This window comes from Antedon mediterranea, chromosome 5 (genome assembly GCF_964355755.1).
Source record: "Antedon mediterranea chromosome 5, ecAntMedi1.1, whole genome shotgun sequence".
NCBI classification, from domain to species: Eukaryota; Metazoa; Echinodermata; class Crinoidea; order Comatulida; family Antedonidae; genus Antedon; species Antedon mediterranea.
In genome coordinates, this window is record NC_092674.1 from 1,630,037 (window position 1) to 1,689,407 (window position 59,371).

A 59,371-nucleotide genomic window follows, 5' to 3' on the forward strand; every position below is an offset into this window, starting at 1 on the left:
TATTTAATAAATGTTTATATATTTTTCTTTTTTATTTTAACCTTGATTTTAATTTGTATTACAATACTTGTCTAGTCTAGTGGTGAATTGGGCATTACACCAGAAGGCTAGCTATACTCTTTCTTTCAAATTGATTTTTTAATGAAACAAGTACTTTGAACAAATTCATGCGTGAGCACATAGGCATCATTTTCTCTCTATTTGCATTCAAATAAATTACAGTTATTCGTTTAGTGAACAAATAAATTCAAGAATCAACATTAAAATAACGTCAAATGATATGAGTTATGAGGTTCCATTTTTCATGAATTTTACGCGCGAGAGTACCCATTTCCGGCCATCTAGCTAGGGGTGTCATGGGAGTAAATTAGCTTCGTCACAGGCCCCACCATGGTTCCAATACTTCTTATCATTTTATCAGAACTAAACTTACCCACCCACCCACAATGATCATCTCAGGCATTACAAATTTCTTAGTAGGCCTTCTAGCTGTTATATGGCCACCGAATAACAAAGTTTAATAAATAATAGACTATTTAATTAATTTTCAGTGGATTATTTGTTGGGTACTTGGGGGTATAGGCCTACTATAAAACAAAAAAACACCTCTGACGTATTTAGCTTTGCTTTTTGCTTCTCAGTTTGAAATGAACATGTCATAGGGGAAAACTTTACCTTTGCTCCCCCCCCCCCACATCTCCCTATTTCAAAATCCTGGATCCGCCCCTGATTTTGGTGCCGAATACTCGTCAGATCCTGACAACCAAACCAAGGCTCACGTGTAATAACGCAGTGCTATCTACTTCAATATATCATTAATATAGAGGGCGACATAACAAAAAATTTGTTTTCGGTAATTAGATTTGTTTTAGTTTGTTTTCGGTTTGTTTTCGGTTGTTTAGGGTTGTTTCCGGTTGTTTTCGGTTATTTTCGGTTGTTTTCGGTTGTTTTCGGTTGTTTTCGGTAATTAGACTGACCCGCTGGCACTATTTAACTTACCGCATACCGGTGGACAAATTTTAATGTGTTAATTTTTTTAAACTAGTCTTTTATACATGTCTTTTTTTTTATCAAATTTTGTAAAATACTACTTTTCAGCCTTTTGGCTGCCGTTGTATTTTTTATGTCTTTTTATGAATAAATATACCTGAATAATATTTACTACTGTACTACCCGCAACCTGCAGCATGTGAGTAGCAAACCAGGCTAGAGGAGGCCTGGTGGTAGGTAGTTTTGCTAGCCTACTAGGCCTACTTACGCGGTCTTAATAATAAGTCTATACTAATTAAATTAATAAAAATATATATTATAATATAATATATTGATTGAAGACTACAAGAAAAAAAAGAGATGTAATTCATGAATACTTTACTCCTATCCCTAAAAAAGAGCCGACCGAGTTAGAGACTAAGCTCAGTTAGTAAATACAAAATTCACCAACCTATCGTGCAAAACGTGTGGACGCATGGATCTCAGCTCAGGCTCAGCTGTCAATGCGCCTGGCTGTACACTTTTCAACAATGTGGTACACTCTCTCTGACGTCAGATGTACTACTGTCAATCATTACGTCATCGCCATCAGACGCATGTAATCGCCGTGTGCACGCGCGCACGGAAAAGGCTCACATTCGCGGCCGCTTTTGGGCTCTCGATCTGTCTCTTTGTACGCGCCTATGCTGACACTTTCATTAGACGTTTATATAATATATATAATACATACGGATAGTGTATTTAATCAATTGGAATTAAAAGTATAAGTCGGGGCTCACTCACTCTAGTATAGGCCAACACAGTAAGCGGCAGTTTGGTCATGCCTCCTCCTATCAAGAAAAGTACATATATATAGAGGGCGCTAAGTGAATTTACAGCATTGAGCGTTTTTTCAACTGAGTAAAAAAAACAGTGCATTTTATGGATAATTTCTTTGCTCCTGAATGTCATTCAGGCAACATTCATGTTACGTGTCGTGAAATACTGTAGATGCATTGATACAACCGACAGACGTACGTGTTTTAGTTTGTATTATGAAATTATTGCTACAAAATTCTCAATATCCTAAGTTCGTGACTTGCCGACTTCCTATATCGTGCGCGTAATTTAATAATCGAAATCAATGAAGCGTGACTTAAGCATGAGAGGTAATGAAGAGACTAAGTTCACCTTGACCGTTCTGTGTCAGTCAACCTTCAGTCGCACGTGACAACACGCACGGGGTAAGTATACTATACAATATGTCAATATCATCGGTTATTTCAAATGAAATTATTTAGCTTGGCAGTGTCTGAAATATTGAAATGATTGGATATATTATAACATTCATTCAGTCCACGTAATAATTTGATTACTGTATGCAGCGGATATTGTCTGCCTTGTCACCTCTGGCTACATCGCGTGTATGTATATGGATCGTTGCTTAGGAATATGCTTGAAAAAAATGGAACGGGACGGATTATTGTTTGATGTGTATTATAGAATACTTAGGCCTCTATGATCGATCCGGCATCTATAATAGAAATGATACTATTTTTGCGATATATGTTCGGGTGTACTAGAGAGTATAATACAGTTTTTAATAAGTTTTAGCACCCATGGACGGGCCCGGACCAATATTAACAAAGACATCCACATTACACTTCCTCTCTCTTATAGGCCCAAGTGTTCCCATATGTTACAACTAGTAATTTATGTACAACACCTACAGTTCTTCCAAATTATGTGTATTCGCATAGGCCTCCGGATTGTACTAGACTAGTTTTATTGTTAGAATATTAATACCAAGGTTCAGAGGGGATAAACAAAAAAACACGACTCTTGGATCATGGTAAATATATTCAAGACTGAGTGAGACATATGATAGGCCTCCACAGCGAGTCATCTTCATATTTTTAATTGACGCGCGCCGGCGCATTGAATTCATTTGTGCACCTCCCAGGGCGGAGAGAAGAGGACGACGTCATTTCAACCTGAAATTAGACAATTACTGTAATTGATTCATAGTGGTAGGGCGTGGGCGAATTGATTGAATATAGGCCTATTCAATCATTAAGAAAATGTGTTTAACAATTACCATATTGTTTTTCTAGAGCACGAGTGTCATATGATTGTCCCTTAAAAGTTAAACGCACTATAAAACTTAATACTTTTTGGCGCTAACATTTTGTAATCCGGCGTCACGCTTCGTGAGTGATTTAAATATTTTCATCTATAAAAAATAATAATAAAAGGGTTGACCAAAAATTAAAGCAAACACATCCTACTAAGTTTGTGTAAAAAAGTATTTAAAATTAGGACTGTAAATATGCTATGCATTTCACCATATCTGTTTCCTTCCTTATTGTTAGGGCTGGCATATTGTATACAGTTAAGTAATTTATGTAAAGACATTCCGTACAACAAGAGCGACAAACAATTACGTTTCTTGTGGGTTAGCCACCCACTAGAAAGAAGCTGTTACAAAAATGTAATTGTGCATTTGAATAATGTTATCAGTACAGTAATACAAATTGTTCTATTCTTCCAGATTGCCTACCCGTATATTTATTGAGGAGCAACGGGTACCTGCTTAAGTATTAACTTGAGTTACCAGCTAAGTGTCAAAGACCTTTATTTGGTATACGGTGTCAGAGTTCGATGGCATCCGGCGACCATCATCAAACTGCGAATTACATTACACTAGGGTTGCTTTTAGATACGCTGGCACTAACATGGATTATCGGCTACACTAATCATAAATTTGAGAATATTGTTGCCAGTTTGAAAAGGCAACAAGCACACTTGACTATCATCCATGCGCCTAGTCATCAGACATCGATATGGCCGCGGGTGGAAGGAATATTCTGCCTCGCTGCTTTAATATGCCTATCTATCAAAGAATTCTCGTTCCCATCGTATAAAATAGAAATAACCGCGCACAAAACGTCAAAAGACGCTTCACCAATCAATAACGGCGTAGATGATGACGAAGATTGGTGTACGCGCGGATTATTCATGACGTCATTTTTATACGGACTTGCGAGATTGTACCAGGGAAGTGCCGCCAATTCTGGCGTAGTGATGTCTTGGTTTGTGCGATCATGTCTGCTCGCAACGTTTCTAAATGAACTGTACCTGTTCAGAAAGTTTTTATTTTATACAAACGACAGGATAGAAGTACGAATGCATAATGTTTTAGTGATAATTATCGTACTTAGTGCCGCAGCTATACTAATGGACATGTTAAAAGATATCTCAGTTACATTTGCTACATTCAGGATTGTAGGAAAACTACCATGGCTAAGATGTATTTTACTGCTATTACAAGGTAATTGGATGGTACAAATTGGATGTACGTTTTACGTTGACATTCTAAACAACGGGTCGTTGTTTGACCTTATTTTCTCTCTCATTTGTCAGACGAGTTTTGCGGCCTTTTTGATATGTCTTATGTATTTTACCGGTAAAGCATTAGTCTTTGATTCCCCAAATACGAAAGATATACAAAAAGATTTACCAAGTGATGAATGTACTGAAGCATGTATTGATTGTTTGACTGCTGTGTTTTCAAATGCTGGACCGTATTCGTATCACTATTGACCGCACTGTGTCACGTGTTGCTGCAGTACATAACATTCTGCTGCAGTACAGATCAGCCACAGTTGCTTATTATTATATACAATCAATTTCAACCTTTTAAAACAAATATTTACGTACGTGTGCTAAGAATATACCATCTACGGACGGTACAGTGCTACACAATGCGTCACTGCTTATAGCAGACTCACGAAGAGAAGTTGCGTTACCCGCGCGTGCACGCACCATCTTACGTCACCATAATAGGCATACGCGACGTATTAGTGGCCACAGAGAGCTTCCTCAATGTTTATGATTATTTATTCTGCTATGTGATGGCTAAAATCGTTAAATTTTTCTTTTCGTCACAAATATAATATTTTAATAACTTATGTGCTGCAATATTTAAAGATGTATTTTCCCTTTGACTATATTACAAAAAAATAAAAAATAACACATTTCGAAAAAAAGTGGGTCATTTTGATCTATCATAATAGTTATTAACTATTACCAAAAATTATTTGAAAAAAAAAAACATTTAACTGAAATACAGACGTTTTTTGTTAAAAAAATAACTTTGTCTTCCAGTCAAAGTTTTCGATCAAAACATATCCCATAATGAAACGCGCTTGTTTGGCTACTCTGTATATGCATCATAAAACTTCCTCACGATCTGTGTGAAAATACCTTCTCAACAGTGACGAGTTGTAAACAATCCTAAATGCGTACTCGTGGATTGACATCTTTGTTTACTTTCGCTCGCGACGATTTTCCAGACGAAATGTAATCAAACTAATTTACCTGTTAATTATGTAAAATTGTTGCTTTTGGCTCGAATTTTCGACTTAAAGTGAATAACTTTAATATTATTTTGATATGGCCAATTTATATTTAGAATATTTTGACCTTCATTTTTTGTGTTTCAAGGGACAATACATCTTTAAAAATAATTTTCTCAACATAGCATTACTATGTATTTAAGATTAGGTCAAAGTGAATCACTGCTGGAAGGAACAAACCGAATTAACCTCATCAATGAAACAAAATACACTTTCTAATATTTTTTTCTCAAAACATGAAGTCGTTATGATACGAAAATTCTCATTATGGTAATTTGTGACGTTATACACGTGGTAATTTAAGCGAAATTATCGTTTGCAAAACGTCGTTTGTGAAGAGCACATCTCCAATTAATTTCAACTTTTATTATCGTTTTGTGGTCGTTTAAAGTTAGCTAGCTCACTCTAATTATAATCGATCGCTTAAAATATGTTGTTGAATTCATAAATGATTCTAAAGCTCTCTGCCTACACTATCAAACTAGTTTGACAAAAAAAGTGTGATGTGTCCAAGTTAGTGATATGCTTAAATATGGCAGTGATGTGATGTGACATCACCATGTCCATATGGGCACATCATATTCTTTTGTCACATAAAGTTTGATAGTGTTGTAGAAAGAGCTTTAACAAAATGTTCTCAATAGACGTGTTGGTAAAATATAGAACATCCCTACATTGTTATAAAGAATATTCATATTAAGGGTTTAAATTATAAATAATAAATGCATTGCTTGGGCTACCTTATTTTGGGAGTTGGACAGTATTTTAATTTCAATTGTATTTTTCATTGTAATATAACGAACAAACATAATACAATCATTGCAACACGAAAGCGTTGGGATATTGCGTGGTGTACCATTGTCAATTTAATGTATTCAAGATCCAATCAATAACACATTAATATCATGAGTTTCTTGAGTATTGGCAGCAGACGAGTTATGTTACGAATTATTCACCTGTGTGTGGGGAAAGGGGTGGAAAATATCAGGGGCCAAAACGGAGGATGAACCTAGTTGAAGACGAAGCGCTGAGTCTGATAGGGGAAAGGGAAGATGTCAGGTGCAAAAAAGGAGGTAATGATGCACCTGGTTGAAGACGAAGAGCTGAGTCTGATAGGGGAAAAGGGGAGGAAGATGGCAGGTGCCAAAAAGGAGGTAATGCACCTGATTGAAGACGAAGAGCTGAGTCGCCGCGCGCGTGTTTGAATCTTTGAAGATGTTATCCCGATAGATTTTCGATTCGGTCCACTACTACAGCACCAATTTAGCACTAATAAAACAAGATCCGTAAGTAATTATCATAATGGAAAACGGCAACGTTAGCATTTCCACTAAATACTGTAGATTAGTGCTGAGAAGAACAAAAACAATGACGCCGCAAGCAAAAGCCATAAAAACACCGTTGAGATTCCATAAAATGTAACTCAGTTCATCAACCTTGCGAGTATTTGGCTCGATCGTCATTTTTACTTTTACCCGAGCGAATTATACGTATAGGTCGGTATACGTTCTTTATTTGAGCCCGTTGCGGTAAGGAGAAACACTCGTGAAACTGTATTATTGGTGTTTAATGTAGTTAATAGAAATAACGTATAACCCGTAGTTTTCTCTAGCCATCGGACCGAATCCGAGCTCTGAAATTAACGCACGTTCAGTTTCCCGAAATTGTATCAAGCCATCGGATCGATCCCAGTGTGAACGTAACGTATCCCAGATTTAGCCAAGAGCGATGCATTGGTGATTTTCAACGCATTTGGACTGGTATTAGTGTGATGTAGACCAACAATATAAAACGTTCTCGGTACATAAAAACAAGGAATTTCTATAACTTAAATTCACAGCATTTTTTATTTTAAGCGGTTATAATGTCAATCAATATTTCAATTTAATAATACAGTATTTTCATTAGCCTTCCAAGTTCCAGTCACGCCTTAGTGTTTATCCAGTTAGGCCGGCCACACACAAAATGGATGTGTACCACATGACGTTAAGATTTCCCCTCCCACCCATAAACCAAATACCGATCTTAATTTTAAAGTATTACTTAAACTTATACTTAAAATTATATTAGGTCATATTTTGCAGCACCACCAATTATTTGTACAAGTCACATTACAATTAATATTTGTATATTGATACATAGTTAGGCATACATCATAAATATTCATAAATACTCATGAATATTATATTTATCACAACTGGGGGATATGCACGTAGGCCTACTCATCTATATCATTAGGCTACTAACCATTAACCTAAAAATTTGCCTTGTTATCACTTCCCATATCATTATTACTGTATCATGATTACAACGCACATTATATACTTGTTTTGTACAATGATTATATAGAATACGATCCGAATAATGGGTATTAATGCCATATCAAATCGTGAATAAATCAAAAATCATAATAATATTGAACCACTTACATAATTAATTATACGGACCTTTTTCAAAATTACAGTAAAATAGGTTTCACGTTTAATAAACCAGTTTACTTTTCTTATTATGCGTCAACTCGTAACGCGACGATATGGAGAATTCTGCATCCATGATTAGTAATGCAATAGGCTGCGTTTAGCGTTGTTAAGATAACATAATTGCATTTTTTGAAACGCGTTTAATACCCATTGTAGTATGCGTTTAAATGTTGACGCACCGGCATTTAGTGTAATTTAGTGTACTTAATTACTTTTTTTATAATAAACTAAAGCATGAATGCCGCTGCGTTATTAACTCTTAACCTTGGTTAACACTAGAGACGCAACTTAAGAACGTAGATTCAACGCAAGAACGTAGACGCAACACAATCGTGTTGACCAATGATAAGCAACAGTTCAAATAATCATCGTGATTGGTCAAATCACTTACGCTGCGTTGTTACGTCCTCGCGTCTCTAGTGGGAACCAAGCTTTACGCTGCGTTGTTACGTCCTCGCGTCTCTAGTGGGAACCAAGCTTTACGCTGCGTTGTTACGTCCTCGCGTCTCTAGTGGGAACCAAGCTTTATGGTGTTGATACAAACTGGCTAAATTTTCATTGCTATTGTATATTGTAAGAACCATCATTTGTCAACTTACAAATCCTAATAATATAATTTATGGTCGATATCTATCTGAGTGGGTTTGAACACTATCTTGCTCCAAGCTAATTAGAAGTATAATAACCAATTATCAATTCAATCTATGACTAAGGCTGAGAATAAGCATCTGCTTAAACAAACATATGTGGACTTCAATAACAGATTGTAATGTCTATAAGATTAGACAGCAGTAACACCCCCACCCCCACAAAAAAGAGTCTGATGTGCCCAAATATGGTAGTAATATGACATCATCATATCCATATATGGGCACATCACATTTTTTTTGTCACATGTTTGATAGTGTATACACAGAGCTTAAGTAATTCGACTTCAATAATTTAAACAAATAAATTATGAAACTATGAATAAATGAAAAAGAACAAAAACAGCTATAGCAGCACCTAATATGGCACCAATGAGCGCCCTCTCTTGGCTGGAAGACACTGATCATCTTGCTGTATAAGGGATAATCATAATTATTAATCAAACTATAAATGAAACATAATACTAATTTATGAACAACACCAACTTAATCAAATAACAAATTTGGGACGTGATGAAATAACAAATCAATGAATTAATGTAATACTGTGTTTTTTTTTCATTTTCTATACTATATCTTAGACATTCTCCACAACCTGTTCTACCCATCACATAAATCTTAATTTTCATTCTCTTTTTTAACAATTGTCATGTCTGTTTTGTCTATAAATTAGTTTCACAATAAATATCATGTTTGTGTATAAATATAAATAAAATTGAACTGAATTTGAATTTCAATTATCTATAAAAGTTACCAATACAGGCCTAAAAATTTACAATTTAAATGTTTTCATTTCACTTTTGTCTTTTTCTAAACAATCAACATTGCAACAAACTTAAGAATGTTCAAAACTTTTTTTTTTGTCAAATATTAAAATATTCTTCGGAATCAATGACATTATCATCATACTACAAAAACTTAAACCACAAAATACACTGTAAACTTTGACCTTTCATATTACCCGCTTTTAGTCTCAAATTGTTATTGCATCAACAACTTTCTTATATAAACAGACGCAATATTAATGCTGCTAAAGTTATAATAAACGTATATACACTAATACTTAGCAAATCAACTGGTTAAAACTATATCTCTATTCTATTAATAATATATAATGTACAAGTCTATACAGTGGATATATTCACATTACAGAGTATTTATCCTTAATCTTGCCTTTCTATACAATATATACATTGTTTAAACCTGGTAATACAAGTTTAAACCTGGTAATACAAGTTTAAACCCAGTAATACAGCTTTAAACCCAGTAATACAGCTTTAAACCCAGTAATACAAGTTTAAACCAAGTAATACAAGTTTAATCCAAGTAATACAAGTTTAAACCAGTAATACAAGTTTAAACCAAGTAATACAAGTTTAAACCAAGTAATACAAGTTTAAACCAAGTAATACAAGTTTAAACTCGGTAATACAAGTTTAAAACTGGTAATAGAATTTTAAACCTGTTAAAAGTTTTAACTGATTTAACTTAGTACCATACAAGTTTAAACCCAGTAATACAAGCTTAAACCCGGTATACACATGTTTAAACTTGGTTACATAAGTTTAAATCCAATAATACAAGTTTTAACCCGGTAATACATGTTTAAACCCAGTAAGCGCCATTAAGGTTATGTCATTATATTGATTTTGAATGCATAGCAACAAACACAATTTCAGATACGGGCATAATTTGTACAAACAAAATATATACAGTAAAATGGTAAGTCACATGGTTCTATTATGTAATTCAGAATTACATAATAAATAAACACCCAAACTTATTTTATCAGATGTTAATATGCATGCATTATTTACTGCATATAAGATAATAAACAACAGCAAACAATGTATGACATAACATTCTGAAAACTAAATAAAAAAACAGTAACAAGCTTAATTGTTGATATACTACAGACCTCTCAGCATTTCACCCACAAAGCAGACTTCATGATAAATTATTTGTAATTTAATTTACGGTATATAAAATATTCAAGTATCATTTGTAAAATATACTTTTTTATGTTTTTATTCATAATAATAAAACATTTATTTATGGGAATTTATATTGCTTTTAAATTTATATTTCATCCAAAAATATATAAATTCAAATCCATTACAAAGATAATTTGGCATCAATGTTAAAACGTTTTTCTAAAAATATATTTTGAACACGAAAATTTTACTGTTATTTTATGATATTCTAAATTTTAAAATTTGTGAGTTAAGTTTGGTTGGACATAACACAATGATGTAAGCAAAACGCAAGTAATTTGACCAATCACAAGTGATGGCTAATTTGAATGGTTGATTGTCATTGGTCATTCACTTGCGTTGCGCTTACGTTGTGTTAAAGTGGGAACCAAGCTTTAGTGCACCGAATTATATTAATGCATTTTCTATACTGTAGGTTAATAAACTTCAGAGTAAATTATAGTTCATAATATAAATAGGTCAAATACAACCATTATAAGTATATCTATGCATATGGCCTGTGGGTACTGTATATACAATACTTGTACACCTGAACTGAGAGACATTAATGGATGATACAACATTCACGGATAATATTGGTTGTCATGGATATCTCTAACTCAAGATTATTAACATTATGCAAGACCAATAGGAGATTAAAGTGGAGATACATTGGTAAATACATGTTGTAGGCCTATGTAGTCACATCACAGAACACAAACATTGAATAGACTAGTCAATAAAGAACAGACATATTTTATATAAAAGAAGTTTTATATCTTCATCATGCCTGTATTACCATGTATTATGATTACTACTTCTATTTGTAGGAACATGCCATGTGTCTATCTGTTTGTCTGTCTGTCTGTCCTGTAAGTACCTGCTAAAATATCCACTTCACTACATTTGTTCACACACAAAAGATATACAAAAATAAACATAAAATCACATTCACACTTAGAATACTCACATATTAAATAAATAATAGATTATAAAACTATAATAAATATCATGAGCAAAGCCAATGTATTGTGATTAATAAAACCAGTACGAACGGACAGTTAGTTGATAACCGCCAACATGAACTTGGAACATCTCGTGTCGAGTCACCATTAAATAAATGATTACGATAACCTGAAAAATAAATAAAATATTATTGAAATATATACATACATGTAAATGCTTATACGAGTGTGAATTCTATGGAAAATTACTTTAAAATGATGTGGCTGAACGACTAGTAAATAGAGTTTTATCTATTTGTAGATATTGTGTCACAACAGAAACACCAACCTACAACTCCACATATAGATGCTCTTATAGATATAAACAAGTGTTTTAATTCTCCCTTTCTTATGCAAGAACAAGGATATTTCCACTTACTTACAACTCTGCTCCTAAAAGTTCTTAAGCTCTGTCTACACTATCAAACTAGTTTGACAAAAAAGGTGTGATATTCCCAAATATGGTAGTAACTATGGGCGGCCATTAGGGCCAAAATAGACAAACTTTGCCGTACGAACAATTCCGCTCCCGTAAGGCAAACTAATGGCGTTAAAGACATAATTCCTCGAGTGACAAACAAATATTGCCGTACGGACACACACACACACATTGCCATATGAACAAATTGCCGTATGGTTAAATTGGCGTAAGGACAAAAATTGGCGTAAGGACAGAAATTGGCGTAAGGACAAAAATTGCCGTAAGGACAAAATTGCCGTAAGGACAAAAATTGGCGTAAGGACAAAAATTGGCGTACAGTCTAACTAAATATAAACGTTGAGGGTAGCATAGTATTTTAAAACCACGTGACTGAAACCACTCTGTGTCCAGTCCTGCTGGGGATTAAAAACATAATCGATCATTGAAGGCCTGTGTCAAGCTATGTCTTACTTATGGTTTTTATGGTATTAGAAAATAAATATTTGTGAGAAAACGGCGGATTGCTCCTCGGAGTCACTTTGATGGGATTATACTAGGGTACCTCTTTAGTCGTCCAGTATAGGCTAAGTTAGAGTAGGACCGCTGGTCCCATTTTTACTCGGAATTTATCTTTTAAATCTGAGTGTAATAACTCAATTACGTTTTTTTATATATAGTGAAATTTGATACTGTATTTGTGAGAAAACGGCGGATTGCTCCTGGGAGTTACTTGGTGCATGAATTAAAGAAAAGAATAATATTCCTTAATCCATGCTTGGTGGGATTATACTAGGGTACCTCCTTAGTCTAGTATAAGTTAGAGTGGAACTGCTGGTCCCGTTTACTCAGCATTTATCTTTTAAATCTGAGTCATGTAACTCAATTACGATTTTTTATATATAGTGGAATTTTATACTGTATTTGTGACAAAACGGCGGATTGTTCCTGGGAGTCACTTGGTGGGATTATACTAGGGTACCTCCTTAGTCGTCCAGTAAAAGTTAGAGTATGACCACTGGTCCCGTTTACTCAGCCCTCATCTTTTAAATCTGAGTGTAACTCAATTACGATTTATTAATATTATAGTGAAATTCGATACTGTATTTGTGAGAAAACGGCGGATTGCTCCTGGTAGTCACTTAGTGGGATTATACTGGGGTACCTCCTTAGTCGTCCAGATGTTAGAGTAGGACCACTAGTCCCGTTTACTCAGCATTTATCTTTTAGATGAATATGACTTGGACAAGTATACCAACATGACTATAGTTGAGAACAGTGTTAAACGGTATCGTACATTAATGTTATTTGTTGTATTTTATTAAGTTTATCCTATTCTTTATCACTGTGCTCAAGTATACCAAAATGACTATAGTTGAGAACAGTTTTAAACGGGATCGTACATTAATGTTATTTGTTGTATATTGTTAAGTTTATCCTATTCTTTATCAATGTTCTCAAGTATACCAAAATGACTATAGTTGAGAACAGTGTTAAACGGGATCGTACATTAATGTTATTTGTTGTATATTGTTAAGTTTATCCTATTCTTTATCAATGTTCTCAAGTATACCAAAATGACTACAGTTGAGAACAGTGTTAAACGGGATCGTACATTAATGTTATTTGTTGTATATTGTTAAGTTTATCCTATTCTTTATCAATGTTCTCAAGTATACCAAAATGACTACAGTTGAGAACAGTGTTAAACTACATCGTACATTAATGTTATTTGTTATATTGTTAAGTGTATTCTTTATTCTTAATAATTGTACTAAATTATTAAGAAAGAAACAGTAGTAAGCATAACATTTCCCCACTCCTACATTAGCATGGTAGGACATTGTAATGGTCGCAGGTGGCTCAACTTTATTTATTACTGCAATAGGATGGACATGGTCCTACTACCACCTTACCATCCAATAGGATTCCAGTAAATTTCCTTTAGGGCCTACTACCATGTCAATCAGAATTCAGTAATTAAATGAATGAACCCCTCAAGTTAACAAGGAAATCAGCCTATCCGAATATACCAGTAGACTTCGTCGTACAGTCGTACTGTGGTAATAGTTGAGAATTCTCAATAGTCAATTTGGTATATTTTATATACCTGGCAGGACTGGACACAGAGTGGTTTCAGTCACGTGGCTTTAAAATACCATGTGCCCTCAACGTTTAGATTTAGTTAGACTGTACGCCAATTTGTCCTTACGCCAATTTTTGTCCTTTCGGCAATTTTGTCCTTTCGGCAATTGTTGTCTTTACGGCAATTTTTGTCCTTACGCCAATTTGTGTCCTTACGCCAATTTTTGTCCTTACGCCAATTTAACCATACGGCAATTTGTTCATATGGCAATGTGTTTGTGTGTCCGTACGGCAATATTTGTTTGTCACTCGAGGAATTATGTCTTTAACGCCATTAGTTTGCCTTACGGGAGCGGAATTGTTCGTTCGGCAACGTTTGTTTATTTTGGCCCTAATGGCCGCCCATATACCTCAACGAACACCTCCGTCTGCACTTTTTTCTTCAATAAGCTCTGTCGTCATTTCCTGGGCTATTTATACCAAAATTTTGTGGCGGGAATAATCTTCCATATTAGGAGTAACAATTTCCAAATATAGAAAGATATAATTTAACCCGGATGGTAGAAATTGCAGCAGATTTGTAAGGGTATTCCCATGCAAAATGCTTGCCGCGAAGTGAAAAGCGAACCGGAAGTCACTATAACTTGGCGATGCTCAGTGACCTGCGCAGTTAAAAAATATGGGCGGCCATTAGGGCCAAAATAGACAAACGTTGCCGTACGAACAATTCCGCTCCCGTAAGGCAAACTAATGGCGTTAAAGACATAATTCCTCGAGTGACAAACAAATATTGCTGTACGGACACACACACACACATTGCCATATGAACAAATTGCCGTATGGTTAAATTGGCGTAAGGACAAAAATTGGCGTAAGGACAAAAATTGGCGTATGGACAAAAATTGCCGTAAGGACAAACATTGCCGTAAGGACAACAAACATTGGCGTAAGGACAAAAATTGGCGTACAGTCTAACTAAATATAAACGTTGAGGGCAGCATAGTATTTTAAAACCACGTGACTGAAACCACTCTGTGTCCAGAGTCCTGCTGGGGATTAAAAACATAATCGATGATTGAAGGCCTGTGTCAAGCCATGTCTTACTTATGGTTTTTATGGTATTAGAAAATAAATATTTGTGAGAAAACGGCGGATTGCTCCTGGGAGTCACTTTGGTGGGATTATACTAGGGTAGTAGGAGCGCTGGTCCCGTTTTTACTCGGCTTATCTTTTAAATCTGAGTGTAACTCAATTACGTTTTTTTATATATAGTGAAATTTGATACTGTATTTGTGAGAAAACGGCGGATTGCTCCTGGGAGAGTCACTTGTTGGGATTATACTAGGGTACCTCCTTAGTCGTCCAGTAAAAGTTAGAGTATGACCACTGGTCCCGTTTACTCAGCCTCATCTTTTAAATCTGAGTGTAACTCAATTACGATTTATTAATATTATAGTGAAATTCGATACTGTATTTGTGAGAAAACGGCGGATTGCTCCTGGTAGTCACTTAGTGGGATTATACTGGGGTACCTCCTTAGTCGTCCAGATGTTAGAGTAGGACCACTAGTCCCGTTTACTCAGCATTTATCTTTTAGATGAATATGACTTGGACAAGTATACCAAAATGACTATAGTTGAGAACAGTGTTAAACGGTATCGTACATTAATGTTATTTGTTGTATTTTATTAAGTTTATCCTATTCTTTATCACTGCACTGTGCTCAAGTATACCAAAATGACTATAGTTGAGAACAGTGTTAAACGGGATCATACATTAATTTTATTTGTTGTATATTGTTAAGTTTATCCTATTCTTTATCAATGTTCTCAAGTATACCAAAATGACTATAGTTGAGAACAGTGTTAAACTTGTAACATCGTACATTAATGTTATTTGTTATATTGTTAAGTGTATTCTTTATTCTTAATAATTGTACTAAATTATTAAGAAAGAAACAGTAGTAAGCATAACATTTCCCCACTTCTACATTAGCATGGTAAGACACTGTAATGGTCGCAGGTGGCTCAACTTTATTTATTACTGCAATGGGATGGAAATGGTCCTACTACCACCTTACCATCCAATAGGATTCCAGTAAGTTTCCTTTAGGGCCTACTACCATGCCAATCAGAATTCAGTAATTAAATGAATGAACCCCTTAAGTTAACAAGGAAATCAGCCTATTTGAATATACCAGTAAACTTCGTCGTACAGTGGTAATAGTTGAGAATTCTCAATAGTCAATTTGGTATATTTTATATACCTGGCAGGACGCGATTTTTTTTTCCGTACGAGAGTTCCTCCATCGGTTCGTTTCGGACTCAATCGACTCTTCGGTAAGCCACCGATACTCACTGATGCGTGACAGCAACCACAAAACGTGAGCAGCTTCTTTGCACGAGTGACAAATTTATACATACTAGGCTATACTAGAGGCCTAATACTATACTCACTGTAAATATAATAATAAATATTAATAGTAGTACTGAACGTCATTGTAATAATAATAATAGTCCTAGAATTTTAATAATATAATACTGTATAGGCAGCCACAAACCAATGTATGTACACCATCAGATTCACAAACAGTAACACACACACACAGCAGCAGCACTTTGTTGGTCGTCACACTAGCAACTTAGGCCAGCTAGCCTAGCCCTACGTACGTGTGCTTCAATGTAGTACATTCCATCTACAGTACTATTTTTTATTTTAATAAAATGAAGTAGTAGGTTAGAAATTATATGTACAGAAGTAACACTAACAGATGTTTTTATCAAGAAAATTACAATTTTCTTCAGGTTTTTAAGTGTAACATTTGAAAAATTGTATACATTTAGGCCTAGTATTAGTAACATGTATTCTTGTAAGTTGTAATGTATAGAAACACACGCTTGCTTATAAAGCGTTTAATATCGTGTTAATTTAATAATTGATGATAGTATCACATATAATTATAAGCTTCCTGGAAAATGTGTTATTATTAAATGTATTTGTACTATTGCAGTCTTGTCAGTACCGTAATTGAATGTTTTTTACTTTGCATGTATTTTTTATGATTTTCCAAATTACATATAATAAACAATAATATTAGTTGTAGGCCTATACTCCAAAGTTGCCTATTATTAAAAGTCTGAAATCTTTTTTTCAAGATTGGGGATAATTAATACGTACACCTTTAACGTAAAATTTCCATTACCTTACAATATAAATATTAATTTAATAATATTATTTTAAAAGGTATAAAAAACATACACTGTGCATAGGAATTCCTACTGTACATAATCATTTTAAATTCAAAAGTAATACCATGCATAGGCTTACACAAGCTAGCCTAGCCATGGGCTAGCTACAATACCATAAACGATAAGAAAAAGAGCCTCTCGTTCGTGACAAAAGGTCGTTCAACTTCAAAAAATAATATCTGATACGACCTACTATTGGGTCGTAGACCTAAATATCTTCAATATGCTATTGGGTTCTTAATGTAATTACTAAGTAGGCCTAGTATTTATTAATTAATGTCATCAAATCAAAACTCGTATTAGTGTAGATTTATTTTACTATTGTGAGAGCCTGTGTGAAAGTAAGCTCGCGGTTTGTAAATGTAAATTGTATTATGTTGTCACGCATCAGTGAGCTGACTTTACCGAATACCGAAGAGAGTCGATTGAGTCCGAAACGAACCGATGGAGGAACTCTCGTACGGAAAAAAAAATCGCTGGCAGGACTGGACACAGAGTGGTTTCAGTCACGTGGTTTTAAAATACTATGCTGCCCTCAACGTTTATATTTAGTTAGACTGTATGCCAATTTGTCCTTTCGGCAATTTTTGTCCTTACGCCAATTTGTGTCCTTACGCCAATTTTTGTACTTACGCCAGTTTAACCATACGGCAATTTGTTCATATGGCAATGTGTTTGTGTGTCCGTACGGCAATATTTGTTTGTCACTCGAGGAATTATGTCTTTAACGCCATTAGTTTGCCTTACGGGAGCGGAATTGTTCGTACGGCAACGTTTGTCTATTTTGGCCCTAATGGCCGCCCATAAGTAACATGACATCATTGTTTCCATATATAGGAACATCACTTTTTTTGTCACATAAAGTTTGATAGTGTAGACAGAGCTTTAGACATAAACAAGCAATTGGATTCTTACATTTTACTGCAAGAACAAGGATATTAGCACTTACTTGTTGGTGGAAGGGGTGTATTATCATAAACCCTAGGAGGTTTAACAATGATTGTTGATGTTCCACCTCCTCCTATCTCACACAATGACTGCACCTTAATCACATACTGTACACCTGACAGCATGTTGTCTAACCTGAACCAATGCTGATCCTGGACAAATACAACAATATATAAACAAAATTATGTAAAGAAAAAAGTTAGTGGTTGAAACTATTCTCCATATTAGATTATTTTACTCCCTATTTGGATTTTTTTTCTCTTATATGGATTAGTATTTTTCTTACCCTTGGTAACGTCTTGGTCAGTGCTGTTTCACTTTTAATCATCTCAAACCTTTCAACAACATGTTTCTCTGGTGAGAGATGCCGTTGACCCCATGTGACCTGGTAACCTGTCACCATCTCTGGTTTGCGTGAGGGCACTTTCCAATCAATTGAAAGACTAAGTTTAGCTCCAAGACTAAAATGATGACTTAATTCCATAGGATTTGATGGAACATCTGGCGCTATTGAAAAATACAATTGTTTGGTTTTAATTTATGTTAGAAAGAAAATTAATTATTATATTATATTTCATATTATTAATTTATTATCCAATAAAAATATGTGTCAGAACAAATCAATCGAGAGAGAAATCAATCAATTGAGAAATCAATCAATCAATCAATCGAGAAATCAATCAATTAATCAATCGAGAAATCAATCAATTAATCAATCGAGAAATCAATCAATTGAGAAATCAATCAAACAATCGAGAGAGAAATCAATCAATCAATCGAGAGAGAAATCAATCAATCAATCAATCGAGAGAGAAATCAATCAATCAATCGAGAGAGAAATCAATCAATTGAGAGAGAAATCAATCAATCGAGAGAAATCAATCAATAAATCAAGAAATCAATAATAAATCTTACCTGTAGTAGGGCAAGTTGGCTTTTGTTTGCCCTTAACAATAACCTCATTACAAAGAGGTGTGTAGAAAAACCGGGTAGTTGGCTCGCCCTGCCGGAAGTTGCTGTCCACTGAATGAATAGTGACTTTATACTGGCAATCAAACATCAAGCCATAAAGCATGAACTCTAAATCCTACACAACATAGATTGATAATCAGTTTACACCTTTCAATTTCACTTCATAAAACTTAATTGCGGAAATTTGATTTATCCGAAGCAATCAATTAAGGATGATGGAGCGTATAGGGTTTTCTTAACAGTTTCATTTTAAATGTCACACATTCTTTTCACTCGGCTTTCTGTCAAATCATACCCATCAACTCTCATGCATTCAACAACATGTTTACTAAACAATATTTTCTCATTATGTTTAGTTTAAAACATGCATTTAAAAAGATCAAAAACATGTTCCTCCATTTTATGAAAGTCATACAGTAAGCCAAGCATGCTATGCAGTTGAGTAATACAATCATGGACCTATACATTAGATAGATAATTTATAGGTCCATGATACAATGCACTACTACGATTAAAAGATTCTTGGAACTAACCAGAGAGGGCGGTATGTTACACAAGTATTATAATAATAAACTAATCTTGTTAGAATAACATTGCCATTTTCACACTTTGAATGAACACTGAATTATCATATCAATACCATTACTACAAATATAAAGCACAGACCTACAATCAAGGGCACAACATGCCACACATTGTATACAATATAATGTTAACTGCAGCAGAGCCATAGCATAGTGGGGAGGTTGCAATTGAAGAAGCAACCCCAACTCTGAGTTTGGGACATTTTTAGAGATTTAAATTTTACACTTAAAACCAAATTTTCGTTTATAGTGAAGGACAAGGTTATGTTGTCCTTCACTATTAACAAAAATTTGGTTTCAAATAATATTGTTGGAAGGAGATGAATTTTTTCAACTCATAATTGTTGTTAAAAATAAAAATTTCAGTTAAAGCCCCATTCCCTACGTTTTTTAGATCTAATTTAAGATCACAAACTATATTTAATGTAAAAATAATACTATATGGTCCTATTGCGATAACTTTTTTCGTCTTTAAACGGTTAAAAATGTGAAAAATAAATTGATTCTAATAATTATAGCGGCCCGCTATAAATCCCAAAATGCATTGCGCGCGGATAGATATTTTTGTTTTTCACCTGTAATTCGCCCACTTTTCGATCGATCGTGAAGCCAAAACAAATGGAAGACTCCTAACTTTTCAGCGAAAATACCGGGTTTTCCCCAATTTGTATCAATGGAGTCTGGCAAAAATAGAAAGACAATTAATGCAGCAACTATACAACGTCAGGCTAGGTATATAGCTAGCGTACGATGTTCGTACGTTATCGATGTTTACCAGCTAGGCCTACAAAACTAAGCCTAGCTAGGCTAGGCCTAAGACCGTCCACGAGAGGTCGATCGCCGCGAGCTACTTAGGTAGTGCATTGTTTCTCACTTTTTATCATAATTTACCATAAAACGTACATTTAAGACAAGGAATGACATGGTTTAATGTTTTTAAAGTGATATATATGTATTATTTTCCAAAAAACGTCCAAAATTGCAGGGAAGGGGTCTTTAACTTTACTCGATGTGACTATGTCGCAGTCAACTGTAACATGTTATTTTTTCCCAATTCATATCTTATACATTAATCATTTGACATCAGTGACATTTAAAAATGCTTTTGTCCTTCTACGACATAACAATCACGTTGCAACATGCACAAGTTAAACTCTTACATTTAAAAAGAAAGACACTTGACATCGCCATGGGAGATGACCTTTTGAATCATGCATGATGTATTTTCTTTTTGGAATGAACATGCAAGAAATGCACGTCAAGCATTGAGGGAGGAGAAGATAAAAAAAGGCTTATTGTCTGCAGTTTCATCTAAAAAAATGAACTAAAAGGAATGGCATGAAAATGTTAATCTCTATCTACACTATCAAACTAGTTTGACAAAATAATTGTGATGTGCCTGCCAAATATGGTAGTGATATGCTCAAATATGATAGTGATATGACATCATGATGTCCATAAATGGGCATATTAAATATTTTTGTCACATAAAGTTTGATAGTGTAAACAGAGCTTAACAAAGGAATGTTTGTCTGACAGAGTGAGGGAGGCATATCAAGGCTGTCTGCAAGATGTTCATGGCACTACTTTCTTGCATCATGCCATATGCTACACTTACATGTGTCGTAGCTTCTAGGTTTAAGCTGTGTGGCCATCGAGATTCTACACCCAACTTTTAAAATGCAAGATAAAGAGGTCATAGGTCAAAGTTTACAAGTCATGTAATCCAAGAGTTTTCATTACACATTATAGATCTAAGGAACAAACTTTTCATTACAATTAAGTGTTTGGAACACAATAAAAGCAGCTTTGTTTTCATAACCAGACCAGCTCTTACAATTGGTCAAGCAGAACCACATGCACAAGTATAGAATTAAATTAAAACAGAGCAGTTATTTCAAAACTGCTAAACACTGACAGACAAACTAACTTTACACTTTTTTCACCGAGTTAAGGAGCACCAGGCTGTTGCAAATGTGAAATCAACAACAACAAGTATCTCAAATGGAGTATTTTAAATTTGGAAGTATAGTTTTCACGAAATTTGAGAGAAAGAGAGAGGTAAAGGGGGGGGGGGGGGGAACAGTGCAATGAAATTGGCCAAAGTGGTTGCTGTATTTGTACTTACATGGGTAGTAGCGTTCTTAGAATAACTTGTCAACTTGTTTGATAGTGAGATGCATAATGTTGGCTCCCAGTATAACATGTATCTATTAACATCATCATCTACATTATATAAATAATAAAACAATATAATATAATATAGTTTATAAATAATAAATCACAACAATAAGGATATTAAGAATAATATTTTATACAGATATTGACTGCTTAGAGGTTAAATATAAGATTTGACATCCCCGAGGGAATGATATTAAGTTCGAGGGAATATATATTTCCCGAAGCGCCAGCTGAGGGAAATATATATTCCCCGAGAACTTAATATCATTCCCTCGGGGATGTCAAATCTTATATTTAACCGATATAAAAGGCAATATCTGTTATATTATATAGCCAAGAACAAGTCTGCTGGGTTGGGTGAAGCTAGGCTAGGCCTCCTATAGTATTTGTATTGTATTTAAAACAAGCCTGCCTAGACACCTTACCTTGCGAAGAATAATATACAGATAATTACTAATTAATGATTCCTTGGCAATAAAATATTCACTTAGGCCTAGGTCGTTTAAATTAACAGAAGAATTTCCATCAATAAGCCTATTAATAATAATATTATAATCAGGTAGGCCGAATAAACAATTCGTCTTTTCTCGATCTTCGAGGAGCCGAATCACCGGATGTTCAGCGCGTACTAGTTACTAGGTTACTACCGTGAGTATTGACCAATCACAAACGGTGTTTCATCACATTTAGGGTGGACTTATAACAAATGAGGGCGCTATGTATGCATAGCTTAAATAGTTTAGAAGATTAATTTCTTCAAGCAAATTCCGTGGCCCAGCGGATGAAACGTTGTCTTGCGATGGAGTGACAATTCCACCCGAGTTCAAGATCGAGTAGATGACTTTTGTTTATTTATCGGCAAACTCGAGTGTTGCACACGAAAATTACACAGTCAATATCATCGTACTCAAGAATTTATATGATTAATGACAGGGGACACGATTATTACGCGAAAATTACACAGTCAATATCATCGTTCTCGAGGATATATACGATTTACGATCCTCGCAGCGGTAGTCATGTGATGCAGTTTCAACCAATCACGTTCGCGTATTTATATAGGCTATGTAATATTACAAATTATTGACTGGCTGTCATGGGTTTGTAGAGGGTCTAATCCAAATTTCCTTATTCTCCCGTTTCAGACGACTTGACGAATTTTGCCAAACTCAAGTGCATGCGCACAATAAATTGGCACGATGTCATAGGTCGTAGGTTATTGCATGACGTCATAGGCCGTATCTGTCACAAATGTAAACCTCCACATCAATGAGAGTGACTTTACTCTCACAAAACACTATCATTCAAAATTTAACTTTCAAACTTACCTAGAGGTTTTCGCCATTCAATTTTTGTACTCAAAGTATTGTTACTCCAAAACGGTGGATCAACGTTGACGATGTCACGCACTGGACGTGGTGTTGGTAATAGTTCATAATATGGGTGTTCATAAACTGGAAGGTGTTCAGGTTGGTCTGAAGAAATAATAAAATGTTGACAATAAAATGATTTAGAATGAAATTTTAAAAAAATAATCCGAGTTTGTTACAATTTTCTGGTGGAAAAACTGTATTATAATTCTTCTAAATAATTTCAGAATTTTCCCCAAAAATTAAATCTCATTGCATGCACACCAACAGTTTTGAACAGTACCTTTAGGTTGTGCAGTATCCATGGTGACCAAGTAGATGTCAGCTCGTTCACTATTCAACCTCGTTGAGCCCCACTGAGCTAGGGTGCTCACTTCCACAAAATATTTTGTATTGGGAAACAAACCCTCGATTGCAAAACTATGTTGATTCTAAAAAATAATACCAGAAGGAACAATTTAGTTAGTAGTGAAATTAAACTTGAAACAATTCAATAGAAACTATAAACCCAGGGTACCAACAAGCCCTGGAAAACAACAAGCCCCTGGGCAACAACACTCCTGGGAAACAACAAGCCCCTGGGCAACAACAAGCCCCTGGGCAACAACACCCCTGGGCAACAACACCCCTGGGAAACAACAAGCCCCTGGGCAACAACACCCCTGGGCAACAACACCCCTGGGCAACAACACCCCTGGAAAACAACAAGCCCCTGGGCAACAACAAGCCCCTGGGCAACAACACCCCTGGGCAACAACACCCCTGGGCAACAACACCCCTGGGAAACAACAAGCCCCTGGGCAACAACACCCCTGGGCAACAACACCCCTGGGAAACAACAAGCCCCTGGGCAACAACAAGCCCCTGGGCAACAACACCCCTGGGAAACAACAAGCCCCTGGGCAACAACACCCCTGTGCAACAACACCCCTGGGAAACAACAAGCCCATGGGCAACAACAAGCCCCTGGGCAACAACACCCCTGGGAAACAACAAGCCCCTGGGCAACAACGCCCATGGAAAACAACAAGCCTCTGGGCACCAACATCCCTGGAAAACAAAAAACCCATGGAAAACAACAAGCCCCTGGGCAAAAACAAGCCCCTGGGCAACAACAAGCCCCTGGGCAACAACAAGCCCCTGGGCAACAACAAACCCCTTTTGATTGATATACCAGTCACCAATCTACAGTTTTACTACTTTAAAAATAGTTTTGAAATGAATTATGATTGAATTGTACTAAGCTACCAGCTGTTTACATTCTATCGTATATAATTTGTGTTTACTGTCAGGTTACAATTATGAATACATTAATTACAATAGGAATTTAATGCATTACCTAAATATAGGTTTTTATTAAGTAGGACACGGTTGAACTCTACATAACTCAGATTTTCAATGTTTAATTATTGCTATAACTTATCTATGAACTTCCATGACAAAGGGTTGTTTATGTTTTTTTAATTATATAAAAGGTTAAATATTTCATTTTAATGAAAATGTAATACCAAGTTGGAATTTATTCAGAAAAGTCGGGGACAAGGACAATGAAAATATAATTTTTTTCTTTCGCGAGCCTTTTCAGGGTATGAAAGAACGTTCTTTCAACCTTAAAAAATAACTAAACACATCAATTTCCAAACATAAATATTTGGTGTATCTATGTTATACATAATTTATATATCGAACAGCAACAACTAACTAAACAAATACAACATTTTGTCAAAAAATTTGAGTTTTTTTTTTTGGATCTGGTGCATTTTGGTTCTATTTGGGCGGGTGATATAATACTTTTAAATATATATTTTGGGCATGGCAACAATTAAGGGCCAAACAAATAAATAGTGGTATTCGTCTCGAGTGGGAAAAAATTTATATAGATTGTAGAGGTCATTCTTAAGGTCAACGGACCCATTTAGCTAGATAAATATATAAGTATGCTTTTAATTGAACATTTTTTTTAATACAAAAAGTGGGAGGGAGTGGTTTTAATGCCTTCTTATTATGTCATTTCACTTTTTAAAAAATCATTATTTTGTTGCCGTTTTTTTTTTTTTTTTTTTCTTAATAAAATATTTTTATTTAATCACAGTATATTTAGACTAACTTACTGCAGGTACATTTTTTTTGTGTACATCTAACGTGACATAGACTGGTGATATACTGCTTAGCCTTGGGCTCCAGAACACGCGATACCTCAACACCTCAAGGTCCGATTCCTTCGGTGGATCCCAATAGATCCATGTCGTCACGGTCTTATTCACAATCTTTGATTCGCCCACTCGCAGATTCTGTGGCATGTTGGGAGGGTCAGGATCTGCATGGAGAATGTAAATTGATTCAATATACAGTACAGTACACTATCTATTGTTATTTAAATGTTTATTTGGATTTTAATCAATTGTAATATTAGCATATTAATGTTTACTCTATGTCACTTGTAGGCAACTCGCCCAATACCAGACTTTTCTTGAAGTTTAAACAGTCCCAAATTCATTTTTAACATTAAAAACACATTCTGAATACCAGACTTGACAGAAAACCTGACATATTTGGCCAACCCAAAGGTGTCCGATATTGGGAGTTGACTGTATATGGTATTAATGTATAATGGTTTGGCTGATAAAAGATGATTATGACAAGCAGATTTTTGGAATGAAATCCATAGAAATTTCATACTATAGCTGTGTTGTAAATTTGTCAAAAAATATTAAAAAATGAAAATGTTTAAAATTATTTTAAATTATAAAAAAAAGCCATCTGAACTAGATATGAATAAGGTGGCAGTTCTCGCAAATGGTTGAAGGTTTCCCAAGTGGTGGCAGTCTTTAACATCTATACCTCCCACATTCTCTTCCCCGCCCCCCAACCAATCAATTCCAAACTTCTACCCCATCCCTCATGGCTTCCAACTAAAACTGTATCAGACATCATCCAACAACCAAATAAAGCCAATTACCATAGGATATAATCAATTAATGTGATATGATATACCTTTACAATTTATGCCTTTCAATGCCTGCCCTTAGCAGTAAGCTACCTAGACATACAGTCTACTATGGATCTCATATCATAGCTCTCTTTGTCACACATCATCAGTCAATTAGTTGATTACATAATGAACGGCGGCTTCGTATACTTACCCTTGGATAGCCTGAAAGGTTCTGTCGGTCTGCTAAAACCTAATGTTCCGTTGTGATTGACTGACGCAATCTGGAATTCATAAAATACACCTCTACTTGCCTTCAGCTTGTAATGCGGTTCAAGAGTCTAAAGAGAATATATCATAAAGAATATTTAATTATATGACTATTATGCAACTGATTTGATGAATAAATCTTTTTTTTTAAGCAATAAAAACAACAATAAGAATCACTAACAAAAAAAAGAAGCAAATGAATTAAACAGATATACTACTAACATCTGCAACATGATACCAAGTATCCATTCTATTCAAGCTGGGATGATGACCCGTATTGTTACGCCCTTCTATCACAAAATATATAATTTCGGTAGGCGATGGATTCTTGCGTAAACTCCATGCTAATAGTATTTCTTTTGTACCAGGAACTTCAGAGACTTCTACTGTATTACGAGGTTTGGATGGAATATCTGTCAAGAAAATCAAATTTAATTTATCATTAAATTTTATTTATCATGCGATAAAAATCGATTAAAAAAATGTAATTTTTTTTAATTAAAATTTGTATAGACTTAAAAATATATAAATTAGTTAAAGAGGCACACTATGAATATAATTAACTTTGTACAATTTCTACGTAATATAATTTTTCGTAAGTTATTGGTGTTTATTGATTACGAAGAGAATGTATTTTGTAAAACACAGTATGTTTGTTGCCTTGCCTATATCGATTATAAAAATTTTGTTTGAATGAAAATTTGTATAGAAGACTATATAGATAGATTAAGAGACACAATAAATATAATTAACTTTGTACAATTTCTATATATAAATTATTTTTCATAATTTATTGGTGTTTATTGATTACGAAGAGAATGTATTTTGTTTGGACTCATGCCTATTACTTGGTCCTGGGGAAGTATGTATTTTCTGATACACTTATTTCAATCTTACAATTTAATATAATAGATAGATAGCTAACATTGCAGACTTTTCTCTGATATATAACACTTATTTCAATCTTCTAAAACCAAAAGCAAAATGACTGCCAACAAACAATAATGTGATAACAAGGCAATTGATATCACGCTTTCTAATGATTCTATCATTAATATATTAGTTGGTGACAGCTATGTGTCTTCAGATGGATAGCAATACTATAGGTACAATGGTAATATTACATGTACACTAATTAACTACCAGTAATCAACTAATTGAGCTTCACTGATTAACAGATCGCAAATTAAGATCTTCTGTGAGACTTGATAAAAGGTCAATGCTTTATGGTATTCATGCTTTTCTTTTATTTCAAAGATACTGGGTTCAATTCTGATTCTGATCTACAGATTATTAGGACTTGTGTTTATCAATCATTTTGCTTAATTCAAGGTAGTTAAGTTAAACAGAGGTTTTATTTATCAAATAAGTTTGAATGGAAAACAAACATGTGACAATGTGATGTGCCCATATATGGACATGATGATGTCATATCACTACCATATTTTGGCATATCACTACCATATTTGAGCACATCACACTTTTTGTCAAACTAGTTTGATAGTGTAGCCATAGCTTAAGCAAAATCATTAAAATAACAAAGTTTAGATGATGATTTTTTTTTTGCTAAGCATATTTTAGAAATCTGACCCCAGTTTCTGAATTATCAAATTATTATACTGTACCATCAGATTTTTTCAATGGCTCTTGACAAGTTCTTCCACAACCATTAAAGCAGCATTTCTTTCGGCCATCACAATCGGAATCGTTACTACACGTTGGCAAGCACGCTTTCTCAAACCCTTTGGCGTCTGTCGGCTTTGGACATACACCTAGTTTACAGCTGTGCCACAACTTTAAAAATTCACAGGTTTCCAAACATTTATTTTCATTCTCTACTTCCCCCTAAAAAACAAAAGCAATAAAGTTAATTCAATTCATACTGAAAATGAACAATTTCTATTAAATGAAAAAAAAGATGATGGCTCTACCTCAGGACAAAATGGCTAATATAGTATTTCTCTCAAGTCAAATATTATACAAATAATGAATGTTTATGAGTGCAATGGTACAAATAATGGCACGAGGTGAATGATGAAAGGTTATATCAACGAGGCAAAGCCGAGTTGATATAACCTTTCATCATTCACCAAGTGCCATTATTTGTACCATTACACGAATACAAAACATTCATTATTTGTTTTATATAACATCTAGACGTTTTTTTTTCGTACACAAAAATGTTTCAAAAAGTACTATTTAACGATCGTTGAATAGTGCATACTATTGCACGCCATGTGACCCACATTCGTCCAATCAAATGACAGGAATTTATATAGGTGTTATATAATATTTAATAGCCTAGCCTACAGTAGCCTAGCCTAGCCTACAGTAGCCTAGCCTAGCTAGCATTTCTCTCCTGATAAGAAAATTGTTCAAATTGTTAATGTTAATAATTATATCCCATAGCTTAGGAATAGTATACAGTAGTGGTAACGGACTACCAAGGTATATGTTGGTTTTGTGTTTTTTAACATTAAATTTTATTTTATTTACAAAATATTGGATAAATTTAAAAATTAAAACTTGTACTGTAACTAAGTATTTAAAATTTTAAAAATGGTTTCTTTGTTTTATATTATCCTTCACATATTTGTGATTGTAATAATATACTTACAATGCATTTAAATCTGCAACTTGCTTGGTTTTTATATTCAATCATACATGGCAGTAAACACTACAAAATAAAAACAAAAATCAATGTTGAATACTGTCATTTCATGAGTTATTGATTTATATATGATTATTATTTTGTATTAAAAAGTCAAAAAACACCAGTATTAATATTCATAAAGTTGTAAGCTGTTATCCTGAGGCTAATTAATCAATAAGCGGATAACGAATCTTTACAACATCATTTCTCTCTGAATTGTGTATTTTGTGCAGATTTTTACCAACACAATAGCGCACAGGTGGAATAGCATGTCAGTAAAGTTGAAAACCATGGTCAATTTGAGCACCCTTATTCTCACCCATCCATCCAAAAAAAATTGGAAATATTGGCATTGTTCTTACACCACACAATGAATTTTAGGTGAAGAGGTATGACAATTTAAACAGCAATGAACCAAAATTATTTCATGGTTTTTTTTAAAAATAATTTACATAATTTAACACCACTAGCTATCCGCAGATTTTATAAACAAGTTGTATGGGTATTTAATTTGATATAAAGCAGTGCAGTAAATTGTAAATAAATATAGTTTATGTATTTTCTCAATATCTGTAGGTGGGCGGAGGGGGAGCTGATAAACTACACAGATAGATAAATGTCCACACATCCACATACACTAAGCTTGTACGCTTGCATGGGGTAAAGTTAAGCTGATCCAAATCACATCAAGAGTTAATACAAATGTGTTCATACAGAACAAGCTAGATTGTCTGTATTTAAACTGGGCAAGAGTAGAAGGGAAAGTGTAAAAATAGCGCTTCTTCCATGGTTCTTACTTAGAAGATAAGGGATCATATTTACAGTAGTATATCTACGTCCAATATGATAATTATCGGCAACTGTAACCAAATTACATAAGCTGCCATGTTATTTTGTGTTTGAATTATTTTACAATTTAGATATAAGACCAGATAATAATGTTCATTTAACAATTAGATTTAAATCCTGAAATTGATACAAGTAGCGAATTCAGTTATCCTACTGGTACCTGATTACATTATAATACTATTAGATACCAAATACAGATTACTTGTCTAGATATGACAAATATTAGTAGCAGGTGTCTGTGATGAACTAAAGCAAATCGAGTTCAAATTGTACTGGTACAAGGTAAAATTGTTACTGGTGTGCGGTGACCATTTTGGTTAAAACCTCTTAATTTTACATATAGATTTTTTTAAATTTTACTTTTTTTCTTTTCAAACATTAACATTACTGTATATAAAATACTGTATAGTTAACCAAAACACTAGTTAGTGGCAAACTATTAAGTTATTGAAAATGTTCATAGCATGTTATTGTTAGGTTGTGTTCTTTTTTAATACAGTATAAAAAGGTAAAGGTGAGTCCCGTGTTCTCTGAACGTAGGGGAATGAGCTGTTAGGAGCTCATTGTACTAAGCCTCGGCATTATGTGGTAGAACGTAGGGGAATGAGCTGTTAGGAGCTCATTGTACTAAGCCTCGGCATTATGTGGTAGGGTGGCCAGTTCCTTTCCACGCCGCCTTTTTTCTCCCTAGTATTTTCAACCAGGTACTCATTTTTACAGCTGAGTGGACTGGGAGTTGTCGGGAATTGAACCCGGGTCTATCTGTATGACAGTCAAGTGTCCTAACCACTCGGCTATCAACAACTCCTATAGTATAGTAAATACAAAGTTATTATATATCAAATTCAATAAAACTTCATACAGTTTTCTTTTTGCAATATTAACACTGATAAATGCAAATTTCCATATACAATGAAAGTGGGCTGGCAGTTTTTATTCTTAAAAGAAAAACGGTTAAAATTGGAAAGACAACTGGTTTGTACAAATGCAATAAGCAACCTTGACCAAACGTAATGGTTTCTGTGGATTAGAGAACAATAGAAAAGGTTTCAAGAATTATTTCTTTTTCTATTCATTAACAGTTTAAAGTACTACTTTTGTAAGCCTAAGGCAACTTAGGTCATACTCAGCATGAAACGCCCCACTAACCAAGACCCTCTAGAAGGGTTTTATTGTGAAGGCTAAGCCCCCTTTTCTTGAAGGACACAAAGAACGTTAATAGCTGGAGCCTTTTCATGTTCAGGCATTCTTGTTGTATTTAGTCACGGTTCATTGGTCAACAGTTAGCGAAAACGCTGAACAATGAGTACAATTTTATCATGCCTATACAAGTCCTCAGCTGGATGATAGTTTTGATAATGCAATGGGTTCCATTCTTCTAGAACAGTAACGCCATTTACTCACCGCTACTAACAAAAAAACGACCTCAAAACAAATTAAATTATCTAATAACTCTTTACACAAATCATTTTTTTAAAATGAATATTGAACAAGATAATTATTATTTTTTATTAGAATAATATTAAATATGAAATTCTAAATTCCAATACTAAATTACTGGATTTGAAAACAAGAATTAAACATGATGATATTGAGAGACTATACTTAAAAAATATGTACAGTATTATATACGGTAATATAAAAAATTATGAAAAAAAAGCCCTTTTCAAAATTCAAAATTGTAGTCTAGTTTAAACTGTATGTCAAATTGTCTTACAACATGTTTAGTCTATGTTCTTGCACTGTTTCATACAAATTTGAAAAGAAAATGTTGATAAAAAATCAATTTTCATAGTAAAAGACTAAAATGAGTTTATGCAAAGAGTTAACTGAAGTAAATACTGTGATACAGTGGCGGACTGTACAAGCTCTATGGAGCCATAAGTGGTGCATTAAAGTACCAATAACAAAGCAACACAAATATTGTCTTTATTCAGTGTGAACGCAGAAGAATGCGTTCACACAACTCCGGTCAGTTTGCTTAATAAGTATGCCCAACAAAGTATCTTATTTCAGAGTACTTTAACACGTTGGATAATAAAGTTTTTTTCCTCACGGTTGTACGTGTATCCATGCTTTAACAATTCACCGATGTAAAGTACAAATTGGATTATTTAAACTTTTGTTGAATTTTTTTTTTCTAATCTGATCATGGACAGTCGGGAGAAAAATGGCAAAAGGCTTCCTACTTTATAGGAGTTTTATCATCTATTATTGTTTTTGACAACTCTTCTGATTTTGCCATTTTGCCATTTTCCCCGAACTGTGGAAGGAAGATATAGTATTTATTTTTCACCTACCATATTAATGGTAGTCACCTTAAAACAGAACAAACTTGAAGCAAGAAATTGTTATACCAATATCAATCTACAGCTTATATCAAAGTTAGTAATCGGTCAACTAATCTCCTCAAACAGTTTGATTACTGGTTTTATTTGATGTATGGATTAACAGAGATTGATATGAAGATAATCTATGCAACTTATCTGCACACTCATCAATATGAAGTACTAACAATCACACATGACCCTCTAGTCTTAACTGACTTTCCCATGACATCAGTAGTCAAATATTTTATTCAATTCGAAGACAACTTTGTTCTACAATAGATAACGATTACAAACTTGGTTCTACATGATAAAGATTACAACTTCATTCTACACTGATTAGATTCTGATTAGATTTGGAATGTAATCATTGGCCATTAGTTTTAGGAGAAAGATATATGATAGTGATCAATATCTATGGATAGAGTGAAGTAGATGGTAGGCACTGTGTTACCAGATGTCCACATGGTTGTGTAGAAGCATGGAGGTACCTCCATGGTACAAGTAGTACACTAAAATATATAAATCTACAGATACTGACAGTATTAAAATCACAGATAAATGCAATTTGTAATAACTTTATATATTTAAAAGGATCACACTAACCAACCGATATGGCAACAATATTTTTAAAATGACTTGCTTATAAAATAAAACTATGTACGGTATACAGTATTAAATCACTACCACCAGTCTATTATTTTACATTTTTTAAATAACTTTTTGTCAAAATATTAGTATGTTGAAGCTCTCTACTAAATTTATAAAATATGTTCATATCAAATTTTAATGCCAAATTCCATAATGTTGACTTCTTTACCCTAAAATATAAATCACACAGCTTCAAATTTATAGTGCAAACTTAATCCTGATAAACTCGTATAATGCTGTAAAGTACATTGATTGAATCAAAACTATGTTGACCTTTGACCTGCAAAATGATAAATTACTATTTTAGCAATCCAACAACTTGTTCTATACTTGTTTAGGTTGACTGAAAGAAGTGAAAAATGATTCATAAATTGTATTACTTATTTTGCAAATTAGGTGTTATTATTTATTTCATTTAGATTTATAACACAATGTTAAAGAGAGACTATACAGAAAAAAGTAAAGACTCATTTACTGTACAGAGGTGATTTAAAAATAGAATGTATTAACAATAACAGTGGATTATATCAGTATTGAATTGAAAAGAGTCAGATTAAGAATAATTCCAAATAATATATAACCAATGAAATCATTTGTTAATGTTATTTGGAACATTCTTATTTATTCTCTGTACAGTAATAAGTAGAAACGTGTTCTGCATAGTCTCTCTCTAACATTGTTAACCAAATATTTTCAGGCTGCTATTTAACCAGTTACTGAAAATTTGTCCTGTTTCTGCTGCCAAATAAAAGTTTATAACTCTTAATATATTATTTATATTGAGTCGAAGGGTAATAAGGGTAAATAGAATAAGGGTAAATAGAATAAGAACATTCTAACATCTTTTAGTAAACTAACTTGTTGGAATTAGCATGGAATTAGTGGTTGGAAATTGGATCATTTTTTTCGATCTGTATCACCACTGTATTTATCTTGTCAACTTATAATAAGTCTTGTAAATATGAAGAAACTTGTAAGTTATGAAAAAAAATTATTATAAAACTACCTCCCACAGACAACAGCTGTAAGACCTATTCTTAGAATTATTGTCTAGATAATTGGATGCATGTATTATCTCCAACACCCCTGGGAAGAACTGCACTTTATGACTCAAATCTGAAGTACAGGGTACACATGTTTTAAGAATTTTAGAATAGGGCAGAGAAAGGAGTGATAAGGACTCACAAAACCCTTTCCATCTACTATACTCTAGTCTATTAATATTCAAAGGATAATAATGTGAAATATGAATTTGAAGCTGTTGACAGGAAAAACAGTCTTCTTTATTAAGTAAAACAACCAAAAAAATATAATTGTAGGCTTATTTCACAATATTGAAATTTAAAAATCAATACTCTAAAATGTCATAGTTGAACCATGGAGGAATAACTAAATAGCAGTTTCCTATTATCCTATATCCCCAAGACATTGGCCGAGGATTTAATACTAATTTTCATAGAGTCGCATCCCCTTTGGCTCCAATGAATGGAATATTTAATTTTCCTATTTGATGAATTAGATTTCTCAAGGTTTTAGCTTAAGGCTTTTGGAACGAATTACAATTCTCTTAGATGAAACGCCTCTCAGAAAACCATCTAAATAGTAATCAGTTAATAAGGATTCACGTTGATTTTCTAGTAAGAAAATGAACATATGAAGTTTGCATCACATTCCCAAATCATAAAAACATTTTTGCAGAAAAATACAGATTTTATTTTCAAGAATTTAATTAAAAATAACTAATGTATTGCTTATCCTTGTCACTCAAAAATACTGTTAAAATACGGTATATTTTATACCATATTTTTTAGTACCTGTTTCTGCTATAAGTACTGTCTTGGGTGATCGTGTTAAATTTCATCTTTTTTACCTAACCTGCCTTTCAATCCCCCAAATCAATCAATCAATCAAAAAATACCTTATTAAATACGGTATTTACTTGGCAGCAGAAACAGGGCCTTGGACTATTACAGTACTATACTTACTGTTAGTTGTGTATATAAGGCAGAAGATAAAGAATGGAGGGGAAAGGGGGAAGTGTACACACACAAGCTCATTTTACAAACAATTTTACATGAACTTACACCTTACAGAAGGTTGATACAGTCAGTATAGCAATGCATTTTAATGATGCAGTATAAGCACATTTTGGAAACTAAAAAAAAAACAAAGTTCATTGGAAGTGAAGTTGTCCTCTACTGTTACTTACTGGTAGGTAATAAACCTTACTTGGTTTGATCACTTGCCAAACACTCTCTTCACAAAGTGAATAATGTTAATTATGTTTTAGTATGAATGAAGGTTAACATAAAAACCTACAGGTTAGTATTTATTAAACCATGGAGGAAATGATTAAACTATGGCAACTGGGTAGAGAGCAACCTTATGGATGGGCCACGCAGCCCGAAGAGGTTAGGTTATTGGGAAAAGAATACTCAGTAAAAATATTATGAAAAATATATTACAAGGGCAAAATTTACCAACAAAATGATTGTTTTCTGTATCTTTTGAGTTCAGATGATTATTAAAAAAGAGATACCACAAAAAGAGAAGAAATACCACATAAAGAGGAGAGATATTAAAATGAAGGAGAAACTTTAGAGAGAAAAGTATCTTTCTGATAGTTTCTATCACATGGTTACAAGAAGAGAAGTCTACATCAGTAGCAGACACAAATCAGAAAAAAGATCTTACTGCTTGCTTCTCATAATTTTCAGGGACATCAGAAGGAGAGAGAAAAAAAGAGAAAACTAGAAGAGACGTCAAACGTGAGAAACATCAGGAGGATGATGTTTTGATCTGGTTGCTTCAACAAGAAGACGAGATACAATAAAAAGAGAAATAAAAAATTATTAAAATCTTCTTGCTTTTTATTATTAGAAAAGAAGTAGAGTAACATCAGAAAGGACTTTTGATCTAGTTGGTTCAATAAAGAATAATTGTGCCAAGAAGACACAAGAAAAGGAGAATAGAAAGAGAAAGTTATTACTATAATATGTTTTTTCATGATAAAAGAGATAATAGAAGATGATAACCATCAGGAAGAGAGGATGATGACTTTAATCTGCTTGCTATTATTATTCAACCAGTGGAATGCTGCTGATTATTGATATTGGATCATGTTTAATCATTGTATAGTAGATGCAAATGAGTGAACTTTAATGTCAAATGTTGTTGAATATTTATTGATAAAGCTTGCTTTAGTTTATTGATTCATGCAGCGTGCCATACCAAGTCAATTCATACTGTAATGGAGCAACTTCAAAACACTCGTCAGCTTTCAAAAGATCCGATGTTTATGCAATAGATTGAAGAATAATAACAAATCCAAAACTGAATGGTTAATAACAGATAACCAATTAGTCTGCGGTCAAATAACGTAGATAAAAGGAAGCGGTGACAGCGGGTCATTTGTTGGTTTATTAATATGGCCAGACTTGACCACTCTAATCACTGATCCAAGATTATCAATTAATCAAGTGCACTAAATCAAAAAGTGAAGAGAGATTTATAGTTTTACTGCAGCACTCTTTTCACTCAGTAATAATAAGTTAAGAAATGAAACTAGGTTGAGTACAGTATGGATACATTCATACCATACAGATGTAAAAACCAACTAAATATTAAACACATTGGAATAATTTTATTCAAAATCTTGTGTTACTCAACTTATATTGTTTTACATTAATGTTTAAACATAAACATTTAAATATTTTTCTTGAACCTATTGTGATTATAAATCTTATTATCTTAAATTTATTCAAATCTGTCCCCAATTGTGTTTTTTTAAAATGTTTTGAACAGTGGTGTTTGAATCACTTTCCTGCCCCCTGTGACTGTACTATTATTATTAAATGCAAGGCTAGTTTAGCAATGAACTCTTGAAAAAGTGGATACATACTGTATATGTTCAACCAAAATAGTCAAGGTTACATTAAAATATATTTAAATTGAATTTAAAATGACCAACTAGACCAATATCTCCAAATTCTTGTTACTGGATTTATAGGAAATGAACATTAATTTCAATACAGATAAACATCAATAGATTTGTATTTTTACCCGTGAAAAGCCAAACACAGGGTTTTTTATGCTAGACATTTTCTACCCTATGGCGCAACTAGTTTTCTAGGGTTCACTGCACGGAGCTAGGCAGGAGACTGACCAAGATAATGTATGGGTCATAGGGACTGGCTTTAGTGTCCTACACTACTGGTCATCATGTAGTTCATCCCAGCATGTTATTTGGTCAATAGATGGATTAAATGCTAGATTTTTATTACTTAATATAAAGTCTGTGATTGGAATATGACATCTAAAGTGATTGTAATTGGTTCAATTAATCTCACTTTCGTTTGTTTCGCCTGCTAATGAAATATAAATGACGTCCTAATGACGAATAAACATCATTCTGACGTAAAATAAATAGCCAATGAGAACAATTTACACATTCAAAAATGTATGCAGTTAGCTGATGAGATTTTAAAGTTAGGTATCAGGGTAAACAATGATGTGTTTATTACTAACTACTACAGTAGGCCTCTATATAGTTATTAACCTCAATCTTGCAGCCTTTAACCTGTTTCTATAGATACCATAACTAGGCTAGCTGTATCTTATAATTGCTTAGCCTACAATAATTAAGTTCATTGTACTACTAAACTACCCAGAAGGAGATGATGGGTATATTCACTTTCCTCTTGTTGTCAAATTGCAATTGTTTTGTATAGCATGCATAGTATACTAATGACAAGAATAGTATATTAATGCATGATGAATTGTAATTGCAAACCAATCATTTCACAGGGTCATTTCATAATTTAATTACTTCTATAAAAAGAAATTGGAAATCAAGCCTCTAATAAAGTCTTTGAAAAGTAACTATTAATTTATTCAACAATTACATTACAACCTACTTTCAACATTTTTTGCAAAATGAAGAAATCACTAGCCAATTGCTTTTTGCTGTGATTGCTAACATAAACACGATAAAAAAAAAAGTTTTTAATGTATTAATACAGTACATTACACTACTGCTGTAGAAATAGTGGGTCATTTGGATGTACTGCAATACAGTATTCCAAAATAGTGTATAAACATAAAAAAATAATTTTTAAAAATGATTAAAAAAATGTTTCTTCTGTACTTAAAGCACATACTCTACTATTACTGTATTGCCAAAATAGTGCCAACAACCACAAACTAATTGTTTAATAAAAAAACAGTGCAGGATGCAACTCTGTATGCTGTTGAGATATCAGTTTTCAAAAGCGGTGTTTACAAAAACCCTTCATTCAATTTTTATAATAGCATAAAGTGGTTTTCACCTATCAATTCACATCAAACTAACGAATTACACCTGTGAGTCTTGCGTGCGGCCCTGCGTGATCAATTTCTATATATTGCAAAATGATTATCATCATCAATTGGTTATTTATTTTAATTATCTAGCCTCAGGGAATCACTGGCCATCACATTCCATACAAAATACCCCATGTGTAACAAACTCTATTTAAAGTACAGTACTGAGCATTTATCAAGTTTGTCCTGATAGTAAACGTACATAATAGTTACTGTACTTTACTGAAAACTTTAATTACATGTGACGTTGTAATAATACAATACATTATTTCTTTTTTTTTGTGTGAAAATCATCAAGATAATCAAATGTTTGTAATGAATTAAATAATGTTTATAATATTATAAAATTTCATTAAAATTAAATTTTTTTTAATTTTTTTTAATTTTTTTTTTAATGAATTATTTTTATAAACATTTATACAATTTCATTGAAATTAAATTTTGTATTGAAGGTTTTTTTTATTTATGTAAAAATAGAGGCAACACATAATATTCCAAACCAAAACAGCACATAGAGTACAGTAAAGTACGTTTCTTTTCCTTTGTACAGTACTGTACAATACTGAAGTACATTTATTTTTTATTGACTGCAGAAAATTTCACAATTAAAGTTTCATTTTTATCTTGTGGTTTTTGGTCTTAACTTCAAATTTTCAATTTCTTTGTCAAGTAGTTTTTACACCAAACAACAGAATATTAATAAGGATTTATTCTTCTATAAAGTTAATTATTTCATCTCAATGTACATGTATGTTTACGACATTTCCATGTGGTCGTCACAGTCATGTTACATATGTTTCTATTGTTTGGTCAAATTAAGCAATCTACTTTAGATCCTGACTTAAGCCATCCAAACACTTAATTTCTTTTCTCTCTAATCCCGAAAACAGTTCCGATACTACTTTACTAAAGACAACTGATTTCAATCTTGTTGTTTGTACATATCATATTATTTTTTAAATAATTGTGATATTGAAAATGTGTGTAGTTGGTCACTTTACTGTACTGTAGATGCTTTAATTGTAGAATGTAATTTGTTTTAATTTTTTTATTTCTGTGCTCTGTTCTGGGTTGACCAACTACTAGCAAAGGTGTTTAGCACCTGTTTGGTCTTTCCTTGCCTTTTATATTTGTTTTTCCTTCTTTATATTACATGTATATATGGCAGAAAATTGACTAAATAAATAAAATAAATAGATATCTCTACTGTATGTACATATGTAGGTGAATACAGTATATTGCCGAATAAGAAGCAAAAACTTTGCATATGTTGTAGCGTTTGAAATTTATTACGTATTCATGATTTTGCTGTACACATGAGCTTCTTAAAAAAAGATCTATTTCAGTCATTCTGTCTGTCTGTCTGTCCCATATCAGACAAAGTAAACTTGGTGAGTTTTCCTTATGTGTATGACATCATTTATATTTAGAAAAATCCATAATTCCAGTGAATTACCTCTAAAGAGCCGTTATCATCAATTCACGGCAAAGCCTATAAACCCGGTACATGCCGTATTAACAAAGTTCATTGCATTTCACTCATTGAAATGATTTACCGACCAAAAATTCTGGATTAATTTCTAATATAATAATGCCCCTTCAGCCATTTACGAGTGCTGGAATCAGCGGTTTGAGCATGCAATGAGAAATTTTACGAGTTTCAGTATTGCATTTCCGCAAGTACGACAGCCAATTTACCTCAAAAGAAACGAAATGTCATGGCGCTTAGTAACACTGAGGCATGTTTCATTTCAAATCTATAAATATTTATTAGACCGAACTTAGATTGTATTTTTATTTCAAGCATAAGTGACTGAAATTATTAAACAATTTTTAGTATTTGTTGTACAGTACAGTAGATGTCATATTTAAAATGACACTTCGAATTCGATTTATCAACTAAAAAAAAAATAATTTTAAAATGTTGCATTATATACAGTACTGTAGGCTACTGTAGATGCAATATTCGTACTGTATGGTAATTCTTAATTAAGTGGTCTAAAAGACAACAACCACCATTTAAGCAACAGGTTGTTTGTCCAAATCCCACAAGAAACATCTTCTTTTGTTAATATTTCTGAATTTTAATTAAATATCAACAAATTAAATTTTCTTGGTTTGGTAATTAATTTCAAAACGTGATATTCATACAATTTCTTGGATTCAATATTAAGTTATCAAAGGCTATTAATTAAGAAAAATGAGATACGCAAGCAAGGTTCGAGCCGGTTCTAAAATTATCATACAGCCTGCTTTGTGTCATTCGCCATAACAACTGCTTCCCAGCGACATAGCTTACATACAACCTTGAATATGAAATACTTCATTATGTTGTACAACCTGCTAGACTTTTATCCTCTATGTACTGGATTAGGTAGGATTAGATGGGATTAGCATTTATGTATGTACATGAACTGAATCATCTACTTTAATATACCAATTGCAAAGTAATGCAAAGTAACAATATGCAGTATGTGCATTATTGGTCAAATTTGGTCATGATAATTTATGCGCTTATGGTGGATTTTGTTATAGCATTTTAGGGAAAGGGCAACGAAGACAAAGATGATTTGATATCATTTGAATAAAGGTTTTATATTATATAACTGTACATACAGTATATAAACTGTACATAATATATACTGTAGTAAGTCTTTTCGTAAATGTAGAGTATACAGGTTAGTACCATAGAGTCGATAACGTGATTGTACGATGTTTTATTTATTTTCTTGATTCATAATAATATTTTTTTTTTACAATAAAATGTAATGACAAAAAACAAGAAGATCGACGTTTCGGAACCATTATGGAACCATTTACAAGATCAAGTAATCAAATTATACAAAAACAACAAACATCAATGGGTGACAGGAAACATTAATTGATTGGTTAATTAACATCAAAGAAGGCTTACAATACTAATAATAATAATAAATATTAATTTTCTTATTGTATTCATTTTATATTTTTAAATGTTTTTTCTACAATTCTGTTGTTGTCTGGTGTATCATTTTTAGGGACCACAGTGGAAATACTGTAAGTTGCTTTTTCGGTTTACTTTTCTGTGTTTTTATCCTTGATCAACAGAATAAATAAATCATAGTACATACAGTGCTCTACAATATAAAATACTAAAGTGACCAATAGTATAATATTGAATCATTGAACTTTAAGCTGTATATTACACAAACCAACAGTGGTGTTGGTAGTCTATGAGTGCTGCTTACCTGGATAAACCGACAATATAGCCTCTCTCTCCGAAGAGAGGATACAATTTACGAAAAAGAAAAATCCGTATATATAAAATAGCACCCCTATCGGATAATGCACGCATCCGTAAACCACGCCCTCCAGAGGGAGCCATCCAACGTAGTAGCGTCATTTCTTTTCGTACTTTAAGCTGTATAAATTGTTTGTATTTTGAGAAGCTCAAAAACCAATATACAGTATCACCCCATGCGCCCATGCAAGTACAGTATATTTGTCTTTACCAGCTGAAACAGATGTTAGTAATAAACTTTGATTGTTTTTAAATTAAATTTACAAAGTTTCATTAAAATCTAATCTATCACTATTCACTCAGAGGGATAGGGTTTGTTATCATATTTCATTTTATTACCCTCTGGAGTCAATAGGGCACATTTGAAATTATAAACTTCTTCGTTGTACACCATATGTCCTGGATGAAACTATAACACAGTGGGTAGGAAATGTTACAATACTTTCATGACACCTTGGAGATATTTACTTAGCAGTTATTGATAAAATTATTAACTTACAGTACTGTATACTAAAAATTAAAATATTAATGGATAATGTCAAAGATTATTCGTTTGTTTTATTTGTTTACTACTTTTTCTGAAGACACATTGCCGTCTTTGACGGATACTTAGTATCAGTTGACTTCACTGATGCCATGGTGTACAGTACTCTAGATCTACGTTTATACCATGCTATACACTTTTATTTATTTATTTATATAACATTTAGAAGAACAACTACAGTATGTTACTTATTAAAACCAATCTTTAAGTCGGGGTACTAGTACAGTATTGGTAGTTCAAAATTAAGAGATTGCTAAACCCCGCGCAAACCCCCGCAAACCTCCAAAAAAACATAGCAAACCCCACCGAACCAACATAAAAGTGATTGAATCATGTAGTGTACAACCCACTGGGTAATCCATGTAAAAAAAACATTACATTTTTACTGTTAACTACTTATTTTTGGGGTAAAACATCATTTTTTGGTCAAAAATGATTGCTACAGTATATTTTTAACCAGAAAAATGATGTTTTATCCCCAAAAAAGTAGTTTTAACAGTAGAAATTTAATAATTTATATACCCAGTGGGTCGTACACTACATTATTCAATCACTTTTATGTTGGTTCGGTGGGATTTGCTATGGTTTTTTGGAGGTTTGCGGGGTTTGCGGTGTTTAGCAATACCCAAATTAAGCTGGTCTCAATAGTGGTACAACTACAATATAAAGTAAAGTAAGAAGAAGGTTTTTGAATGGAGACTCCCTACTAGTGTAACTCCTTATGTAAAATGCATTCTAAGAAAGACAATCCAATTAATGCAACTGACTTATAAAAAAAAGGTTAAAATTCATAACACAGGTCAATCTTTGGGGAGGTCAGGTACTTTGGGGAGGCCAGCATCTACTAACACTTTCAATGAGCTGTGCTATTAAAAGGAAACAATGATACACCTGTATCAAGGTAATAAACCAGATCAAAGAGAATCCTGCTGAACTTGGGTAAAAATGAAGTTAAGACGGCCGGGCGGCCCTGTTACATATCACAAAGAAACTATCTATCAGTTTTATTACCAAGCTTATCATAAATTTATCTTTTAAAATAAAGCTTACGACGAGGGATTACCAGCGATTCTTTTCAGAGTTAACAAATCAATACTAGTATTTGTAACGGGACCTACTTCCTTTAAATAACCATTTCTATAGAGATTGAAGTACATAGATAAAAATCATTCACAAAACAAAACGTTTCTTGTTGCATTTTTATGAATTGTTTTGTTCTCTGAAAAGAAATATAGTGCATGATGAATTTGTGAAAGACTTTTTCAAAGGACTTTATATACTGACTAATCCTTTCGTGGTTTGATTGTATTGAACTTCCATCGCCTATAGCGTACATACCCATTATCAAGAGGGTTGGCGTGACTTCCCTTAATTTATACTTTAATTTAGAAACCAGAATCAGTGAAACAGTGATATGCATCAGTTAAACCAAATGTCGGGGGTCATAATACAGTACTTGTTACTTCTTTGAAAAGACTTTAGGAATTGAGTGGGATGGATGCCTACAGCAATTTACAGACATTGAGAAATTACTACTACTAAATTTTTACCCATGAAATTTTGACTCAATTAATTTAGTTGTTAAAAGTCAACTAGGATATCCCATCTGTTTGTAATTGAATGGGTAACTCGTCCTGAAACAAATTTTGAATAGTTACAATTTAGTTTGATAATTTTTCATTATATTATACAGTACTATAAAAACCTATAACAGTAAATTTTACATGTACTACTTACAGAAGAGCAGTTAACGTCATCAGCACAATCTTCTATGGCTTGAAGTGTACTCGACTTCCACTAAAGGAAACATAACAAAAACAAATGATTAGTACTGTGTATACTGTAATACATGAAGAATACAGCACATTTAAACCATCATACTGACTATGAAATACTACTATTTATCTACTGTACTACCGTACTGCATGTATTGGACGATTATATGTACGATTTATTAGATTAAGTTTTTTTTTTGCCATGGATATATTATGTCATCATTGTATTCCTCAATTCCTATATGATGATTATTGTTTTTTGAATAAATAGAATTTTGTTTGGAGTTGGTTCACTGTTTATGTCACCAACATCGAAAACTTTACCCCATACAAAAAATAAAATATTTAAAAAACTTCGAACATTATCACAAAACATTAAAAAAAATTTCCAGGAAAACCCTGAACTTCTTCATAGACCAAACAAAGAGATTTATAACTTCTTCATAGACCAAACAATGAGATTTATAAAATATTTATTAATGGAACAGTTAAAAAGTATTTTGTAAAAAAAATTAAATATAATTTATTTCACACACAAAAGACATTAAATTTATTTTTTCTCTCTATCACGTTGAAGCAGAATAAGCAATCTATTATCACGTCAACAGCCTGAGCTTGTCGAATATTTAAAAAGTTGAAAGGGTCAAGCAAGGATATAAGCAATCTGTCACTTATCAATTATGAATTTCATAACAATTTTGAAGGTTATTAATTGAACAAATAACAATTTTGAAAATGGAAAAAAAAAACCGGATTATAGTGTAGTAAAATCAGTAACAGTTATGCACAATACATTGTTTATTGTAAATTCGGAAATAAAATTAAACAAATATTTTATTTTATCTACAGTAAAATCATCTTGATTGTTTCGTGATGATACTGATAACTCAAGTATAGTATCAGATGTTGGATAAAACAAAACTAGAAATTCAAACAATATTCAAGTTTTCAAAATCTAGAAAAGTGAGATCAGAACACACCCTTTAAGGACTAAGGATAGGACCATTTCTGATTTTAAAACTTTTCTTATTATTTTAATTTTTAAACTTTACAATTAAACAATCATAGTCAGTCTATTTAAACTCACTATCATCAATACCATTGTAGTATTTACAGGGTATTTTGATTTTCAACTTTTTAATTGTTTGCTACACAATATAGAAATTGATCAGCAATTTTACTGCAAATTCGTTATGTTCTCTGCCTGATAAACAAAATCTAATATAGTTTATATTTTATTCAGCATTGTTGAAATATGTAGCCATCTGCTGTTCATTCCTTTACTACAATGTGGTTTGGGATTAATGCTAGCATAGAGACAACCTAAAAGCTTTTCCACAAATTGACAAGTATCGCCTAAATCCTTCTGGAATTGCAATGACTTCAATAAAAGAGTTGGTTGGAGACCGACGGGGCTCAAATGAGCCAAGAAACTTATTCGGCTTTGTGTCGCCAGAACACATTCATTAAAAATGAGTGGGGTATACAACATAATAGTTGTCTTTACATCGCGCTGGGATGCGCTTTGTTGCTCTAGAAATCCGTAGGATTTTAAAATTAGAATAGAATTTAAATGCATTTTTTTTACATTTTTAAAATACATAATTTAAGTGCATTCAACAGTTATAATAAACTGCAAAGGTACTTACTGTAATGTGTATTCAATGCTGATAGTAATAAACTGCAAAGGTACTTAATATGTATTCAATGCTGATACTACAGACATTTTAATATTCCTAGTGAAATAGTTTTCGTCACCAAAATGTTGACCTAACTTACAGTATAAGACTGTTATCATTTTAATCGCATGCTCAAACATGTCATATCAATTCATTGTCAACTGTACATGCTTGGTCATACAGTAGCCACCAGGATGGTTGGTAAAGGTTTCAACCTGACCACTTTTTGGCAAAGGCCTTGATGACCCTATGGCCTGTACAGGGGATTGCTCCCTACTTGTTGCTACAACTTTAATGTGCCCAAATATCACACTTCTTTGTCAAAATAGTTTGATAGTGTAGACAGAGCTTAAGAATGTTTAATAGTTTGATATAGACTTGCCCCAAGTCTGTATTATCTTCTTTTTTTTATTTATTTGTTTTTATTTTGAACCGCGATTTTTGTCTGAAAATACAGACTTGTGAAACACGTATAGAAATCGATTTGCAGACCGCAAACATACGATAAGAATGACGTAGGTTATCATACCGCATTTGGCTATATGGGGCGGTATGTAAATATGGATTTCGAATCAACCAATAATCATTTTGTTTCAAAATGAAAGAGATCGTCGCGTAGGCCTACCAGTGCTTAATGTACGATCGAGACTGTTGAAATATAAAATAGTAATGCCAAGTTGTTTTGTTTATTAATTCTTTAGTCCTTGGCCTAGGCCTCTTTCGTAGGTCCTACTCAACTCGCACGTATGACCTGCCAAATAAAACGCCAATGAAGTAGGCCTACATACCACCGGCACACAACAGGGCTACACCACCACACAGAACAGGACAGGGTCTGGGTGGGAATTAAATCAAAATTATCTCCGCGTAATAAATGATCCATTCAATGTATGTTTGATTTGCGGAGAAGCTAGCCTATCATATATCAAGACGAGTTTTCATGTTTCAAAGATCCCATCAAATGTTTACCAGACTACTAGGCATATAAAATAATTTCTAGCCTTCAGAACTTTCATAAATGTACCCAAGTACACATTGTCTAAACGTATCATAGCGCATGTTTCCCCAGACGGAGTATCCAAAATCAAGTAGTATACGTATGAAACGCCATATGTGCCAAAATATTTATCTTTTAACTAATATTAAGACAAAACTCCGTCTGGAACCCAGACTAAGTTTGATAGTGTAGACAGAGCTTAAGAATGTTTTGGCTATATTTCTCTATTGTATCTACAGGACTTCAAGTAAAGTAATAATTCAATGAATGAAGTAGTAATCATTAACAACGGGCTAAACATTGCAATGATATCTCAATTCCCACATCAGGGACTTGAAGTCGCTTGTTTTGACTAATAAGGTCGATCAACTCAAACAAACCCAAAAACTAACGAGGCAAACAGAAATTAAAGGAAATCTGAATAGATTGTTCATCTCAACACAAACTCATGCGTAAACTGGTTGCCAAGATGAGTAGGAGATAGGGGTCATTAGGCGGCGGCATAGGTCCATGCACTGGGTAAGGGTAGCAAAGCACCACACAAATCATCATATGACACTTACAGTAATAGTGGCTCCTCTGTATGCTAGTTTGTATCTTTCTGGGTTAATTAAATGTGCATGGTATGATAAGCTAAGGGTATTGATGATAAGCTAAGGGTATTAAATGTCAATAAAATCAATCAGTCAAGTTTGCAATCAGTGAACGAACTACTTCCAACCCTAGAACATGCTCTACCTTATTATTATATTAGAAATGGAAAAAAAATGAAATCAACCAATCAAAATTTCAAGAATATATTTATTTTGTTATTAAGACCTTTCTATACCTGTACAGTATTAAGACCTTGGACTACAGTAATTAATAAACATTTTAATAGCAATGTATTTGATGTGCCCAAATATGGTAGTAATATGCCAAAATATGGTAGTGATATGATATCATCATGTCCATACAGTATATGGGCACACCAATTTTATTGGCACATAAAGTTTGAATGATAGTGTAGACAGAGCTTAGTCACAAAATGTTAAAACTGATTTTATAGCCTTATCATTAAAAATAGTCGAGTAGTGTAGTTGCACAAAGCTAAAACCCAATGAAATATGTCGAGCCGCTCAAATACGAGAACAATACCAATCAATTTATGATCATGACTAGTCCACTGACTATACTGAATACACTTTTCAATAACTTGTAAAACCAACACCAAAGTGTTAGAATTAGATGGGAACGGCTAAATATCTACAGCTCAGGATATGTAGTAAATTCACATCAGTGTATCAAAACAATTGTTTGTGTAGAAATGGGAGGTTTATTACACAGAGAATAAAATAAGATTAAATAGGGATTAAATTGGGATTAAATAGGTGATTAACTGTGATTACCTATAGCAATTAATCCAATCCTAATCAGCAAGTTCACTAGTAACTTTAATACCATTCTCATAATTTCTCAAAAATCTATTTTTCATGTTTTTTTTAATACTGTAATCAATGCAATATATTTAATTTTAAGTTCATTTTATTATTATTGTTCATACTTACTAAACTACATACAATATTGTCAATTTACTATGCCAAGAAACCATGACGTGATCATATCTAAAATGATATTTTTACTGTGTGTTGCATCATAAATATCACGTCACACAAATGGAAGATTAAATGTACAGTATTGATATTAAAGTGATTAATTAAATTATAGAGATTTTGCCATATGTTAGTAGGCAGTACTACGTGAGGAATGGGGGCACACACACCAGAATTTATTAACATTGTGGTGCTAAAAATAGGTTGAGTCAAAGATATCATTCATAACTATGCAAACACAATAGTAAAGTCAATATATTAATGGAAATAAGATTGCGATTAAAATCCAATAGCTGCACACGATGTGCCAAAATGTTTTTATCAATATTGAGCCAAATCGCCGTCTAGAACTGATTATAGACTAAGATCAATCATGTTTACAGTTCTTGGCCAACAGTTTTCGGATTCATCTTTCTAAAAATTATTTTTCCAGCCATGTCAATTATAATTTCACACCCTAGCCCCACCCACTTAAAAATATCCTGCCTGCTGGATACAGAATTGCACAGATTAAAAAACAAATTGAAAGAGTAACTCCTTCAGTTTTAACATTCTGATTACTATCAACAGCTAGCATTGAAAAACAGGATGAAAGAATTAATTGGATAAATGATTGAACATGTTTATATTCAAATAAATGTCTCTTTTAACTAATACCAATGTGCTAACAACTGTTTCACTTTTTAACATTACAGGGATGTAATTGTCTTGGGCGGATAAAGAATGAAGTTTTTCCACTCAGCCTAAAGCATTTTTCAAGGCTTTTAAATTCTAGCCAGCTTAGCCTTATCATATGTACAGTAGCTACTGTGTTTTTGGTGCCAATATTATGCCAATCATCTGCATCTCTTACAGTACTTGTCATTCCCTTCAGTTGCCTTCCTTCAATTCAAGCTCTATAATTTTTGGGTCATCTTTGGGGTCATCTTCCACATATTTATAATACTCCTCCATCGTTTAATGTTAAAGTGTTAAGTTCGTCCTCCACCAATGTGCTAAAACAAGAGTCCTAAATTGGAAACTTTTAGCCAAAAAAGGATTTTCCTTTTATATGTCATTGTCAGCTACAGTAAAAATTGTATTCAAATTTTAACCTATCCTGAGCTACAAAAACATTATTTACCAAACAAAGTACCGTAATGAATGTGAAATAATTGTCTCCCCGAAGCAATTCAGATTTAAACTACTGTATAATATCAGAAAACCCTCAACTCCCCAGGAATAAATACCAATGTAAAATGCTTGGAATTAAATTTCTATACAAAGTTTGAACTTGAGAACAGAGCGAACTATCAAGTTGCAACTTAAGATGAATAGCGGACTTAAAAGTCCCCTTTGGGTTGTACCATTCTTTTGTTGTTTACCCACCTGTACAATAAATGGTATATTCAAAGTAAATTCATATTTTGATTATAATTAGGACTTCCGTTGAGACATTACTCAGTCTATATGCCTATCAAACAAACCCAAGTATCAATTACTGATTTTTGTATTATTTACGAAACCATTACTGCACATTTGTAAGATAGAACGTTGATAATATGAACAGAGCTGTAGGTCATTATAACACTTGGGTATTAACCGTTAACAGAGAAATAGAAATACAACAAAGACATGTTAAGTTTAAGTTGGGTACAGTATACTTAACAGACTTGCAGGCTATCTACAGACTTTTTTAATATTGTAAGTAAGGGCAAAAAATATACCCCATTTGTTTTTGCCTTAAAATATTATTTTATCTGTAGATAGTGTTAAACATCACTTAATATCTTAACTCCCCAGATATGCGAGCTACCTTGGCAATATAATTGTCGTATTCGATTGGGAACTTTCGTTGTCAACGTAAAGATCATTCGTTGAGTACTTTTTGTATTCGAATTGTAAATTTGTGCTCAACAGAAAGTCATTCGAATAGAAAACGTTGACAACGAAAGCTTTTTCGTTAAGAACAATCTCAACGCTCAAAATACTCCGTTAAAAAGTACTCAACGGAAAAACTACTCAACGGTCCACTCGAATACGACAAATGTTAATAATGTACAGTATATTCAACAGAACATGAGGAAGCTCTTTGGCCCAACCTCAAGTTCTCATGCCACGCACCTAATATTTTGGTTTTTTATCAATCTCAAATTTTTCTTTCAAATTACTTGAAAACTTCATAATCATATTCTATTCTAATTGTTTATCACCAATCCTACAATGTAAACTTAAAAGTACTGTATGTGTGTTAATGAATTAAATTAGGAACGTTTCAAGCCAACATTTCAGCTCTGGACGTTTCATCGCAATTTAGCAATAATTATTTTTTAGGATTGGAGACAGGGGGATGGCATCTTAATTGAGAAATCTCAAGTCAGCAGAAACCTCAATCTTGACAGCATGTTCACAACATTTAATCTTTAATTTTACCTACCGGTACCTGTGGAATGAGTCTACAGGTCGAGTCTTTATTCATCTATACTTTAGTTGATGGTTTAAATTTTTGTAAAAAAAACTTTAATTCTACTAGGCTAGTAGGCCTAGCTACTAAACTATTATCACGATCCATTCATGCATAGACCATACCATTAATTATTTATTAAGTCAGATCATGCTAAAAATATAATTAATATGCTAATAACATATACTAGGCCTATAATACTCAATAGGCCTATATAATTATAGCCTAGCTAGCCTATAATGTAGCTAGGAGCACGAAATAGGAATCGATTCGCGTATAGACGTATAATATTGGAATCAGCACATACGTTAAAGGGTAGATCTAATACTGTACCGAAGCCCACACTCGACTGAGTACTTTCCTTTTTTAGCACAACCACAGCAGGGGGAAACTACCTACCGACCACCAAAAGGCAGTTCAGTAGGCTAAGCAGGACTCCGGGCCCTGTTAGTTAGAGAGCGTATATATAATAATCAGTATCATCACACTTACTTGAACATTTTCTGTCATACATTTTGCTTTACATTGACTTGACAAAATCCCTCCATATGAGCAAGAAATACATAAAATGAATAAAGAACAAACAGCTAAAATATTTATATCCATTGTGAACTCTGTAAATATGCAAAATCGGCCGAAAACTACATTATTTCACTTTTTAGCAGGCAGTGTACCGCGCATACCTCTACAGTCGACACTCTACAAGTAAATCTGAAATCTAATGAAGCGTGACGAATGGACCAACTTACAGAGGTTTGTCCTTATTGGTTGTAATTAATGAGTGCATCTACTTTTATTGTTTATGAAAGAGGGCGGCTTTCTTGTAGCAATCTAATATCGCAACCAATGATTTTAAACTTCTTTTTTTCAATTAATTTCAACATAGTCTTTTGTTTTACTAAAATTTCGAGTTTACATTCCAAAATAAGTCCACTCTTTAGTTTTCAAAAGTAATCCTGAAAAGATCAGCATCTTGGAAAAAAGCTCATCTTGAAAAGAAGCCCACACAACAAGAGTACTAAAATTAAAAAAGGTCATGGGCTTCTTATCGAGATTTTACAGTAGTAAATATATATTATATTTATAACTTTTTACTATGTCAACATTTTGGCATAGCTATGTCGAAATTTTTGATTCAACAAAAATGAAGATTATTATTGAAAAATAAAATAAAAATTGAATTTATGCTGAAATTAATAAAAGAGAATACATCAAAACAAAAGATTATTGTTACATATATTTATTGTTTTTACTTAAAATACATACATATAATACAGTTTAAAATGGTATTTTGATCACAAACATGCCAAAATGGCAGGTACTGTCTAAAAAATCCCATTAGAGTATTGCGGTGGTAATAGCAAATTACAACATTTACAGCATTCATTTCGATAAGAAGCTGCTTTTCTTTTACTCACTATTATGTCAAATTGAAAAAAACAAAAACTATGTCAAATTTTGACACGGCTAATAAAGTATGGTTCTTCTTCTCTATATTTTTTGACAAAAATGAAATTGTTGAACAATAGAATAAAATAACTAGATTTGAACTCGTCACGATGGACGAGTTAAGTTATCCGCCACGCAAATACCACGTGCACGCCATACGTTAGAATATTGCGCACAGAAAAACGATTATGCCATGGTGACCTGAAGAAAATAAAATGTTGTTAGTGTGCTCTTCATTTGTGTCTAAGTATATATACAGTATACACTTTATACTGTATACATACTACATACAGTGCAGCATAGATAAAAATAACATCATAACAGAAAGTTAGCAAAGTTTCAATTCAAAATGTTATTTCGTTTTCGACCTATGTTAAAAACGCGAAACTCATAAAATCGAACATAAGTCGCGTTGCGCAATTGTAAACGTCATGAAAATGTTAGCTGCACAACTTCACGTGAATGAGTTATCCCACCTAGTGCGGATAACTAAAAAGAAGAAGATGATGATGATGTGTGTATTTTCAAATGTGTTTTAATATTCCCATTCCGGTTAAATTTCTTCCCACAATGTTCACATTCATATGCTGTCTCTTCTGTGTGTATTCTTAAATGTGTTTTTAAATTCCCACTTTCTCTGAATTTCTTTCCACAATGCTCACATTCATATGGCGTCTCTCCTGTGTGTATTCTCAAATGTGTTTTTATATTCCCACTGTCTCTGAATTTCTTCCCACAATGTTCACATGCATATGGTGTTTCTCCTGTGTGTATTCTCAAATGCATTTTCAAATCCCCATTTTGTTCAAATTCCTTCCCACAATGTTCACATTCATATGGTGTCTCTCTCCTGTGTGTATTTTCAAATGCATTTTAAATCCCCATTTTGTTCAAATTCCTTCCCACAATGTTCACATTCATATGGTGTCTCTCTCCTGTGTGTATTTTCAAATGCATTTTAAATCCCCACTTTTTCAAAATTTCTTCCCACAATGTTCACATTCATATGGTGTCTCTCCTGTGTGTATTCTCAAATGCATTTTTAAATCCCTGTTTTGTTTAAATTTCTTCCCACAATGTTCACATTCATATGGTGTCTCTCCTGTGTGTATTTTCAAATGCGTGTTCAAATTTTCACTATTTTTAAATTTCTTCCCACAATGTTCACATTCATATGGTGTCTCTCCTGTGTGTATTTTCAAATGCGTGTTCAAATTTTCACTATTTTTAAATTTCTTCCCACAATGTTCACATTCATATGGTGTCTCTCCTGTGTGCATTTTTAAATCCCCATTTTGTTTAAATTTCTTCCCACAATGTTCATTCATATGGTGTCTCTCCTGTGTGTATTTTCAAATGCGTGTTCAAATTCCGACTATTTTTAAATTTCTTCCCACAATGTTCACATTCATATGGTGTCTCTCCTGTGTGCATTCTCAAATGCATTTTCAAATACCCACTCTTTTTAAATTTCTTCCCACAATGTTCACATTCATATGATGTCTCTCCTGTGTGTATTCTCAAATGTCTTTTCAAATTCCCATTCCGGTTGAATTCCTTCCCACAATGTTCACATTCATATGGTGTCTCTCCTGTGTGTATTTTCAAATGCATTTTTAAATCCCCATGTTGTTTAAATTCCTTCCCACAATGTTCACATTCATATGGTGTTTCTCCTGTGTGTATTCTCAAATGCGTGTTCAAATTCCCACTATTTTTGAATTTCTTTCCACAATGTTCACATTCATATGGTGTCTCTCCTGTGTGTATTCTCAAATGCATTTTCAAATCCCCATTTTGTTTGAATTTCTTCCCACAATATTCACATTCATATGGTGTCTCTCCTGTGTGTATTCTCAAATGTGCTTTCAAACTCCCAATCTGGTTGAATTTCTTCCCACAATGCTCACATTGATATGGTGTCTCTCCTGTGTGTATTCTTAAATGTGTTTTCAAACTCCCATTCCGGTTGAATTTCTTCCCACAATACTCACATTCATATGGTGTCTCTCCTGTGTGTATTCTCAAATGTGTTTTTAAATTCGCACTTTCTCTGAATTTCTTCCCACAATGTTCACATTCATATGGTGTTTCTCCTGTGTGTATTCTCAAATGAATTTTCAAATCCCCATTTTGTTTAAATGTCTTCCCACAATGTTCACATTCATATGGTGTCTCTCCTGTGTGTATTCTCAAATGTCTTTTCAAACTCCCATTCCGGTTGAATTTCTTCCCACAATGCTCACATTCATATGGTGTCTCTCCTGTGTGTATTCTCAAATGTGTTTTCAAACTCCCATTTCGTTTGAATTTCTTTCCACAATGTTCACATTCATATGGTGTCTCTCCTGTGTGTATTCTCAAATGTGCTTTCAAACTCCCATTTCGTTTGAATTTCTTTCCATAATGTTCACATTCATATGGTGTCTCTCCTGTGTGTATTCTCAAATGTGTTTTCAAATTCCCACTTGCTTTAAATTTCTTCCCACAATGTTTACATTCATATGGTGTTTCTCCTGTGTGTATTCTCAAATGCTTCTTCAAATTCCAACTTTCTCTGAATTTCTTCCCACAACAATGTTCACATTCGTATGGTGTCTCTCCTGTACGTATTCTCGAATGTCTTTTCAAATGCCCACTTACTTTAAATTTCTTCCCACAACGCTCACATTGATATGGTGTGTCTCCCGTGTGTATTTTCAAATGTGTTTTCAAACGCACACTTTGTTTAAATTTCTTCCCACAATGTTCACATTCATATGGTGTCTCTCCTGTGTGTATTCTCAAATGAGTTTCCAAATGCTCATTCCGGTTAAATTTCTTCCCACAATGTTCACATTCATATGGTGTCTCTCCTGTGTGTATTCTCAGATGTCTTTTCAAACTCCAAATTTGTTTAAATGTCTTCCCACAATGTTCACATTGATATGGTGTCTCTCCTGTGTGTATTCTCAAATGAGTTTCCAAATGCTCATTCCGGTTAAATTTCTTCCCACAATGTTCACATTCATATGGTTTCTCTCCTGTGTGTATTCTCAAATGTCTTTTCAAATGCGAACTTGCTTTACATTTCTTCCCACAATGTTCACATTCATATGGCGTCTCTCCTGTGTGTATTCTCAAATGTATTTTCAAATTCCCAATCTGGTAGAATTTCTTCCCACAATGCTCACATTGATATGGTGTCTCTCCCGTGTGTATTTTCAAATGTGTTTTCAAACGCACACTTTGTTTAAATTTTTTCCCACAATGTTCACATTCATATGGTGTCTCTCCTGTGTGTATTCTCAGATGTGTTTTCAAACTCCCACTTTGTTTAAATTTCTTTCCACATTGTTCACATTCATATGGTGTCTGTCCTGTGTGTATTCTCAAATGTGTTTTCAAATTCCAACTTACTTTAAATTTCTTTCCACAATGCTCACATTCATATGGTGTTTCTCCTGTGTGTATTCTCAAATGTCTTTTCAAATGCCCACTATCTTTAAATTTCATCCCACAATGTTCACATTCATATGGTGTCTCTCCTGTGTGTATTCTCAAATGTGTTTTCAAATTCCCACTATTTTTAAATTTCTTCCCACAACGTTCACATTCATATGGTGTCTCTCCCGTGTGTATTCTCAAATGGGTTACACATTTGTTAAACTCTTCTGTCCGAGAATGTGTATGTATTCCTAAATGTAACTTTAAATCATTGAACTCAAATTTATCTCCACAGTGCTCACATTTAAATTTCATGTTTGTTGGTTTTACTGTACTAGCAACATATTAATTATTATACACGCGAGTCATACAGTACTTGACATATTATCTCTAGGAACTAGTCATATACCTAGGCATAGAGTACTACTTCGTAAAGGCTATATATAGTAGATCCTAGTTTACTACTACTACTACTAGAAGTACAGGCCTAGCCTACTAGTACAGTACTACTCCGCCGATCAGACTCCTGCCGCCGTTAACCCTCCGGGGCGGTAGGCCAGGCCTAGGTAGGCTAGCTAGCTAGACCTGTGTTTTATGATAACAATGATATCAAGTACACGTTTACTAACATGCTCTAGTAGTAAATTTATATATATATATATACATATATAAACATTCTGTATATTCTTTCTTAGCTTTCCAGAAACAATTTAAAATCAATTAAACTACTGTTATTAGACTTTTCATTGGTTCTGAATTAAACGCGTCAATTGTTCCTCAATTAGTCCAGATCCCTATGTATTTTCGTGTGCAGATCATGGGGAAAGTGTAAACATTGTGTTTTATGAATATTTCAATCATGCTGGTTATAAAAACCCATGTTGTCAAATTTCTAAAATTCATCTTTGACCTCTGACCTCAATTTGAATGTTTTGACCCATTGAAAACAAAATGATCATATCTTTGCAACGCTTAGATTAAATGAAATAATTTTAGTGTCAAATTATTTGGGAGATGCATATTAATATTCGTTCTAATGAAAAAGTTTGTCCAAAAATGGCTGGAAGTATGATTTTTGGCATATTTGACCTTTGACCTACATATCATATAACTCCGTAACTAATAGTTGGACAAACTTTAAATAGGGCTCAAATTAATCTGAAGGTATATGTTTCTATTCAGTCTAATAAGAACTTTTAAAAGAAAATGACCCGAAATATTTTTATTGACCTTTGACCTGTACTGGTAGTACATATTTCTATAATCTCAAAAACTATTGGCCGTAAAATGGTTGTTTTTGTGAAATGGTTCGAACAATTTACATTTATATGTTTATAATAACAACATTTTATAGAAATGTTAAAGAATTTTATTTATGATCACTAACTTTGTAATTTATTAACATCACTAGCATTTGTTATAATATTAAAATGTGTCATATTTGCTGATTTTACGCACTTCACATGAATTTATCAGAAAATATGTGTATTTAATATAATGTTGTTTTTTTTTTATATAAAGACAATTTAATTATCTATCAAATAAGACTATTTTCAAATTATTATGGCTAAAACTTAATTAGATACAGGCAAAAAAGTGTATTTTTACTTATGTGAACAGCGCCCTCAATCTTCATTTTTTCCCAAAAAATACCACATTTTTATGTGGTTTCATAAACTTAGCTGGTTGTAACTTTTTAAAAGATTTGTTGTCAGTGACGTGTAACTTACATACACCTTCTACCATATACTAAGTAAGTTTCTGAGATAAAATGAAAACAATGTTTTTATAGCTTGATATTTTTCCTGAGGTTATTACATGGTGCATGCTAAAAATATTTTGATTTTGTGCTAAAAATCCATCTTTTTGGTCCAGTACAAACAATCTTGTACAGCCATTCTTACACAAACAGCATATTTTATTGGAAAGATAATCATAATATCTATCCAATAAAATATGAATTTTGTGTATTATATCTGCTAGATAGCTTTTATTAAACCAAAAAGATGGACTTTTAGCTCAAAATTAAAATTTTTTTTTTGTGTGTATCATGTAATAACCTCAACAAAAATATCAAGCTATCGGAATATTTTTCTCATTTTTTTCAGAAACTGACCTAGTACGTTATAAAAGAGGTATGTAAATTAGAGGTTACTTTAAAAAGTCTTTAAAACAAAGTTATAACCTGTTTAGTTCAGGAAAACACATAAAAATGTGGTATTTTTTGGGAAAAAATGAAGATTGAGGGCGCTGTTCACACAAGTAAAAATACACTTTTTTGCCTGTATCTAATTAAGTTTTAGCCATAATAATTTGAAAATAGTCTTATTTGATAGACAATTAAATTTTCTTTATATAAAAAAAAAAAAACTTTATATTAAATACACATAATTCTGATAAATTCATGTGAAGTGCTTAAAATCAGCAAATATAACACATTTTAATATTATAACAAATGCTAGTGATGTTAATAAATTATAAAGTTAGTGATCATAAATAGAATTCTTTTACATTTCTATAAAATGTTGTTATTATACAACATATAAATGTAAATTGTTCAAACCATTTCACAAAAACAACCATTTTACGGCCAATAGTTTTTGAGATTATAGAAATATGTACTACCAGTACAGGTCAAAGGTCAATAAAAATATTTCGGGTCATTTTCTTGTAAAAGTTCTTATTAGACTGAATAGAAACATATACGTTCAGATTAATTTGAGCCCTATTTAAAGTTTGTCCAACTATTAGTTACGGAGTTATATGATATGTAGGTCAAAGGTCAAATATGCCAAAAATCATACTTCCAGCCATTTTTGGACAAACTTTTCCATTAGAACGAATATTAATATGCATCTCCCAAATAATTTGACACTAAAATTATTTAATGTAATCTTAGCGTTGCAAAGATATGGTCATTTTGTTTTCAATGGGTCAAAACATTCAAATTGAGGTCAGAGGTCAAAGATGAATTTTAGAAATTTGACAACATGGGTTTTTATAATCAGCATGATTCAAATATTCATAAAACACAATGTTTACACTTTCCCCATGATCTGCACACGAAGGCACTTTTTTTGACATAGGGATCTGGACTAAATTGTCATCAGCAGGCAGCGCATGCAGCAGCAGATTCCCGCAGCAGCCACCGCCCGCCGACACGATGATCGCCCCACCACCCCCCACAACTGAAACACAAATCGCTTATCACAGAGGGCGGTCTTCTTCAATTTCGGAATAAACCTAATCAGTATTTTGACAGTTTTCTCCATAAATAAAACGTACAATTAATTAACTACACCTATCACAATAACAAACATTAAATATAAATTTACAAATTTACAAACATTAATAAAAGGATTACAAAAGTACTATGTTTTAAATATTTTAGTAAAGGCATTTTTTGGATACGTAATTATAAAAACACGTTTCTTTTATTAGACGTTACGAACATTTCTATTGTCCTCCTAGCCTTTATTTTTTGAAAACGTTTTAAACACCATATTTGTAAAACTTTTCTTGAATCAAGATCAACATTTAATTTTTTTCATTATGTCTTTTCAAAGTTTATAAAACTATTTCTAAGACGTCTTCTTAAAAGTTTTAATTTGATTTGTCTTAAAAAAGGTTTAAATCAAGTTATCTAAACTTTTTGTCTTAAAAGTCCATGTCCTTTCAATGTCTTACAAACCTTCAAAAACGTTTTTAAAGACCATGTAAACAAAGCCCGTAGCCAGCGAACGAGGGTTTGAAAGAAGCACCTTTTTTTCCTACAGTGCCTCCTTCACACCAGAGACCAGCAGTGAAAGTTCTAGTAAATGACTTATTATAATTTTTTGGCTAATCCTG

The 59,371-nt window shown here is 33.1% G+C and overlaps 2 protein-coding genes across 3 annotated transcripts; both read right to left on the reverse strand.

Moving 5' to 3' along the window:
- Positions 1–7,215: 7,215 nt before the first annotated feature.
- Positions 7,216–51,337, reverse strand: LOC140050454 (anosmin-1-like). Of its 2 annotated transcripts, XM_072095640.1 has the most exons (15): positions 51,140–51,337; positions 43,899–43,958; positions 29,114–29,173; positions 28,122–28,341; positions 26,719–26,909; positions 26,441–26,567; positions 25,409–25,614; positions 23,581–23,728; positions 23,256–23,402; positions 21,875–21,972; positions 21,365–21,418; positions 19,106–19,277; positions 18,477–18,697; positions 18,192–18,342; positions 7,216–11,621 (listed from the first exon to the last, which is right to left on the reverse strand). In XM_072095640.1, exons 1-15 carry the CDS (start codon positions 51,251–51,253, stop codon positions 11,497–11,499), a joined length of 2,094 nt encoding a protein of 697 aa, XP_071951741.1. In that variant the 5' UTR covers positions 51,254–51,337; the 3' UTR covers positions 7,216–11,496. The 2 variants fall into 2 exon arrangements, with proteins under 2 accessions (XP_071951741.1, XP_071951742.1); XM_072095641.1 differs by lacking the exon at positions 21,365–21,418.
- Positions 51,338–53,301: 1,964 nt separating this feature from the next.
- LOC140049141 (uncharacterized) lies at positions 53,302–55,935 on the reverse strand. Its single transcript, XM_072093958.1, has one exon. The coding sequence runs from the start codon at positions 55,835–55,837 to the stop codon at positions 53,417–53,419; it is 2,421 nt and encodes an 806-aa protein (XP_071950059.1). The 5' UTR covers positions 55,838–55,935; the 3' UTR covers positions 53,302–53,416.
- Between the last annotated feature and the right edge of the window lie 3,436 nt (positions 55,936–59,371).

What these genes read in the sequence shown, in the direction of transcription:
- LOC140050454 (XM_072095640.1), bottom strand. Translation starts at nt 51,253, where the DNA reads ATGGATATAAATATTTTAGCTGTTTGTTCTTTATTCATTTTATGTATT. An exon ending in ATGACGTTAACTGCTCTTCT is followed by an intron (nt 29,174 to 43,898) that starts GTAAGTAGTACA and finishes TTTATTTTGTAG; the next exon opens with TGTTTACTGCCATGTATGAT. An exon ending in ACCTTTCAGGCTATCCAAGG is followed by an intron (nt 25,615 to 26,440) that starts GTAAGTATACGA and finishes TTCTCCATGCAG; the next exon opens with ATCCTGACCCTCCCAACATG.
- LOC140049141 (XM_072093958.1), bottom strand. Translation starts at nt 55,837, where the DNA reads ATGAAATTTAAATGTGAGCACTGTGGAGATAAATTTGAGTTCAATGAT.